The 62462-nt window shown below is 35.5% G+C and overlaps 4 protein-coding genes across 5 annotated transcripts; 2 read left to right on the forward strand and 2 right to left on the reverse strand.

The window, feature by feature from the left end:
* Positions 1–3250: 3250 nt before the first annotated feature.
* Positions 3251–15764, reverse strand: LOC123669741. Its single transcript, XM_045603332.1, has 5 exons — positions 15583–15764; positions 13923–14114; positions 12640–12851; positions 11327–12500; positions 3251–3353 (listed from the first exon to the last, which is right to left on the reverse strand). Exons 1-5 carry the CDS (start codon positions 15762–15764, stop codon positions 3251–3253), a joined length of 1863 nt encoding a protein of 620 aa, XP_045459288.1.
* Positions 15765–17208: 1444 nt separating this feature from the next.
* LOC123669353 lies at positions 17209–19690 on the forward strand. Of its 2 annotated transcripts, none has more exons than XM_045602958.1 (3): positions 17209–17636; positions 18117–18377; positions 19290–19690. In XM_045602958.1, exons 1-3 carry the CDS (start codon positions 17336–17338, stop codon positions 19457–19459), a joined length of 732 nt encoding a protein of 243 aa, XP_045458914.1. In that variant the 5' UTR covers positions 17209–17335; the 3' UTR covers positions 19460–19690. The 2 variants fall into 2 exon arrangements, with proteins under 2 accessions (XP_045458914.1, XP_045458915.1); XM_045602959.1 differs by having other exon boundaries at positions 18117–18341.
* Positions 19677–21931, reverse strand: LOC123669352 (cyclin-Y-like protein 1). Its single transcript, XM_045602957.1, has 2 exons — positions 21819–21931; positions 19677–21722 (listed from the first exon to the last, which is right to left on the reverse strand). The coding sequence occupies exon 2, from the start codon at positions 21602–21604 to the stop codon at positions 20594–20596; it is 1011 nt and encodes a 336-aa protein (XP_045458913.1). The 5' UTR covers positions 21605–21722; positions 21819–21931; the 3' UTR covers positions 19677–20593.
* Positions 21932–23609: 1678 nt separating this feature from the next.
* Positions 23610–55710, forward strand: LOC123669742. Its single transcript, XM_045603333.1, has 20 exons — positions 23610–25942; positions 26124–26331; positions 27622–27775; positions 36275–36387; positions 36719–36807; positions 37235–37355; positions 38190–38313; positions 45203–45300; positions 45529–45603; positions 45963–46015; positions 47411–47598; positions 48097–48266; positions 48445–48673; positions 48888–49113; positions 50096–50306; positions 51388–51625; positions 53174–53321; positions 53971–54131; positions 54531–54742; positions 55315–55710. The coding sequence occupies exons 1-20, from the start codon at positions 23874–23876 to the stop codon at positions 55417–55419; spliced, it is 4992 nt and encodes a 1663-aa protein (XP_045459289.1). The 5' UTR covers positions 23610–23873; the 3' UTR covers positions 55420–55710.
* The last annotated feature ends 6752 nt before the right edge of the window (positions 55711–62462 follow it).

A 62462-nucleotide genomic window follows, 5' to 3' on the forward strand; every position in this document is an offset into this window, starting at 1 on the left:
CAACTCTTCAAGTAATGTTAATTAGATTCCGTGCCATCCACGATTTGAATAGCTAAACCTATTCGAAGTTACGATGTAGGTCGCTCCCGTCACGCACGCACGACTATAAAGTAAGACTTGTATACCAGTAAGCGTTACGGTGTGTTAGTATTGTTCTCACTAGTCATTCTTTGTACAATCTATAATAATAACTCTTACAAACCCATCGAACTTAATACAACCAGCCTTGTTTATCGCTATCTCTGAAGTATAAGTGTCGTATTCGTTGACAACACGTGAATATTGTGTGATAGTATTATTCGTGCCACTTTATTCACACAGATTTTTTTCTGTTCCTTTGATGGAATTAAAAGTTATCTATATATTTATACGTGAAGCAAAAACTTGCGCGGATAGAGAAGTATGAAATTAAGCACACTTATAGTTTATACAGAGAAGGAGGTCAGAATGCTAATATTTTTTAAAATGATGCATAAAAAACATTAAATCGATAAAAGAAAACATTACAAACATTATCATATATGTATTTGACACACACATGCATATATATACTCTTTTGTTTCTTATTATAGAGGTATAATCTTTGACAACAGAGCCTTAATAATGTTCTAACTTATAATTTAAATTAATTAAGGTCGAATTTCGACCACTAGGCGAGCACTAGTATATTTAAAAAAAAAGTCAAGTAACATCAAAGAAATGGACGTACATTCAACCTTTCAATCCCTATTTTACTATTTGTAAAGTAAAATGCTCGTATTTATTTATTTTCAATATAATCTCTAAGAACTTACTTAAAAAACTATTATTTTTAATCGACTTCCAAAAAGGAGGTCCAAAAAAGTGTCAATTCGACTGTATTCTTTTATCTGTGCGATGATTCTTTTTTTGATCAAAAGGTAGTACTTGTCATATGGTCCCATTTAAATGTAATCGAGACCTGACATGTATTTTTTGAGTTATCTCTAAAAATGCGTATTTCCACGAGTTATTTTTCGTCGACCTACGTTGTGTTTATTTAATACCTCATAACTTTTTACTGTGTATTATGATTTTAATGAGCCTTATTTTAATAAAAAACTGAAAAAAATTTGGTGCTTGTCATGTGGTCCCTTTAAATTTGATTTAGATCTGATGACTTTTTAAGTAATCTTTAATAAAGTGTATTAGTGCTTTTAATACTTGTCAATATATTTGAAGTCGGTTTTTTTTCATTTGCAAGCAAACACAATTATTAAGCTCTAATTATGACAGACCTGACAAAACTAATAGGGCATGAACGTAAGCACAAGGAAAATTTTCAACCAGATTACTTTAATTAAATTTTAGCAAAACAATAACAAAATCATATTTCTTCTTTTATATTCTAAATTAAACAATTTGAAGAGATGTAGGTATATTTAAGAAAAAAAATTAATAACAGAGGATTGGCTCTTGTGCTTTTGGCTATAGTTGGCATTTGACATTAGTCATTTAAAAATACGTTTTCTTATATAAACAACGATACAACAACAATATTTTATATTGTCTTAGCGAAATCTTACTAAATTAGACTCATCCTGCGAAAACAGTTTTACTCGTATATTCATTGAGACTAAGTCGTACTGTTCTGATCTTTTCATGTTATAGCCTGTACCTTCTGGATCATGCAGTGGTGCTTTGAATAAATAATTATAGCAATTATTTAGTTGCTAGATAATAGCAGATATGTGGTAGATACAAATAAGACGATACGATAAAAATGTAACTGACTGCCGCCACATGAAATATATAGGTACATAGCCTATGAGTAAGTAAAGCTATTTTTGCGTGATGTATGGAAGTGCATAATTTTGTGTCCGAGACAAAAAAATGTGTTTTTGAGCTACTAATTAAAACTGAGTTAGTACATGTTACAGCGTTTGTGGAAATTCTATACTTAAAAGGTTAAAGGCATTTTAAAAATTTGTATGGAAAGTTTGTAATTTTCATAGATAAAACATGAATCCATGTTTTTGGACTCTTGAATAAAAAAGTAGGTTCATAAATATAAGTTTTCCCCATTGCGGAAATTCTACCCTTGAATGTTTTTTTTACACAGGTCGGCAAACAAGTGTATGGTTTACCTGATGGTAAACGGTTACCGTAGCTTAAGATGATTGCAACACCAGAAGCATCGCAAGCGCATAGCCGATACTACCACCAATCTCCCCCAGGAGGTCTAGTCACTTACTCACCATAGGAACACAACACTACTTGTAAGCAGTAATATTTAGCTGTAATCTTCTGTAAAGTCGAGGTACTTCCCTAGTCGGGCTGCTGCAGATTTCGGTACGAAATAGATGTTGAAAGTTTGTGTGTAAAGTTCGTCATTATTGAAGTTAGAAACACGAATATTTAACTTTAAACTACTGAATTAATATTATTAAATAATAAATTAGGTACTGTATAAAGAGGCGCTTTGTAGATATAATTAATACGCGAGCAAAGCCGTGGGGAACAGCTTTTTATAAATATAAGTATGTTATTTCATTACATTAAGTAGATATGGATGTCATATTTATTTTCGTTAGCTTTTTTACAGTTATAGAGGACAAAGTAGTATTTCATTAATTGATAGTAAAAAAAGAATACATTATTCCACGTGTCACTGGTTTGCCCATAAGCAGTTGCGGAAGTCTGATAGTGTTCGATCTGAATAAAAAACTAGTAAACAAGCTGACTAGAATTAGAGCTACAGTCAAAACGTGATTCATTCAAAAAATCTAACCGAGGAACTGTGTGTTGAACGTTAATATAACTCTTAATGCCATTATAACAAATTTTAAAATTTCATTCACTATAAAGTTAACATATGGTTTCAAGAATCAATCTTATTATTTAAAATCCCTACCGCATAATATAAAGTAGTCGTACTCGTAGAATTTTCAGTAACATGTTAAGATGTTAATGATTATCCATAATTAAAACCATTTATCAGTATTGAACAAGGGAACATTATTAGCAATTTAGGTCAAAAGCTCCTTGTAAGAATCACAAGTAGGTATTCTACTGATAACGTGAATATTTTCAACGATATCAAAAAATATTTACTTAATGTTACTTAAAATTGACTCTATGTTTCACTTACTCCTTAATAAATATACTGTTAAACAATAAAATAAAACTCTGGAATAAATATTAGAATCCTTTTGTTATATTTTAATTGTTAATACATACACGTGCTTGTCAATACGCCTATAAATCAACCTATGTATCTTTAAATAATTAATTAAGTAACTAAAGCAATCTTTGCTACTACCGTAACCCATTCCAAATCTAACTCCAATTTTGGTTTGACGATTTGATAGTAAATGTCGACTGTTGACACAGTCCTTGATTTGAAATATTACACGGCAATTAAATAGGGACAGGTCTTACTCACTATGTCGGTAATAAAGCTTTGATTGAAACTTTAAACGATTTATGTGTTTTGTTAGATTCAAAATGAAAATTTCATGATTGAATAAAATAGCTTAGCTGTTAGATTAACAATTGGTATAGGATATAAAATATATTACAATTTTATTGTATCATGAACTTGTTGCTAGCTCTGGATGTGTCGTATCATCGTATGTGTCGTAGTAATTTTTCTTTCGTAAGTTTTTTCTTCGGTTATTTTTCAGAAGCAATGAACCACAAATATCTTATTGTATTCCTAAATTTGGTACTATGACGCAAATGTTGACGTAGAGAGATTAACTATTTCATTCTTTAGTCACTTAACATTACAATGTTATAGTGATTATAAATCAATCGACTGTTTGACCACACAAGAAGAATTCATTGACGTCCGCGAAATTAATATAACGGATGTTAATTATGTCCTAAATCAATGTCTATTCTTGCACTCATTGTGTTTCTCTTGTACGTCATACCGAAAGTACAAAGAGTAGTTTCTTTTATTCAAACAAGAAATTATATTCGTTTCATAAACAACTCTGTGCGATCATTCATCAGTTTTAGACATCGCATCATGACGTTCTAAATCAATCGTCTACTATTTCCACTTACTTTTTATAAGCACTTTCAAACGGTTTTTATTCTAATTTTAACTTTTATTATTATTTTTCGATTTATTTTATACGAAAAACATTTTTTTTTATTTGTAACTAGGAAATATTTTAATATGAGTTAGTTTAATGAAACTGTGCGAATGAAATGAAAGTCATAAAGGATATTTTTCGATTTTATCCCCCCTTCTAGTCCCGCCCTTCTAATGTTTACTTTTCTAAAATGACTGTACCTGTACAGATAAAATAAATTAACAATCTAACGTTATCGAGCAAAAAAGAAAATTACAGGAAATAAATGTTTGTCTCAAACATTTCAAGGACGATTCGCCTTTAATTATTCACTAAGGAAAATTTTCACTGTGAGAAAATTTGTGATTCAATTAAATACTTCGGTTAATCAGAAGAACTACATAATCAGGTGTAACAGAACGATTCGTGTTAAGATTTTAATCACGTTCATTGCATACCTATTCACTTGCAAGGTTGTCAAATGCTTGTAGGCTGTTTACCAGATGCTTAGATTTGTAATATACTTACCAGAAGTTCCTTGGTTTCAGCTACATTGCTACTAATCTGTTTTTTTAGGCGTAGCGTAATGTTATGAAAACTTTTTGATTTTTTTTAAATATATGTATAAGTAAGTCGGCAAACAAGCTTACAGCTCACCTGATGGTAAGCGATTATTTACTATTCCCAAACACCCCTAGGAGCTCTGGTCACCTTACCAACAGGAACACAATACTAGTGTTTAAAAACAGTATTACTTAGCTGTGGTTTTCTGTAAGGCCGAGGTACTATAGTCGGATTGCTCCATATATTGAGCAGGAAATTTCTTGCTGTGCCCTACCTCAGTTAAATAATAATGATATTGTAGTGTAAGTCATTGTATGAACTAAGCTTTTTGGCCTTATTCTCGGAAAATTCCAGATAGTATAGAAAACGCCTTTATATCCTCTCTGTCCTTAGACTTTAAGTTGCATAATGCGGTTTCCAAATAACGCTACCATATTCCAAAATACTTATCACCAAAGTATTGTATAAAACTATTTTAGTTAAACTATGCCATTAATATATGGAGTAAAAGTCAATTTCTCGTCAAAAAGCACACCAAGGTCTTTAATAGTTGTTACTTGTTTCAAGGGTACACCCGCAGCAAGGTACTGGGTTATCAGTTCAACATGATTTCGAGTAAATGACTTACAGTAACGCCTCTCTGTGTTGAGTACCATTCAATTTATGTTACACCAGGATATGCGGAAGTATTTATTGCATATTAAATAAAAAGGATAAATAATATTTATTACTAGTTATTATGAAAAATATATACAGCATGATTTATTCGTTCAAAATAATAGTTTTAGATACATAATAAGTTTGGAATTGTATTAAGCTAAGGATAAGTAATATGCACGGAACTCTAATTTCTTTATTAATTCTCTTGTACATTTATCGATCTGTTAGTGAGTCTTATAGACTAAATTCGATGCTTTTTTATACAAAATAGGTTTTACTCTCCTGAAATATTAAATAGCATAAATGTAACATTAAAAGATATTGTTGTGAAAACTCATCATAGCTCTTCGTTTATGAAAAAAAAAAAGTTATTTACAATAATTTATTCTTATGTACGTTAGAGGCTAAAAAAGGCACATACCAATGTAATCTATCATTTGAACATACGATAACAGTATAAGTAGTTAATATGAGTTCAGATCTTAACTGAAGCTAACGACAAAAACGGTTTTCTAATTGCTACGTAAAATCTAATCTTAGTACATTATTATTAAGCTTTATAAACTTAATTTTATAAAGAGTAATAATTATATAATAAAAGATTTATATTCCTAAATGGGATTTAACTATATTACAGTTAATTTAATAATCTAGTCTTGCTTTTTCCCCGGTCAACTAAGATTATTCAAACACAATTATCATTATAAAGCAGTTATTCCACAACGAACTAAGGTAGCATCATAGTATATCTCGTAAACGGCAAAACGGAAAGCGTATGCCATTACAAAATTCATTCCCGATAACTCGTGACATGAATTTAGTATCTCCTCGTACAGTTCATAGAACTTAAATTGTTTGTTTATTTATTTATTTATATAGATATACGTACACATGAGATGGAGATGTGTGAGTCAATGTGGAAAGTCATTATGTTATCGCTAGATGCGTTGCGGAGAAATGCATACACTCGGCGAAAGCGCTTCGGTCCACGCTCCCTCGGAGATACCTCTTATCACTGAGCATTGTCCCGTACGTGACCATTTGATGTTTATTGATTAACATTCTTGAACTTTGTGCGTGTAAACATATCGGACTATCTTTATAGTTTCCTAAAAATAAAGAACTGTTAAGGTTTTGTTACTATTCGAATTATCTTATACGTTATATTGTTTTATGTTTACAAGACAGTGCGGTTACATTTTACTCTGTTACGAAACATAAATATAAAATATTGATACGATTAGTCGATTTGTAAGTGCTTAGTTTTATCATAAATTGAAATTAAGATCATATAATTGCGATCAACAATTGAAAGTTAAACATAACGCATTACAAGTTACAACTAATTTAGGCTATGTCAGAATGAATGAACTTTATTGATACTCTATTTGTATTTGCGATCGTTACCATTTGTAATACACCAGGATTTATTACAAACATTTACAGCCTTCGCTTGCTTAAGGCATTGCAAACAATTGTTATAACAAATCATAGGGCAGTTCAATCAAATGAGTCGATGGTAATCTAGATACTTACTTACATTTAGATGTACGAATAACATTTCTTGCTGTTCAACGTGCCTCCTTCTATTCCTGTTTCAATAAACAACAGTAAAGATAAGAAATTGCTTTCGTACGTAGGTACGAAAGCAGATTATTGCGATTAAGGGCTCGGTAAGGTTTAGTGTAAGATGCTTGGCTATCGGATATATCAGTAAAGTATCGCACGCGTCCATCTCGACAGACAACGGCGCTGTCCTCAGCGAATTCGATTTATTGCCGAGCACGCACAACGCAGCTCGTTGTAAGGTTCCGCCTCTTTACTCGTGAGCCAGGACGTCAGGGCTATCGACACGCGATATCGCATTCGCTACTAACGAACTTGTTTACCCACCTTAAATATATTGATAGCACATAATTGTAGACTTTCGTTCGTTACTATATAATGTAAACGTCGGGAAAGATTTAACAAATATTTTCACTAGAAAATCGAATGGCAGTAAGTTGTTCCCGTAAATATATTTTCATTCTACTTCCATTTCTTATTTGCCATTTAGTTACACGTTTATTTGCGAGTAACAAAACAGATTTATTGTGTCTAAATAATGCAGAGAACTAGTTTCCTCTTGGTATTAAAATAAATAAAGAATTTTTAACGAAGTCCTAAGGGTATATATACCTAATGATATTAAGGCTTGTAAAGGCATATTAAGGTAGAATAAGCATTTGTATTAAAAATAATCGTCAGAAAATTGAAAAACTCAAAACATAAGTCCTGAAATAGTAAGTATTTAAAAGTATGTATATTTCGTTTTTTACTCGGCTAGAAATTTGAATGTGCGACCTATAGGGTTCTCTTTAATTGCCATGTTAGGTTCGATATGGAAAGTCATGCAAAGGTCTAACTGACTCTGGTTGGGAATTTTAGCGTAAAACCACATGGGTTCTCTTTGGGCTGGCACATTGGACAATTTAGTCTAAAATTTCACGTGATTGATGGACGACTCCCTAATTAATCTGGAGTTACCACTTCGTGTATTCTCCTCTCCTTAATATTCGTTCGATTATGTTGAATCATTCTTTAAATGTTCTTTTTAATTTCTTTAAATGTAAATTAATTATTCAAACTTCAATGACTGTAGCTGAAGTATTGTTTTAATCAGGCTCTATTAAGTACTGAATCGGGAGAATACAATTGTTTTTTTACGTTGTTGTTTTTGTAAGTTTGTTTGTTACGCTTTCACGTGAAAATCACTTAACCGATCATTACTATACGATACTTTTTATTTAAACAAAATTCAATGAACGCGTAGCCGCAGGCAAAAGCAGTAAAGGGGACACTAAAGCAGTAAAGGGGACCACTAAACTTAATACGTTGTTAATATCTATTACGAGAAAAAATACTTTATGTCGACTTAATTTTCATATTTTTGGTCAAAAAGTGATGAGCGTGCGCCTTAAGCAATAACTGAGTTCAAATTGTTAATTTAATTAATTTCATTAAACAGTAACATTATTAATATTTTATTTATTTCACTTACAAATTTCAACCCTGCTTCGAGATCTGCAAATTAGTATAGAAAATTAAGTACAAGAAGTGTCGGATTGCAAGCGGCCAGCGGTCGAGGGCCTTGGCCCGGCCTCTGCCGACAGCAAGTGCTTATTCATTCTCTTCCTTACTTTCTGCATTGTATCCCACTACTTGAGGCTAAAACGATTTGTTGCAGTTTAGTTTCAATCGCGAACGAGAGCATATTGCATCTTAGACAGGCGATAGACAGTAAATGAAATACTACTGGTGGTCAGCTCAGGGCAAAGATAACAATAAAGTACACATGTTACATGACTTTCTACGCTTTTCGATGCCTAACATAAATAAATCACGACTGCCTTATATAAAATTAAATTCTTTCTTAATCGTATCAGTGTAATCTAAACTAATTCCATGAACAAATTACATCTTGCAAAAGTGAATTAAATTACGACGTGAACCATCGACGTTCGCTCAATTTTTTTTATTATGTTGCATTAACGTCAAATAAACGTCATATTTAAATTTTATTGTTTGCAAAGTTTTCATAATACAAAAGCACGAATTTCATAATTTCATGAAATTAATAAACACAATGTACTCTTAGTATTATAAATAAATTCGTTTTAAACTAAAATATAGATAGAAAACTAACATATAGATAGAAAAGGGCCCATGTAAATATTTTTGAAATACAAACTATTTACTATTATTTTTTAACCACTTTATGTTAATTTTTCCAAATAAATTAATATTCGTATAACCGATGATTTGTGTATTTTAGTGGCATATTTTTATAATCGTTTATAATATCTTTTATACTTTAGTAACAGTATAGTATCTTTTATACTTTTTAAACATAGCACAGTGTTACTCTAGAAACACTGTGCTATGTTTATTACAAATTGTATTTTTCCGTAAATAAATAAATAAATAAAATAAAATAAATGTGATAGATATATATGTAAGACAAAGGGACTATGTTAATGGTTGCTTAGAGTTGGAACCTATCAAAAACAAAAAAAAAACTGAAAAACAAAGAAAACGACATTTAAAGTTTTGTTATTCGATTATTTTAAAATTCATTAATATTATTTATTTACCTTTTAAAGAGTCACAAATAATAAAATTAAAAAAATGTATATATAACACATTGCAATCACAGGTCAAATTGTTTTTTTTTTTTTTTTTAAATACACAAAACGTGTCAGCCAGTGTCATAGATTAATTAAAATCTCAAAGAAATGTCATTACTGTACGTACCATGAGTACGTGCGTACGTATGTGAATAGAATATTTCCTATTATAATTTTAATATATTTAAGCTTTTAGATATGTTATGTGCCTATAAGCTTTATGAAGTACTTATTGTAATAATTTTCAAACATTAACCGTAATATATAAGGATAATGTAAGTCGATACTTTAATTAAGTCGCATCGTAAGTTTTGATATAATAACATCGTTCTCGTCTGGCTGCAATTACCGAAGCGGCCTCTCATCTCCGGACTTCCATCGACAGGGCACGGTAAATTAGCAAAAAATAATCATCAAAGTGAACGCCGCGACTTAAAGGTCTTAAAGCTCACTCGACTTTGTAATACCCCAGCCGTACTGCACGAGCTTTATCATTATTGTCCTTATTTCCATGAAATTATACAGTAATGGTGTTATATATTAACATATTTATTATAGCTTTTATAGCGAACTAATCTATTTAAAGCCATTGAAAATCGATCGAATTACTGGTATTGATGTTTAATAAAATTAATTGACTATTAGCTGCTATTCAATTTATTTTAATCGAGGAATTTCATTAAACCTTGTAAAGTTGTAAATCACAAGATTGAGTCTCGCACTAAATCAAGATACAGTTAAATTTAGACTCAATTTATTAAGTTTTTCTCGTCACTATTAAATATTAATTATAAACGCTAATTCTAAAAATAGCTAATGACCTACTTGTATACGATAGTCATCTGACAAAATTAATACGTTTGATAAAAAAAATATGATTCGCGAATTTATAATGAATGAAGATCTGTGTTTCGATACAGAGACCGTCTTTTGTAAGTGAAGCGTCATTTACTAAGTGTAACAACTAATAAGTATATTTTTTTTTGTGTATTGGTAGTTATATTAACAGAATAAAGGATTCAGCAGAGTTTGAGTGTAGATCATACCTACACCTAGATGTGAAAATTGATCTCTATAGATATTTTGCTATTAGTTCATAGGCGTAGTAGAAAAATAAAAATAAACCAGGCATTTCTCCCATTTCTAGATAAATATAAGAATTACATTCACATTTTTTATTACGAGCTTAAACTATATCTCTGTCTTTAAAACCAGTTTAAAAGTTTATGTTAAGCTCTGAGTGTGACAGATTAACCAAACAGATAAGTGTTAATTTCATTTCGTAGGTACATATTTATAGTAATTATTAATTTTTGTAGTTGTTGGTTTAAAGTTAACATACGTATTTTACATTGCGAAATAAAACTGTAATCGCTTTTATACTGACTAGATCGAATGTATAAGATGCTTACGATGAATGATTGATAACTTCTATTTCGACGCAAAAAATTTCTAAGAATAAATCAATAACAAGATAAAGAGAAATGTGTAAAAATTATACAGCTGCATTAACGACCAAAAGAAAGACTTCAATCACAGGCGTGAAGCGTATACTTTTCTTTGAAGTGACTAACACAAAGCTTAATGTTTATTGCTATAAGTGTATTACACCATGCACCTTTCGGAATGTCAGCGTGGAAGAATAGGGTAAATTACATGCGGGTCTAATGTTCTAGACGTAAACGTAACGTTGCGCAACGCTTTTACGAGTTTTCTGTTAGGTAAAAACAATAAATAGTATTGTCAACGTCAATCTTTATAAACGTGTATCCACAATACATACCGACTGCAACCCACATACATTACGCGACGTATTTCCTTATAAGTAAGAGGAAAAACAGTTTTCTTGTATGTATATTTTTATTTATAAATGTATAAAATGTTTATTGTTTAATACTTTTATTATTATTCTTATTTATATAAATTACAGTTTCACGTGGTTGCAAAAGTAAAAAATAAATTGTTAAAAGGATATAGCTTAGCAACATGCTCACAATTGTTACTATGACAATAAAATTTCTCCACCAATTATGTAGGTTGTTATCAACCGTCGCCCACACCACGATGAATACAACGATCTCTACAGTGCACACTACGATCCAAAACATATGCCATACGCGGACGTGGCGGAAACGGATCTTAAATTCCATAAGGCAAAACAAGTATATGAACGCGAGAAACACATAGAACGCTCTGTTTACCGTACTCGCCTGTGGAACTATTAAAAATAATAACATAACTTGATAATGAATCATTAAAATAATAATTGCAATAAACGGAAAAAAGTCTATAAAGGCTGCTATAGAGAGCAAACGTGCTACAAAAAATGCATACCATCCTAAGAAATGAACTAAAGCGGCAATTGCGTCTTGAGGTTCAAGTCCGCGCATGTAAGATCGCGGAATACGTATCGGGATATCCGGCTCATCCGGAATAACTTCCCAGTGCTTTCTTCTAGGCGGCGCAGATAGCCACGTGGGAATAGACTCCGCATTCTCAACTAATTTCTCTGCCCACACGGCGAAAGAACCTGGCCGCGGCGCCGTGGTTGTCGGCGGTGCCGGAATGTATACCCTTTCAATCACGTAATCTGTTTCACGCCTCCACGGTGCCACTTTATCAATGATTGATATGGGTCTCACATATTCATCATCGCTATTATTTAGCTCTTCGTTTCTTGTCTCCGGTGGCAAATAATCTGAATTTTCGTCCGAGTATTCGTCATCTTCATAAATAATGTTTTGAAACTCGGAACTTCGAGGCGAAAATTGTATCATGTCACTAACAATCTCTTCCCTGTTACCAATAAAACTTTGTAATTCTAAAGTCTGCCTTTTTATGACTGATTCATACATACTATTGTCTTCCTCGTTTTTATTTTTCAAATTTTCATTATTAGCCTTTTTATTTTGTGTTTCATTAAAATTATCATCATCTTTCTCTTTGTTATTATTGTTCCACGGGTATTTTCTGCCACACAATTTTTCTCTCTCAAACCTTCTGTACATCGTTGCAGTACTTGCCATTCGTAATGATGCTGCAATCATACTAAGGGCTTGCAAGTTAACTGAAAAATAAATGTGCAAAAAAATAATTAAAACGTAATAAATCTAAAAAATTTCTATTTATAAAATTAAATAAAGTTTCATAGTCTCATAAGTACATAATGTAAGTTACAGTTAAACGACTTAATTTATAGCACGTACTTTTGTCAAATGCGGGATTCGCGTAATGTACCATCATGTCTAGGGCATTGACAATAGCGAGAGGCGCGCAATGTATAAAAGCTTGAAGAAATAGATACAATTCCATGGAGGAGGGCGTTCGGGCCCGATAGAGAGCCTCCCGTGTTCGTTCCTTATCTTGGTCGCGGGACGCATAGACTGCTTCTATCCACCAGAATATTAAATAACAATATCTGCAACGAAAGCTTGAAGATAAAATGACTTTTTTATCGACCTTTTTAACCGAATTCCAAAAAAGGAGGAGGTTCTCAATTCGACTGTTTTTTTTATGTATGTTACATCAGAACTTTTGACCGGGTAGACCAATTTCGACATTTTTTTTTGATCGAATGGTGGTGTGTATCAATTGGTCCCATTTAAATTTATTTGAGATCTAACAACTACTTTTCGACTTATATCTAATAATGCGTTTTTACTTGACGCTTTTTTCGTCGATCTACGTTGTATTATACCGCATAACTTTCTACTGGATGTACCGATTTTGATAATTCTTTTTTTGTTAGAAAGGGAATATTTCTAGTTTAGTACCATGATAAGGAAACCAGGATCTGATGATAGAATCCTAGAGAAATCGAGGGAAACTCTCGAAAATCCGCAATAACTGTTTACTGGGTATACCGATTTTGATAATTTTTAATTTAATCGAAAGCTGGTGTTTATCATGTGGTCACATACAAATTTTATCGAGATATGATAACTACTTTTTGAGTAATCTTTGACGCGTAGTTACTTGACTATTTTTTCGTCGATCTACGTTGTATTACTCGTCGATGTAATTAAAGTCGGTTTTTTTTTTCGTTTGCGAGAAATCACAATAATTTTTTATTTTCCTTGACAACATACGTATTATACTTCAATTTATATCTTGTGTTAATCTTGAAAGCATTTTTGTCCATACAATGCTACTATTACTATTTCGTATCAAGGAAAGAAATTTTTAGTACTAAAAAACTACAGAAGTCTTGTAAATGTCCTCATAAACGACCTTTGTAAAAATATATAAGTTCGATATTTGTTAGGCTATATGTATGTACCTAATATGAAAAAAAATATATATTGTTTTTATGTGTAAGTTACCTATGTATAGGTACAAAGAGGGCTGAATTCGCGACCGTAAGTTTAATAGCTGTTGAAACCCTAGTGCGTCATTAAAGTATTAAGTTTATCATTACGGTAAATATAAATAAAAGTTCTTATTCTATTATTAAACGTAAATAAATAACGTTAAAAAAATACTTACTAACCTTCCAATAGCAGCAACGGGGAAAAAAAGAGCACGTAAAATTTCTACAAAGATCCATTTAATATCGTTCTTCTGTATTGTTACGGTGAACGCAGTCAATTCTATTTGCAACCCTGGAGGTGGTGAGGCTAGTGTAAAAACCAGTGACAAAATCGCTGGTAATATCATCACTATGAGGCAGAATATACCGAGCCTAAAGAAAAATTAGAATGCAAAAATTATTTAAGTGGATATCTAGCTATGAATAATTTTATACACAAGTTATTTTATCCAATAATAAGCTGTTAAATAAGCAATAACTATGTTAGCTTTATCAAAATAAGTTTACTTTAATATAAAAAATTTAACTGAGGTAGGGCACAGTAGGAAATGTCTATCTCACAATCTGGAGCAGCTCATCTGGGGAAGTACCTCGACCTTACAGAAGATCACGGCTAAATAAATATATTCTCAAAGCTCAAGCAGTGTTGTGTTGCTGTGGTGAGTAAGGTGACCAGAGCTCATGGGTGAGGGGGGGGGAGGATTCGGGGTAGGATCTGCAACGCGCTTGCGATGCTTGTAGCATTGTAAGCGTCTATAGGCTGCGGTAATCGTTTACCACCAGGTGAGCCGTACGCTTGTTTGCCGACCTAGTTGTATATAAAAAAGGATTATTTTCCGAATGTTCCTAGCGGTCGCCAGTGTCACCGGCTTAAAGGACCCGGTACTGAGACGCAGCCAGAATATATAAGACTATCAACTGAACATATGTCATCGATTTAAAATCTATTAACTACTTATTCAATTGTCTTTTTCACACTTCTAGAAAAATACCTTGCCATTAGTTTCGAAAGTTAAATAAGTTTGGTAAAAAAAAACACAGGAAGGCATCTATCCTCACATCTGGCAAGTATCCCGTGATACATTTTCAACGTTAGATTCCTATCTGCCATAGTAGGTTTCAGATCTTTTAATTGGTCAAATAAAACCGTATTTACTCAAAATTACGCATTCAGCCTGTAACATACCATTGCAGGAAAAGCAGCTTAATTCTCCACGCTTCTCCACTGCGGGTTAGCGGATATGTTCCCTACTATGAGTAACGATCGCTATCATGTATTTATGTTAACAACCGGGACTGACGGCTTAACGTGCTCTCCGAGACACGGTAGGGAGACCCACAAGGACAGACATCCAAACTGAAAAGAAATATTTGTACACATCAAGTATCAATCCCGAGCGGGAATCGAACCCGCAAACCGTCAGTGTTTTAGACGACTACTAGCACCACTATACCAGAGCGGTTCTTGAATCAAAACTAGTATTATATAGATTTAAATAAAAACGACCTATTAAAGAAGGCCATGTTTAATATGGAATATGGAATCATATAGGAATAGTCCATGCTTTGATATACTCTTTGAATACAAAAATAATAAATACACACCTTGAATAACAGAGCGTTTTTGAAAAGTGGCACAACTATCCGGCTTTTCCCCTTTATTTAATGTAATATATCTATTATAAACTTTACAAGTACCTAGATAAGTACGCTTAACTAGTCCATTTTCCTCAATGTGATCTTATAAAATATAAATCAACGAGTATCTACCAAGTTAAGCGAGTTGAAAGAAATAAATGTTATGAAGTTTAATAACACTAAAAAGGATGAAATAACTCACACTTTGTCGCCTCTTTGGAAGTTTTGGAATGCTAGTGCCAAATCGAAGCAAACGACGGTCAAATAAACGATCAAACCTCCACATGATGGTAAAACTCGGTGAAGAAGCAGAGCTTGCCAGGCCGGTATTTTCCATCCTAAAATGCCACCCGACACTCCTTTGTCCAATTCACATACTACCATAGTTTACACATAGATCTTATCTCTAAATACTCATAATAAAAATTTTAAACAGTTAATTTTGACATTTTACTTGAACCTATTTACAACCACACTTGGTTTATCACATTAAAAAGCTTAATGTAACATAAACTCTGCTAACATTTTTTACTCAAAATAACATAAATACTAAACTTCATAATTTCTAAAACAAATGAGTCAAGTAATAGTTAAATCTATACACTTTTATTGATAACACGCGATTAGATAAATATGTTGATATAATGATAGCTTGTTACCTGTGACATAGTTTTATGTGTTTTCGTAGATAACATTTTGTAGCAGCTATCTTTTAGGAAAAAAAACGCATTGCGAAGGTTTTATTGTTTTAAATTTATCCCCTAATTAAATTCTTCTTATTCCTATTCTCTTTATCTTTGAGAATAACCTTATCAATCTATTACCCTCAAAAATTCATCATTGAAATTTCTTCACTTAGCCCAATCAATCATTTTTATATCTCAGCAGGACGCCTTCCAGCAAAGACAATATTGATACCGACATGGGACACCGCAATTACAGATTGGTAATATTAACATAATTCGTAAAACCTGTTTACCTATCTCATTCGTGATTTTCAAACAATAAATAACAATAAAGGTAATCAAATCTGATTTGATTAAAAAATGTTAAATGTAGCAATTCTTTTAGGATTCAAATTAATCCTACATTATTATACACCTACATTGTTATTTATTTAACCTTTCGCACACTAATACAATAACAATAATTATGTACATGATGTGATAAAATCAAGTTGCATCAGTTGCAACATCCTAATCGCTAATACAGTGATCTCTTCCACGCAAAGTTTTGCAAAGAATAAACGTAGGAAGTGTGGGAAAGAACGCAAAAAATTTATGTAACAGAAATATAAATACATGTTCCTGATACATAAAATTTTTAGGTGTTCATAGTCAAACATAGTGCTCGCTTTACGATGCTCCTATTTTACACATAATCCTCCACGGTGGGCATCGTGGTGTCTCACGGTACTTTTTTAATATGAAAAAATTTACAGTTTTGAAATGATAAACTATTCCAGTTTTTTAGGGATACAATATAATTGTACTTGTTTAAATTGTTTGTTATGAGCTTTGGGTACGTATTTCTAAATTATTAATAAAGTTATTGTCAATGACATGACTAATGACAATACTCTTTTTGATATTATAATATATATAATATATTTATTTTATTTTATACTTTATTGTACACCACAAATATATTACAAACACAATACACACACAGTACAATGGGCGGACTTATGGCTAACTAGCCATTTCTTCCAGACAACCCATATATATATATTATAATTTGATATTATATTAGTCAACTAGAAATATTAGAATACCTTGAGAATGGATGACTGCATGATATCTGATAATCTGTGGGTTTGGTTTGACTTTGACACTGACAATCATACAAAATAAGCGCTTTGTATATTTTTAAGTCATTAAACTGTTATCATATTAGTAAAATAAATTCGTAATTTTGTTTTTCAAAAGTCAAATGTAAACAATAGTTCGTGCAGTATGTTTAAAAAAATTGTTTTGCCTATTACAGCTTGTCGGCACTACTGTAAAATCTTATCAAAATTTCATGGAGGTTATAACACAAATAGTACGCAGAAAAGTTATTTTCATAATGGAAAATGTTTATTAACTCCTAGAAATCCTCCAAAATCGAATAAGCAAACATCCCCAGCCATAGCCACCAAATATCAGGTTATAACGGAAACGAATTCAACATTAATAGAAAATACTGCTGATGAAATTTACGTAGGAGATAAATATCCTATTTTAAGTGACGAGTTTGACGGAATAAACTTAGAAAGTAAGTTTTATTTTTCCTTAATCAAAATACAAATTGCTGGTGGTAAAATTGCAATGTTTTGAATAGAGTAATTCTTTTTACTCTTAATTTTATATACCGTACATAGACCGTATTTTACTGAATCTTTATTTGTTAATTATTCTTAATACTAAAATAAAAAAAATCTCACAAGTCTACTCATCAGGTCAATTTATAGGCCATTGTATTATATCTTCATCTTATTTATATATTAGTTTTTTCTAATTTAAGATAAAAGACACAATGGCTACATGATCTTACATTTCTAGGTATTACACAATAGCAAAATAAAAGCCTTAAATAAAGAAAATACGTTTTAATGAGACTAAGATTCTAGTAAAGTTGTGACACTGCGAGTACTAGAGAATGTAAACATGTATTCCATCTCTTTGTTGGTGGAAAAGTTGTTTATAAGGTATTTGAATTCAGAATAATTTCAATAAATTTTATCTTATGTTTCAGGAGGCAAAAATGGTGTATTTGAAATAGAAGACCTTGTAGAATTATTAGATAGAGAAAATTCTAAGGATATATTTGTAGCAACAGTTTCAAAAGACATCAACTATGTGGAATATATATGTGTTGTAAGCGCAAGAAGTAAGAGACATATTTTGGCATTAGCAGAATTCGTAAGGAAAGTTTATAAAAGGAAATGTCATAAAAGTGACCATATACCAAGGATTGAAGGCAAGGATTCAGAAGAATGGATGGCCTTAGATTTAGGTTGTTATTATCATCATCATCATCATCATCATTATCATCATCATCATCATCATCATCATCATCATTCCAGCCTATTGCAGTCCACTGCTGGACATAGGCCTCCACAAGTTTGCGCCAAATATGCGCGAACTCATGTGTGTTGCCCATAGTCACCACGCTGGGCAGGCGGGTTGGTGACCGCAGAGCTGGCCAAGTGCACCTAGCCAGCCCAACAACTGAGGTAGGGCACAGCAGGAATTTCTTGCTCAAAATATGGAGCAGTCCTACTGGGGTAGTACCTCGACCTTACAGAAGATCACAGCTAAATAATACTGCTTTCAAGCAGTATTGTCCCTGTTGGTGAGTAAGGTTACCAGACCTCCTGGGGGGGGGGGGGGGATTGGGTCGGCAACGCGCTTGCGATGCTTCTGGTGTTGCAGGCGTCTATAAGCTACGGTAATCGCTTACCATCAGGTGAGCCGTACGCTTGTTTGCCGAACTAGTGATTTAAAAAAAAAACTTAAGACGCTGCTTGCAACCGTCTTTGTCTTGTGTGTTTCAAAGCCAGTGGCTAGATGGTTATTCCATTATCAGTCAGCTTCTTAAGTTCTAAGGTGGTAGTGGAACCTTGTTATTCCTTAGTCACCTCTTACGACACCCACGGGGAGGGAGGGGGTGGCTATATTCTTTGGTGCCGTAGCCACACAGCAGTAGGTTATTATATTATTTAAATTTTGATAAAGATAAATTGTAAAATCTTTTTGTAGCGTGTTCTATAATTAAACTACCTATAATAAAACAGTATCTCAGAGATTTTTGAGAAAAAGATGTAAGAACTTAAAATTTGTCAATTTTTCATTTTAATGCATCACTTCGAATGCGATATATTTACAATAAAAAATAATAATAATAATAACTTTTTTCTAATTACAGGAAACATAGCCTTACATATATTTTCAGAGAAAACAAGAAAAATATATGATTTAGAAACACTATGGTCGGTTGGTCCTGAATATGATGGAAAGACAGACGACAGTACTGAAGTAATTGATATGTTAGAAAACTACAGCTCTTACCTAAAAGATCTAAAACCATTAGCATAAATATCAAAATGTTGTTTCTTTAGTAAAAAAATGGTGTAGTTATATTTTGATAAGTAAAAAAAAAAATATATTAAACATGATTGTCATTTTGCCACTTATTTTAACCATTAGTTTAAAAAAAATAGTAAAATCAAGGAGTTTGTTGTTAAAAGGAAAAACAATTGTATAAAATTTAGTTTTGTTTAAAAACTATAATTATGTAGCAATAAAGGCTCCATTTAAAGTCTCATATAAAATGTTTATTTTTGCTTAATTACATTAAAGATACATAAAGTATGGACTGCATAGCTTATTCACAAAATGTTAATTGCTTTAAATATTTCAACTTAATCAATTCCTATTTATTGTATAATATAATAACATATATTGGCATTTCCATATGAAACCAACATTTTCAATTTTAAATTGTAACAATGAGTGATTAATGAGATTTATTTTTATTTGATTACAAAATAATTTGGCATAATTTCATATATAACTATGTCGGACTCTAAATGCAATAAACATTATAAATAAATTTATTAATAAGTCTGTCGACTAACACATTCATACCACACTCACAAGATCCTTATATCAGTCAAATGGACTCGCACTTCCTAGTAGTAGCCTAAGTTAACACTAAGCAGTAAACTTTTGGAAGCAAACTATTTGATTAGTGCTTCTTATAAGTTACAACTAAATAAACTGGAAGCCAATACAATAATGAAACATAAATTATGTTTAAGAATTAAGTAGCAAATTATTGATTATGGATATAATACAAAAAATATTGGACCTCATTTTTTAAGTCTTTCATTTTAAGAACTAACATTAGTACAAAACATGACTGAATGTTTCATTAAAATTTGCCGACTTTTGTGCACTTTTTACAGTAACAAAGTGTATTGTTACAGACAACACCACATATCCGTCTTCCAGAGTAAAATATCTTTACTATTGTTATATCTTACTAAAACTTCTCAATTATGATATTTGGCAGATATCATCACATCCCTTTCAATAAACATTATTTCAAAATAATGTGCCATAACTCAACTCATAAATTTTCAATCTGGTGCAAACATTCTAAATACAATAATATCCATAGATATTTAATATTGAACATGGATTCAAAAATTGAATTGAAATAAATAATTAAGATAATATGGCCACACTACGCCTCACTCCTGCACCAGAATTGACATTGTCTAAACTTGACCACTTCTTGATACCATTCTTGACGACTTCAGCTGATATTTTATCCTCCATAACTCTTGACATTGCTTCTAATTTTTGTGCTCTCTCTTTACTCAATGGCTCACTAGGGAACGCTAAATCGTTTGCTTCGGCGAGAGTACGCAAGTCGAAGTAGTACTTGGCATATACACTCGAGGGGACATTTATATTGAACTGTAGCATTTCTAAAAACTGTCTTTCTAGTTCATTCATATCTTCAACTGTGATGTCTTTCAATATTTGACAGTAATCTACATTCCACACAGCTTGGTCATCCCAAACTTTGCTAGCAAGTAGAATTGCACCCAAAACTATTCTTTTCCAGTTAGAGGGCGCTATATCAAGTTCGGCACAAATGAGAAGTCGCTCCAAATATACTAAAGTAATAATAGCACACTCTGCTGTCAACTGAGCAGCATTGAATAATGTTCTCACAAATTTATAGATCTGCTTATGTTCAGGATTATACTTGTCATAATCATCGGAGACTCCATCTTTACTTAAAGGATGCAGTTTTTCATCAAATATGTCCAGTCTTCGTTCTGATGTTCTATTCTTTATGTGATAGTATATGGCCAGAGCAACACACTTTACTGTATTTTTTAAATTTGGTTGAGAGACAGTACTATCATCTAAGTATATAGTAGAACAGGAACTGCTTTTTTTCAATTTATTTTCAGCTATTTGATGTTGACTTTTTTTTCTTGTGATTCCATTCTCAATTGAAGCTTTTGATCTTTCCATAAATATAGTACCCGCAACTGGGTCCTGGGAGGGGTCAATATCTCCATCATCAGGCTCTCTTTCACTAATGTGTTGAATGTTGTTTGAGCTTACTTCCCCTTCAGGAAGGTAGTCTTCAAGTTTGACGATGTCCTTTCGGATAGGCGAAGGACTTCGGTAACAACAGCAACTGTTTAGGTTACCCATTATTGAATTATTCAGCGAACTTTAAAGATAATAATTCATTATCATTCTCCAAGTACGCCTTTAGACACGCACAAATATAGTGCGAGACCGCTAGTGTGACTTATTAAGCCCATAGTATCTGTAACAAAAGAAATAAACATTATATCATCAAATGACTTTGAATTATTACTTTAATTAAGTTTAAAAAAAAATAAGAAATAAATATACACTATACCTTAACATTACAAAATCACTTTAATTATTATATATTAAATAGATTACTAATAACTCGAAAGAAAAATCATTGTTAACAATGACAGGTGTAGCTACCTGACTATCAAGGAATAAGCGAACGTCATATTATCTAGCATCAGATTCTTAAAAATTTTAACACAAAAGTGAGTCAAAATCTAAGAGAAAGGTACATAAAAATTTGTATGGCTGTAATAAAAAGGTTAATTCGTAGATTATTTACAATCAATTAACTAGCTCGAAAAGTTTGATCCCACCAAAAACATTTTCATGTAAAATGTTGCCAAGACGAGATCATATGGCTCGCACTGTCAAAAAGTTATCAGATCTCATGTAGAGCCAAGCTTCTAACTCTACACGCCCTAACTCTACAAGCCCTAACGTCACAAACTCTACACCTTAGTCAAAATATGTGGATTGGCCGTTTCGCTACCGTCACGTGGGCGTAAGGTGAAAAATTTATTCACTGCTTATTATTTTTCTGTTATACAATAGTTCTATTAAAGAAAAAATAAAAAGAAGAAGAATAATTGATATACATATAATACAAATAAAAATAAAAAGAGAAAAAATATATATATATAAATGAGACAGGAAAGTCGTCATCTACAACATCGGCAGCCGGTAGTAACGAAACGGCCAAGCCACATATTTTGACTAAGGTTGTGAAGTAAGGGCTTGTAGAGTTAGGACGTATAGAATTAGAAGCTTGGCTCTACATGAGATCTGATAACTTTTTGACAGTACGAGCCATATGATCTCGTCTTGGCAACATTTTACATGAAAATGTTTTTGGTGGGATTTCACTTCTTTTTGTAAGTTGCTTATGACAATATTATAGCTGCATTTTAGCTCCGACACATTTTATACCATAAATATCATCCAATCTTCACCATATTCGGTTTAAGCATGTTGTTTTTGATTTTATGTTGAACTGATATGCAAACGGACCTCCGCCAAAACTTAAATACCAAAATTACACAATGTAAATTTTCGACCTAAACTAATAACCGATTTTTATTTTTTATGTATTTTATTATTATTATTTATAACAAGGAGTAACTAGGAGTCCCTATATCAATTTTCAGACCTCTAGCATCAAAATTTGCGCAAGTCTCATACAAACTTCCATCCTCTAGTTTAAGGGGTTGGGGGGTAAAAGTTCCAAGTTTTAGAATTTTTTTCTTGTTTGTGTTCTAATACTAGCTTATATACCAAATTTCAGCTTTCTGGGACTTCAGGAAGTACTCTAAGAATTTTGATGATCATCAGTGAGTGACGAAATCGGGGTTTTTTGGATGTCAATAAAATCTAAAGTATTAGAGCTATGTAATTGAAACTTTATATGTTTAATAAGTTCACTATTGACATTATATTCCGAGAATTTTGTTTATCTAGTATAATCCAAACCCAAGTTATGGGGGTTCAAAAAAACGACGAAGCACTTCGAGAAAAGATAGGTAGTGCTTTTCGTTTTTTTTTTTTTTTTGGCTCGTCTTGGCGTGGGCACTACCGTGCCCCCAGATTTATTGTCTCCAATTCATGATTATTGATTTTATATAAGTATATTTGCCTACTTTTGAAAATAAAGGGTTAGAAATTGATAAAATAAAATATTTACTGCATGTACCACACACCGTATGTTCTAAATAATTACATGCAGTTATTTTTTTGATAGGTAACGTACATATAAATATTATAAAAATAACGTATATATTATAAAAGAAACTGTATCAGTCTTAGACATAGATAAATAGAATTGTACCAACTCAATCAAGCCCTGCACCAAAACTTTTGGTGTTATCTGTGCAAAAGGTGTAAAATATTATCTATGTACCGCTCCCTAAACATTTTCAACATGTCTACCCTTGTCTACCTGTGTAACTGTGTAAGGCTTTCGTTGTAAATTTTTGCAATTATTAGTAAGCTTTCTTTCGAAATAAGGAAAGATTAATAATTGTTCTTTAGATATAGTGATTAATTTGCATAATTTAAGCGATTTCTTGTTGTGAGGCTAACAATCACAAATTTCATAAGAATGCGTCGTAAGAGCGAACGCACCGCCAGTAAAAAAACAAAAGCCTCTCCAGAAAAGAAGGAAAAGGTAGAAAAGGTAAAGCGGACAAGAACTCGCCGCAGAAAACAGTCGTCGTCTTCGGAAAGTGAGTCCGCTGAAGATAATATTCCAAAAGAGACCGTCTTGGTTAGTCAAGCAGAGACTACTAACGACCCGCCAAAACCCGCTAAAGAGGAGAGTCCCGAAGAATCACAAGAGCAAGTATGGCAAGTTAAAACAAGTGATAGTTCAGAGGACGTTAATGTAATTAAAAAACTCAAAATTTGCCTCACCCGACCGCCTTCGACGCCAGAAAGACCCGATAGATCTCCTAGAAGCAAAAGGAAGCATTCCCGGGCAACGAGTTCAAGCGATACTCAAAGTGTAGAAGGCGAGGAAAAAAAGAAGTCAAAACATCGTTCAAAAAGGTTAACTGAATCTAAAGATGTTACAGAAAAGAGTCAAGATAGTCAAGGCGATGAAGCAGAGGTATCGATGCAAGAAACCGAACCTGAATCTAATGAAGTAAGTGAAAGTATGCAACCAAAGAAATCTGCTACAACTGACGACGTACCAATGTCAACAACCAGCGAGGAATCTAAGTATGATAAAGTAGAGTCAACTGAAACCGGCAATGATAAAGATGATGAGCAACAGTCTCAAGAGGAGTCTAAAAAGAATGATGAGTCTAAAGATAAGGCATCAGATGCAGATACCACAGTTGTATCTCCAAAATCAGATGTGGACAAAGATGAAGAGAGTAAATGTTACAAAAATGAGAGCCCTTTGAGAAAGAGAAGTATGTCAGAAGAAAAATCTGAAATTTTAGAGTTACACGTAGAGGAAAGTCAATGTGAATCTTCAGAGATGAATTTCAATGAATCTCAGGGGGAAGTTGCAAAAGCCACGGTAGATCAGGATAAAGATATAAGTAGCGTGGTCTCAAATGAGGTAAGTATTAATGCAAGTACAACTGAAATTTCAGGGAAATCGGGGTCTAATGAGGACACAATAAATATTAATGAAAATAATGTTGTAGAGAGCACTAAAAGTATAGAATCAGAAAAGCCCACATTAGTTCAAATAGAAGTCAATGATGAAATTGCCACTGAAAATTCTAAAATAATTTGCGACCAGACCAATACAAAAATAGATATTGATAGTGATCAACAACATAATAAATCTACGTTAGAAGAAACTGATAAAATTACTGTACAAGACATTCCAAACAAAGAAATTATTAAAAATGTAGTTGATGATGAAAGTAAAGATATTCCTGAACGTGAAACCACTAAAGATGTTCCCAATTGTATTACTACTCAAGATGTTCCTGATAGTATTACTGTTGAGGAGGTTTCTGATAGTAAAATATCTCATAATAAAGCTGATAACGTAACTGAAGAAGTCAGTAATAATAAAACTTTTCAAGATGTCTCCAATAGTGAAACTACTCCACAAAAGTCTAATTGTGTTCAAGATGTTATAAATGATCAAATACCTCAAGATACTCTCAGTGATCAAGTGACACCATTGGTCTTTAATAGAAAGAGAAGGTGGGGTTCACGGCCAAAATTATCATCACAGAAATCAATAACTATTTCTACTGATATTCTTAAGGAGATAATACCTGACGTTAAACCTACAGAGTTTGATGAAGTCATTGAAGAAAAAAAGCACAAGCGTGTAGAGGTGCCTGATATTATTGATAGACCAGTTTTACCGAAAATTGTTATTGACAATACAGATAATGTGGAAATTCCAAAGGATCATAAATCAGAAGAACGAGATAAAGAAAATGTTAAAGCAAAAGATACAAGTCTCGCATCAATGAGAAAAATATCTATTGTTAAGGATAGTGACAGTATCATAGCGAGACCACCGAGCCCACCAAAACATAAACAGTCAAACATTCTGTATATTACTAATTTAGTAAGGCCATTTACTTTGCCTCAGCTGAAAAATCTATTACAAAGAACTGGAAGAATTGAGGAGAATGGATTCTGGATTGACAGGATCAAATCAAAATGTTTTGTGAAATATGAAACTGAAGAGTAAGTTTAAACATCTTTTATTTATTAGTAGCTTTTTAACTGTAATAGAAAGTACAATTTTTTACCACATTTTCATTAAAAAATTGTGGCCAGATTTTTGAAATTATTTTATTAAAATACAATAACTTTACAGAGAATAAGTTGTTGCTAAATTTAGTTGTATCTTCTGTTTGTTTTCCAGTCAAGCTGTTGAGACCAGGCATGCTCTACATGGAGTTACTTGGCCAGTGTCAAATCCCAAGACACTACATGTAGATTTTTCAACAGAGGAAGATTTTGACAAAGCTAAGGCTAATGAAGATACAGATAATGCTCAGGCTTCAACTATTCCCGGTACAGTTGAAGATTGGCTACGAGAGCAAGATTTAAAGAGGGAGAAAGGAGAAGTGGTAATGATTATCAAATAAACTTGTTATAATAATAGTCTAGTCAACAAGTTTTACAAACATTAAATAGAGATACAACTCCTAAAAATATGAGACTCAGAATTAACAATGGCACTATTTGTTGAAAATTGGTCTTTAAAACTTTTTTCCAATGGGAATATATTGATTCAACTGTTTAGAATACACCATAGTTTTTTTAATAATTTTTCAGTTAATATTTAATACTCAAAAAACTATTTTGTGGGACATACTCGCTTAGGTTGCGGCATTTTAAAATTCTTTAAATGTTAATATGTAGTTTCAAAGTTATTGACAAAAAATGAAATTACTTTTTGTGTAATGTAATTTTTTAATAACTTTTTAAATTTTTCGCGTGCTCTTTCCAACCCATTTTTCTAGATGTCATTCCGGATCAAATGAGCTCATATTTTTTGGAGCTTTACCTTTATTTAACACGTTTTTGAACTTGTTGACTTGACTAAATATGTAGTTATAGTTCTACATTTAGAAACTAACTTAAATTTCTACCTGTTCTTCTCTTGCTTAATGTTATTGTAGTGGTATGAGAAAAAATTATGACAGTTTGTCTGATATTACATAAAAGAATGTCTTTATCATAGTAGAGTAAATAAAAACTTTGTTTAATGAGTTAATGGGGTGCTCCTGACAATGATGATTCATTCGCTCATTAGAGATAAGGTCGCCTTTTGTACTTAACTCCTGTTTTTATTTTTGTATTTTTGCTCACTCTTGGTGTACAATAAAGAGTTTTTATTATTATTATTATTAGTATGATTTTGCAATCATTTCAACATGAATTTAAAGTGTTTATTAAAAATAAACTAATAGATAAAGTTTGTTATTCAGTGTAGGATTACTTGATGATAAAGATGTGTAGACTTAGTGATGCTGTATTTCATGTAAGATATTACTAATTTTGTACTACAACTGTGGAGTTTATTGTCAATCCTTCTCTGTAGAATTTACATTCTGAATTGGTGGTAGCATCATTTTTAAAAATAATAATCACTTAAAATATTTAATTGTAAAACAAAGGAGTAAGTGTAAGTTTGAAACCTATTTGAACAAGGTTATTTTGATTTGATTTGATTTTAATGCTCCTAATATTGCAGAAGTCCATAGGATAAGGTGTGTGCTTAGCAGGCAGACCGTAGGCTTATTTTTTACCCGTGTTGTATAAAAAAAAATATAATATATATATATATATATATAATTGATTAGCATACAATTTTTGTAATTATATTATATGTAATTGTATAAATTGTGTTCAAGGAGAAACCATGGGAAAGAAAAGCTTCAATGCGTGAGTGGGATGTGGGCAAGAATGAGAAGAACAAGGAAGGTGGTCGACCAGATAAATTGATAAGAGATGAGAAAACATTTGACAAAAGAAGGCACCGCTCTCCAGAAAGAAGCCCTGAACCAGGTATTACATTTTTAACCGACTTTAAAAAAAGGAGTAGGTTACTCAATTTGACCGTATATATATGTATTTGATTGATTGATTGATTTTCAACGGGCTATTCTCCGCAACTCGACGACTTAGTGCGCCTATTTTGCGTGGTAGGCTGGGGGCTTCATTCATGCCAGCCTAGCTCCTTGAGGAAGCCTAGCAGACCCCTTGCGTTGCCGACGACTTCCCGGAGCGACCTCGGTGTCCCGAGGTGTGTCGCCCTGTAGTTCGCCACACTACCGCATTCCAGCAGGATGTGTGTGGCCGTTTCTTCTGCCTCCATGCACGCTCTGCATAGGGGGCTGTCTGTAACACCTAAATTGTGTAAGTGTTTGTTGAGCAAGGCATGTCCGGTAACAGCCCCGACCAGTAGTCGGAGCTGGGCTCTCCCAAAGCCGCGAAGTTTGCGGGACAATCCTGGGTTGATCGTCGGAAGAGCTTCCTTGGTCTGCCTGCAGGTGGTTAGGTTTGTCCAATATTCTTGGTGCATTACCTTGGTGTTGTGTCGCAGCTGGCTGCGCAGCCATCCGAAAGGCAGAGGTAGAATGGGTTCGGGTCCGTAGACCCTCATCTCCGATCCATTCCTCGCCAGTCGGTCAGCCGCGTCGTTGCCTCGCGATCCACTGTGGCCCTTTATCCATTGGAGGATAATGGTGTTTGTTTCACTTACCTTCGTCAGAGCTCGATGGCACTCGTATATTAGCCCCGATGTCATGGTGTCGCTCTGTAGGGCTTGCAGGACCGATCTGCTATCGGAAAGAATACGGATTGGAAAACCCTGTACCTCTCTAGCCGTGATCGCTGTTACAGCCATTATGATTCCCATACATTCCGCCTGAAAGACGGTGTTGTGGATTCCCAATGGCGATGACATGTTGATATTCAGGTCTTCTGAGTAAACCCCAGAACCTGTACCTGTTGATGTTTTCGACCCGTCTGTGAAGATTCTCAACTCCTTGGGGTTGATGCCTTCCCCTGGGTCTTCATGTAATTGTATTCTATATTTTTTGTCGAATACGTACTGTTTGGGTATTCTGTCGGTGACCGCTTCGATGAGCGGTTCCCTGTTCGCCAGTTCTCCAAGTATACCTGTATGTGTTACTTTTACGTTTCTCCATAGGTTTAGCTTCCTGAGTCTTACCGCGGCCGCTCCCGCCTCCTGTTGGATAAACAGATGCAGCGGCAGCAAGTTCAGTAGGGCTTCCAGGGCCGCAGTCGGGGTGGTCCTCATGCAGCCCGTAGTCGCCATGCAAGCTAGCCTTTGAAGTCGTTGTAGCTTTGCTTCGCCGGTGATTAGTTTGGTTCTCGGCCACCAAACCACTGCGCCGTAGCTGATAATTGGCCTGATGACGGACTGGTACAGCCACAGAGTGATTTTCGGGGATAAACCCCATCTTTTACCTATCATTCTGCGGCACTGCCAGAAGGCTATTGTGGCCTTGTCAATCTTGCTGTTGAGATGGCTGCTCCAGTTCAGTTTGCTATCTAGAATGATTCCTAGATACTTCACCTCCGAGCTGAACTGCAGCTCCGTTCCGAACAGTCTAGGGGGATTGTAGTTCCCCAGTAGTCGTTTGTTAGTGAACATTACCTGTTCCGTCTTTCTGGGATTGACGGTAAGTTCGTTGTCTATGCACCATCTCTCCACAATCCGTAGCGCCTGTTGTGTAACATTACACACGGTACTGCTGACTCTGCCGCTAATTAGAATGGCAATATCGTCAGCATACCCGATCGTGAAGTAGTTGTGCTGGTTCAGTCTGGTTATAAGGTCATTCACCACCACGTTCCACAGTAGTGGGGAGAGCACCCCTCCCTGTGGACATCCTTTAACCACCAGTGCATGTTGTGTCCCAGATGATGTAAGTCTGATGACTCTTTTACTGAGCATGTTACCTATCCAGTCAACCATTACCGGGTGTACACCGTGCTTAACCAGGGCCGACGAGATGCTGGTGAAGTTGGTCATGTCAAACGCACCTTCTATGTCAATGAAGGTGCCGAGACACATTGCCTTGTTTTCAATGGCCTCTTCTATTTTGCTGACCACTGCATGTAGAGCTGACTCTGTTGATTTACCTTGGCTGTACGCATGTTGGTGTGAGTGTAGGCGTACTGTGGCCAGGGCGTTTTCTCTCAGATCCCGTTCACACAGCCTTTCGAGGGTCTTCAGCAGAAACGATGTTAGGCTGATAGGTCTGTGGGATTTGGGTTCGGAGTAGTCACTTTTTCCCGGTTTGGGGATGAAGATTACCTTTACCTCCCTCCACTGCTTTGGCACGTACCTGTGAGCTAAGCACGCTACCAAGACAGCGGTAAGCCTATGGGTCAGTTGGTTGCCTCCCCACTGCAGAAGTGCTGGGAAGACCCCGTCCAACCCTGGGGATTTGAAGGAGTCAAAGCTGTTGATAGCCCATCTAACTTTTGGTGGACTTACTACCTTGAGTGCATACTCCCATTGCTCCTCTGTTGGGGTCACATCCTCTTCGAGCCAATCGACCGACCGCATAATGCGGCAGCCTGGAAAATGCGTTTGCACCAAAATGGTCTCAGCTTCTTCCAGCGTGCTCGTGAAGGTGTTGTCTGGCTTTCTCAGGGAGCCCCTCAACTGGCTAGATTGGTTAATGAGAACCTTCCTTACCCTGTTGGCCTGTTCGCAGGTTTCCACGCTGCTGCAGAATTTGCGCCACGAGTCGGTACTTCTATACCTTAAACGTTTCTTGTATCTGGACTTGGCCTTCTTGTACTTGTCCCAGTCCAGATCGGCGCATGTATTCATTGCTCTGTTTAGGAGTCGCCTTACCTTTTTCCTGAGTCTTTCCAGTTCAGGCCCCCACCAGTTCACTTTGTTCTCCGGTGGGATTGATAAGGGACATGCAGTTTGGTAGGAGTCTATAATATTGTTAGTTATCATATCTACCTGTTTTTCTATCTGTCCTGTTCCCTCGAGTCTGTCTGGGCATGTCTGCTCGCTGAGCAGCTGCTCCAGTCTCTCGACGTAATGCACGCGGTTGGTTTTGCGTGGGTTACGCCTAGGGACTGCTGGGACTGTGTTTACCTGCACGTCGAAGCGTATCCATCTGTGATCTGAGCACGATGCCTCGTCGGATACGTGCCAGTTGGAGATGTTTACAGAGGCCGCTTCTGTGGCTAGTGTTAGGTCGATGATTGTCCTACTACGTCTGTTCACGAATGTGGGTTCAGAGCCCACGTTCATGATCTGTAGATTAGTCGTCATCAGATATTCAACTAAGAGCTTACCTCTTTCGTTTGTTGTTTTCATTCCCCAGAGGATGTGATGTGCATTGGAGTCAGTGCCTACAATCAGTTGCAGTCCGGACTCTTCGCAGTATGTTGTCAGCCGTGCCATGTCGTGCGGCGGTGGCGCGTCAGCCTCTGGCATGTAGACCGACGCGATCACCATCTCCGGCAGGCTGTGGTCTTGCGTTCTGTGCAGCTTAATGGCGCAGAGATCTCTAGAACAAAAGCTCGTCAAAATTTGCGCCTGTATATCCTTAGTGATGTAAATACAGGCCCTGGTGTTTTCCGGGCCCGTATGTGCAATGAGCTTACCTCCAGCATTCCGGAGTCCGCATACCATGCCATTTCTGACCCACGGCTCTTGGATCAGCGCAATGGCTGTCGTGTTAACCTCCAACCATTTCCGCATCTGAGCCGTCGCGGTCATGCTATGGTGGAGGTTAGCTTGGAGGACCTTACAGGACGAGTGAGTCGGGTGAGCCATCTTCAGATAGCCTCTCCCCCGCCTCCTCCGTCCCTGTCCCCCCTATGGCCAGGTTGCCCAGGCCAGTTAAGCAAGCCCCTTCCTCCGACTCCCGAAGCGGCTCTACCACGACCACCGATTCTTCGGTCTGAAGTATGGGGCTCGACTGCCTCGTAGGGGGCGGCTCAGGAATGGCCGGGATTGCTCCTGACCCTTCTTCCTTCGCCTGCCCTACGCTGTCATCTGTGCCCTCCACTTGGTCTTCACGCCCCGTTGGCAGGTGCTCGGCGAATTTGCCCTTTGGACCCTGGAATTTTACGTACACCGACCCCAGCAAATAGCAGAGTCGGCGCTCGCGTTCAACCAGGGTCTGCACCACATCCTCAGGAGCGCTAAAGATCAGGAACGTGTTACCGTCCTGTCTATCGACCTTGTGGAGGACCCAGCTGTCTACCCTTGCCCACTTGTTCTGGAACCGCAGCGCGCGTCCCACCTTCCAGATGTCCGGTTGTTCACCCGGAAGCAGAACGCCGCAGCGGACCAACTTGACGAGGTCGCGCTGTCGCTTGACCGTCAGTCTAGCACCCGTGGGCAAGGTGAGCTCCGAGACTATGCGCGTGAGGTATCCCACGGTATCCTGGTCACCACACCACAGTTTCAGAGCCCCGTTTGCGTAGGTCGGTTTACCCTGAAAGACAGGGTACACCGGCTCGTCATCGGTCGCTTCTATGGAGTCCTTGAGAAGGCGCTCCTGTAGAAGGACCTGTATCTCTTGTGCGGCTTGTGCAGTCAAGGGCTCACCGGTCGCAGTTGTTACCGCAACCAGTAGGTCCGACTGCACAGCCGCAGCATAGGGGACATGGGTTCCGTCCGCTAGCTTCGGCTTTTTGGGGTCCCCCCTCGGCGACTGAGAGTCGTCGAGGCGAGCCCTTTTGGCCGGTGCCTGGGACGTACTTCCATCCCCCGCTTTGACCTTCGCCAGCGCCTCGCCGCGTTGGGCGCGACCGGTTGCCTGGTTGCCCTGGCCACCTGCCGCCCCCTTCGCAAACTTGACGGACCCCATGGGTTTGGGTTCTTTGGCTTGGGCCCTTCTTTGACGTTGGCGCTGCCTCTTGCTCTTGCGCTTAGGCTTAGGTTCGCTCCCTGGTTGGGAGGACCCTGTACCACCCACGCGTCCCGCCGACTTGCTGGGTTTCCCCTTGGCTTGTCGTCGGTCGACAAGAGTCCACGCCTCGTCAAAGCGTTGGAGGGCAGCCACCTCTTCCGCCGTCCGGGTTCCGGGTTGCCCCGGTGCCCTGTCGGCAACAAGGATGGCACCCTCTGTTGAGGACGCCGTCGACGTGGACGGCCTAGGTTCCTCCGGTTTCCCAGTTTCCCCTCGGCCACCCACGGACTTGCGTTTTGTGTGTGGTGGCGCCACCTTGGCAGCACCACCCCCGTGTTTGTGTGTGTTTGCTGAGGTCAAGGTCGACTTCGCTGCCTTGCCTCCGCTTGTGGAGGAGGGCGGTCCCAACTTCGTGGTACCGCTCCCCTGTTGTGTCTGTTGAAGTTGTAGTGAGTGTTTGGTAGACGGACCCGCGTTCGCGGTTCTCGCCACCAGTGAGGTACCATCCGGTTTCCCTTCAGGTCCCTGTGTGGGTTTGGATCTGTTTTTATCCATAGTGTGTAATATATAAATTCATCCACTGCGCTCCCTACCCTCCATGGAGCCCGCAACGTTGGGGATGCCGTTTCGACACCGGGGCTACGCAGTGGGTATAGATGTGAAAGGTTGGGTTCCAAGCGCGACATCGGGAGCTGCAGATGCCCGGCTGGTGACCGCGATCCCACGGCCCCCAGTTGCTCCGAACACCCTTGCCCCGTCAGCATGGCCGGTCCCCGTGTCCTCCCAGAGGACCCTTCCCCATCTCGCCAGCGTAAAGCACCCGGCTCATCCGTGCAGTTACGCATGTCCGTTTCCCCGCAGTGGCTAGCTACGGGGCTACCGTTTAGCCTGAAATCCGGACCAAAGAGGGCGTGTTGTCTCCCGTGGTAACAAAACCCAGACCCCGTTCGACTCAGCCCCCCAGGACTCCTTCATCCCTGCGTACGGCGATCAACTGCGCAGGACACACGCAGGTAGGCATTTGCAATTGTGATCCGCCGGGTCACCTACTATACCCGGCGGATGGCCTGTCATACTTAGCTACAGCAGTCCGGGGAAGGTGGAGTTTGCGGCGCCCGTTACGACCACTGTATTACCAGGGTGTGCGACCCATCCCAGAAGACATGACGTCCTAAGGAATGGGTTCGCCCCCAAGCCCGTACGTCGGCGAGCTGAGGGCGACGTGGACGCGTATGGCAGACTTGACAGAGGCGAGCCGACTTAACGCCGCACACTTAAGCCCACTCGCACCCTGCCCACACCCCAATATATATATATATATATATATATATATATATATATATAATGTATGTTCAGGGATAAATCCGTCGTTTATGAACCGATTTTGATAATTCTTTTTCTGTTGGAAAGAAGATATCCCTAGTTTGGTACCATAAGGAAACCAGCATCTGATGATGGGATCCCAGAGAAATCAAGGGAAACTCGCAAATCCGCATAACCTTTTACTGGGTGTATCGATTTTGATGATTTTTAATTTAATCGAAAGCCGATATTTATCATGTGGTCACATATAAATTTTATCGAGATCTGATAACTACTTTTTGAGTAATCTTTGATAACGCGCAGTTACTTGAGTATTTTTCGTTTAACTATGTTGTATTACTTGTCGATACAATTGAAGTCGGTTTTTTTTCATTTGCCTGCAAACTTAAAAAATAGTTTGAAGTAAATTATATAAACTTAGAGCTGAACTAGCTTAAAACAATTTGTAGGTTTGTGAAATAGTTGTGCTAAGGGACATCCATTAATTATGCTATTGAGCTATTTTTCGATCAGTTTAGACCCCTCCCCCCTTAGGTGAGACTTAGTGAGATTTGTCTGGATCCCCATCCCCTTACGTGACATTGACGTGAATATAATAGAGATTGACTGGAAATAATAAACTGTTCAAGTATACTTTAGTTAATTTATTTAAATTTAATAAAATTAAAAGCAAAAACTAAATGACTTTAATAGCCATGAGTTTTTTTTTTTTTTTTTTTTGAACACTCAAAATATATATTTTTTTGTAATATCTGTAATATTTTATATTTTTTGAAGTTGATGTGAGATATTCGATTATCCCCACCCCCCTCGGTTTAAATGAGTTTTGGCGAGATTTCATTGGAACCCTCCCTCCCATTTTGTGCTCACGTAATTAATGGATGTCCCTTAACTATTATCATAGATAAAGTAAAAAAAAAAATAGATAACGCACCTAGAACAGAAAACTGAAGCCACTTTTTCAAAGATGTGTGAGTGAAGTGTTGACACTTTTTAAAAAAAATCCCTAAAATTTTTATTAAACAATTAATTTAATATAGGTAAAATGGGTATGTGAAAATAAAAACCTGTTTATGGTTTTAAATATATTTACTCTTTTTTTCGATTCAAATTGTTACATGAATCTATTGTAGCCATGTTTTGATTTTTTTAATTATATAAATCTGTGTCAATGAAAACTTGCGTTTTTAAGTAATTGATGATACCTCTGAGGGGCAAGTTCCTGCTTTAAAGACGTCTAACTTTTGCTGTAATAAATTGATTTTATTTTTACATTTTTTTAAAATTAAGTTCCTCTTTTTTTAACTTTTCTCTTAGTTTATGTTTTCTAGGTGTATCAAAGATTGAATCTTGGTTAACGACTAATTTAGACTCATCCGGTAGGTCCTAGAACAAAAAATATAACATTAAAATACGTAGTAGTAAGTAGCAGTATGTACTTGATGGTACTCTGCGAAGTCCACGTTTTGTACCGTACATGTCAGGTTTATCAAAATGGTTTGAACAAACCAACTAGATGAGGATGGCTGTCATTGTAGTTCATTTCAGCTCAGTCGTAAAGCAGCTACTCATTCATCTCCTATTAAAATATTCGTTGGAAACCTAAAACCATGATATTTAGTAGTAAAATATACTCATATTTTAATTCACAAATTTAAACAGAAACAAAAGGAGTTAAAAATTCATATTTAACTTGACTTCAATTTAGGAAAAACATAAAAATCACACGATAAAAAAAAAACAATAATGTTGTCCACTTTCTACTTAATTATTTTTCTATGATTGCCTACAATTTACTTACCCGCATTTTGGGCTAATGGAAATAAAAATTACTGGTAACACTCCCTCGGTATGTCATTTCGGGACATCGAAATTATAAGTTCCGAATAACCTCAATATTATTTTGGAATAACAAGAAATATAAAGTTTTGTATGTACTTACGTGTGAAACGATATTTCTTCAGACTTTTTATTCACTTTGGTATTGTTTTTGCACCATTTAATTACATAAGAACGGCATTTTGAAGGCAAAGTTACTGTACGAGGCCCCGTGAGATACTTACGAAAATGAGCGTAGTTTAATGCATATGTGTGCGTGAGCGCGTGTGTTTACGTGAAGGAGCCGAGTTTTGTGGCTTCAGTAACAACAAAGGCCGCGCATTATCTACTTTTTTTTTACTTGATCTATGACTATTATAGAATTGTTAATTAATTGCTTCTTTTTTATTTTTATTTGAATTCTTTTTATAATTATCTAAGGTCTTTTCGCTTATTATATTTATTTGTGATTTTTAAATTTGTAATGTCATAATTGTTTCAGCGAGGAAGTTCAAGAAGAAAGAGGAGGAGGCACCGGCCAAGTTATTGGATGATTTATTTAGAAAGACAAAAACAACTCCTTGCATATATTGGCTTCCGCTGTCTGCGGAAACGGTAAGGCCATAAATTATCATGTAAATTGAATTTATTTAACCGGGCAGTCTAAACTGTCAAACTTTTAATAAATTTGCTTGAGTTTATACGAGTATGCAGTAAAAAAAGTATTTTTATTTATTTCCTAATAACCCTAAATTCCATGGTGTATAGTAATTTTTTTTTCAATATTTTTATTATCTAAATATTAAAGGAATAAATCGACTTAGCTGTACTCATTTACACAATACACTATTTAAGTATTGTTTCTATAGATTTATACCTAATGAATAAAAAGAAAATGAGAATAGTAGATGATTTTGTTATATAACAAATATCAAATTTGTTATAGATAGCAATAAAAGAGGAACAACGGCGACAACACATGGCCGAGCACGAGCGACGGATGCAGGAGTTGCGTCGAACGCACCGCAGACATTAGCCATGGTCCGTCTACCGCACATACATACACATCCCTCGTACACACATACATCTTAGATAACAGACACACATACCATACACAAATACATTTCACATTGACATACATTCATACATACTAAATTTCAATGACAATTTATCATTCTCATAGTTATGCTTTACAATTACACGATTAACGCTTTGTCGCAATGATGACTTTCTTTTCAGGTATCGAATAAATAGCCGAACGTTTTTTATTTTAATGTAAAATATTGCTTTATTCGTTAATTTAGATGTAGGTTAAACTAGGTTTAAAGGAGATACTTTCAAGATTATGAAAACATGAAAAATATTGAAGCAATTAAGCATATAAATTTATTTTATATGAAATGTTATAGAAAGGCTCGCTTGGAAGAAATCTATGATTTTATACGTCGTCGGAGTATCGCAGTCGCTTGATTGATCGAGGCAGACATTTTGGATCTCCGCAGTGGAAACGGCACCCTTCTATGCGTCCCGCAGTCGGGTCTAAATGTGCTGAAATCGCTGATTCGTCGCATACCGTTGAAACAGTCAGCGCTGCGTCAAACAAAATTAACAAGTTTAATTTTTTGGCAATATACATGCAACGTTGGATTTACCACGTATACTGTCTCCGAAGAAATCGTGAACAATATAATATGATGTACTAGAATAAATCTATACTAAAAAAATCTGGGACATCGCCGGGGAAATAAAACTGGACGAGTTAAAAGAAACATGGAACTAATTGGTGTTTCAATTTTCGGATTATTCGATGTATTTTATAAATCTTCGAAAATATGTATCAGGTTAATAATACGGTCACATTTTAAAATTGTATGACAATTATTATCATCTTATTATATAATTTCGTTTATTTGATGTCTAATAAACATTTCCCCACTAGATGCTTTCTTTTATTTATTTTTTCTAAACTATGTGTGTTCTTAATACTATTTAATGTCTTAGAAATATAATATTCCACATATCTAATCAATAAATGACCCAATGTTATGCTGTTAGGATTTATACAATTATCACTTATCTTTTATCATTTAAGATATCCTTGAATCTATGACAAGAACATATTGTTACAATAATCCAGTTGTGTTGGCGGATTGTTACCGTCAACCAATGTAAATAGTGATAGTGAATTTGAATATGGTAAGACAATTATGTAATTATTTTAAATGTTACCAAATTTACATTATGTATCTATTTAGTACATTGAAAAATCTAAGAAACTTACCTTTACTATAATTCAAGAGATGTATAAGAATAACAACCAATATTTAACTACAAGAACCGTATTTTGAGGTTAATAAAAATAAATTAATTCGACGATGAAAAATAAAACAGTAAATTTGTAATTATTTGCCACGAAGAAGCAAGTTTGGTTGGTGTGGGTGACGCTGGTTGCGGCGGCGAGTGCCCAGAATCCATTCACATTGGAAGAGTTCGTTACGGGGCAGTTTTCGCAACGAGGTTTTAATGGAACATGGATCTCTGGTAACAAATAACTTTTTCTATAATTCATCGATTGTGATGTATACCACCATGGCTCTCGTTCCCGTATTGTATAGCCTACTTCAGATGAAGGTAGACACAGTATTTGCTTATATTTCGCCATAATGGCCCAACCTATTCACTGAAACTTACCATTTATTAAATTTAGATAATAAAAAGATGGACGGTTTTAAATTGATATGATGAATTTAACAAATACATGGACAGTTAAATACACACATTTCAGGCCTGTTTCACTGCTTGTTGATAAAGTTTATCCTACAAATAAGTTACAATTAGACTTTAGCAGAAGGTAGAATAAATCAATAGGACCTGTTTTAACTCAATAAACTACAACTTAGATTAATTTTTGTGAATACATCATTACAGCCTATACAGTCCACTGCTGGACATAGGCCTCCACAAGTTCACGCCAAAAATAACGTGAAATCATGTGTTTTGCCCATAGTCACCACGCTGGGCAGGCGGGTTGGTGACCGCAGTACTGGCTTTGTCGCACCGAAGACGCTGCTGCCCGTCTTCGGCCTGTGCATTTCAAAGCCAGCAGTTGGATGGTTATCCCGCTATCGGTCGGCTTTTAAGTTCCAAGGTGGTAGCGGAACTGTGTTATCCCTTAGTCGCCTCTTACGACACCCACGGGAAGAGAGTGGGTGGCTATATTCTTTAGTACCGTAGCCACACAGTATGTGTGAATACAATATCTCATAAATACAATGAGATTCGATAGTGAAAAAAAAATCATAATTTTTTTTTTATGTTTTGGATTTCGTCATTTGAAAAATAGCTTTATCCACAACTAGTGAAACAGGCCATCATAAATGGATAAAGGACAGGAGTTGAAAAAGATTAGGAACGTAAAATATCATCGCTCAACAATAAAACCTGTATCAAATTTCGAGAGGATGTAGACAGGTAGAAGGTCCTTAGGGGTAGAAAAATAATAATAATGAGGCATCCATTTTCTATTGCAGTTCCCTGATCATGATAAGTAATAATTACGGAACAAACAGTAAGTTATAGAATACAATACAAAGTTATAGGTCAGTGGCGTAGCGTGGTTGTCGGCCGCCCGGGGCGGAAGAAAATTTTGCCGCCCCCTTATTTAGGTATTTCAATTTAAAGTATACTAAAACTTACTTAGCTGAGTGGCTACGACATATAGAATTTAGCCACCCCCTTTCATCCCGTGGGTGTCGTAAGAGGTGACTAAGGGATAGAAAAGTTCCAATAATAATAATAATAATGATAAAGCTTTATTTAATTCCATGCAAAATTCATCAATCCTTATCTCAATTTACCCAAATCAAAATTTCAATCAATTAAATAACAATACAAAATAATTAATAGTACTTATTAGATTTTATTAGATTAGTGATCATTATTAAGACATACTATTTCATGTAAAATAAATAAATTAATCTAATATATAAAATTCTCGTGTCGCGGTGTTTGTAGTTAAACTCCTCCGAAAGGCTAGACCGATTCTCATGAAGTTTTGTGTGCATATTGGGTAGGTCTGAGAATCGAACAACATCTATTTTTCATCCCCCTAAATGTTAACTGTAGTCCACCCATAATTTTTTTTATTTTTTTTTATTTTTAGATGAATCTATAATCTATAATAATATATATAAAAGCGAAAGGTCACTCACTCATCACGAAATCTCTGAGACTATAACACCTTGGAACTTGAAATTTGGCAGGTAGGCTCCTTATAAGACGTAAGCATCCGCTAAGAACGAATTTTACGAAACTCGACCCCTAAGGGGGTGAAATGGGGGTTGCAAGTTTGTATGAAAGTCCTATGATTTTAAACTAAGAAACTTGAAATTTAAAACGTATACTCTATAAATGATGAGAAGGTGTTCAAATAATGTATATTTAGAAATCAACTCTATTTTTGGGTTAAAACGGGGGATGGTAGGTTGACTCATTGATCACGAAATCTCCGAAACTATAACACCTACAAACTTGAAATTTGGCAGGTAGGTTTTTTATAAGGCATAGACATTTTTTTAAGAACGGATTTTACCAAACTCGATCCCTAAGAGGGTAAATCGGGGGTTGGAAGTTTGTATGAAAGTCCTATGTTTTAAAAGTAAGAGACTTGAAATTTAAAAAGTATGCTCTATAGATGGTGAAAAGGTGTCCAAATAATGTATTTTTAGAAATCAACTCCCTTTTGAGGTTAAAACGGGGGATGGTAGGTTGACTCACTCATCACGAAATCTCCAAAACTATAACAGCTTCAAACTTGAAATTCGGCAAGTAGGTTCTTTATAGGGCATAAACATCCGCTGAGAACGGATTTTACGAAATTCAACCCCCAAGGTGATAAAACGGGGGTTGGAAGTTTGTATGAAAGTCCTATGTTATTAAGGTAATAGACTTGAAATTTAAAATGTATGCTCTATAGATAATGAAAAGTTGTCCAAATAATGTATCTTCAGAAATCAACTCCCTTTTAGAGTTAAAACGGGGGATGGTAGGTTGACTCACTCATCACGAAATCTCCGAAACTATAACAGCTACAAACTTGAAATTGGGCAGGTACGTTTCTTATAGAGCGTAACATTTGCTGAGAACGAATTTTATGAAACTCGACCCCTAAAGGGATAAAACGGGAGTTGGAAGTTTGTATGAAAGTCCTATGTTTTTGAAGGAAGAGACTTGAAATTTAAAATGTATGCTCTTTAGATAGTGAGAAGGTGTTCAAATAATGTATCTTTAGAAATCAACCCCCTTTTTGGGGTTAAAACGGGGGATGGTAGGCTGATTCACTATCACGATATCTCCGAAACTATAACATCTACAAACTTAAAATTTTGCAGATAGGTTCCTTATAGGGCGTAAACATCCACTGAGAACGAATTTTACGAAACTTGACCCTTAAGGGGATAAAACGGGGGTTGGAAGTTTGTATGAAAGTCCTATGTTTTTGAAGTAAGAGACTTGAAGCTTTCTATAGATGGTGAGAAGGTGTTTTAATAATGTATCTTTAGAAATCAATTCCCTTTTGGAGTTAAAACGGGGGATGGTAGGTTGACTCACGCATCACGAAATCTCCGAAACTATAACAGCTATAAACTTGAAATTTGGCAGATAGGTTCCTTATAGGTTGTAGACATCTGCTAAGAACGGATTTTACGATACTCGATCTATAAGGGGTTAAAACGGGAGTCGGAAGTTTGTATGAAAGTCGTATGTTTTTGAAGTAAGAGATCTGAAATTATTGAATTTAGCAGGGAGGTAGATTATAGTTAGTAGACGTGCGCTAAGAACGGATTTTGCGATATTCCATCGCTAAGGGGGTTTCATTGGGGTTGATAGTTTATATGAAACATATACAGCAGCTATAAGTTCGCCTGATAGGTTATTTATACTGCAGCCTAAAAATAAAACTAAAAATGTGATGTATAGAGAGGTTTTAAAATAACTATTAAATTATACTAAATTGTGCCTTTTAAAAAGTTACTCAGTGTGATAAGCATTTCAAGTGACTGAAATAAAAAAAAATAATTTGCGTTAAACAGCATTGATAGTAATGCATATCTTAACAACCACGCGGACGTAGTCGCTGGCAACAGTTAGTGTATTATCAAACAAAGTCCCGAAAAGTTTATGTGATCGATTCCCTCAAAACATACTGAACGGATTTTCATGCGGTTTCACCAATGGAGAGAGGTTTTCAAGGGGGAGGTTTACGGAACGGCTAAGCCGATTTTGATGAGAGTTTCACTGTAAGTTTGACGAAAAACTTTGTGACACACTTAATTCAACGCGGGCGAAGCCGCGGGCACAGCTAGTTATTTATATTTTTATTTTTTTATGATACATCATTAAAAAATACATACAACCCTAAATTTTCAACCTTCTACGATCAACCCCTATATTTTATTTGTTAATTATAAACTTTATTTTTTTTTGGCAGGATTTTTATATTTATTTTATCATGACTTAGAATAAAAAAAATTATATTACTCTTAATTTTCAACCTTTCTACGATCAAGCCCTATTTTTCCATCGCAATTTTTATTTTTTATTATTTTTAATAATTTCCTTTAATTGTGATTTTTTTCTTAATTCAATTTGATCTTCTGCCTTCGCCGGTCGATAACTATCAATCGATCAGTTATCCCCGCTAGATGTCTACATTACGTTGTCACCTCTCATCCAGCAAACGTCACGGGGATGAGAATAAAGCCGGTCTCCTGTCTTACTCACTATACTGTTTTCGGCCATTGTTTTTTTTTTGGTTTTATTTGTGTACCGATCGTAGTAGCGACTGTTATACGTATTATTTTAATTTTTCTGTGCAGTAAATAAAGCATACTTTCATTGTCTACAACGCTTTCGTTTATAAGTAAATCCCCGCACACTTATATTATAGTAGATAGTTTATTGGCAAAACAACGTTTGCCGGGTCAGCTAGTTAATAATATGAAAAGCTAGCAAAGTTCCAATACCACTGTGGAACTAGTGAAGCCGACCGATGGCGGTATAGCCATCCTACAGCTAGCTTTTTAAATACACAACCGAAGACGAGCAGCAGCGTCTTCGGTGCGACAAAGCTAGCCCTGCGGTCACTAACCCGCCTGCCCAGCGTAGTGACTATGGGCAAAAACTCTCATGAGTTCGCGGTAGAATTTTAGGCCCTCAGTTCTCGGTAGCCCCACTATTCCCGGCTACAGCAGCGGCCGCGGTAACGGTGGGGCGGAGGGTGCTGAGGATCACCGGGATACGGGAGGCTGCCACTCAAAACTACAGGTACTACGTACCGGTTACGTATAATGGAGGCATGTTACGGCTGGACCACAACCTTACCGAACTGGAAGTAAAATCGAGTCTTAAACTTAAACTTAAGTGAAGTATACTGGGGTTGTCTGAAGTTTGAAGAGAGGGCGAAGACACGATGATCCTGGACTCCGGGCACTTGTTCTGCTTCCGTGAAGGTGATGGGCTTTCCCAAGGTGGCGTCGATTTTCTGGTCCACAAGACTCTCACTAACAACGTTGTGGAAGTCAGCAATGTGTCGAACCGGGTAGCGTACCTTGTACTTAAACTCACTGACAGGTACTCCCTAGAAGTGATACAGCTCTATGCGCCGACCTCAGCACAATCTGACAATGAAGTCGAAGCCTTGTATGACGATATTACTAGGGCCATGCATGGGACTACTTCGGCCTTCTACAACGTTGTTATGGGAGACTTCAACGCTAAAGTGGGGATACAAGACCGCGACGAATCGAGGATCGGACCACACGGGTAGGGGCACAGGAATCGCAGGAGGCAGATGCTCGTCAACTACTACGAGTCAGAGGGGCTCTTCTTGATGAATTCAATTTTTTGAGAAGAAGTCCCAAAGGCGGTGTACATGGCAAAGCCCCAACACTATGATGAGGAACGAGATAGATTCATCATAGCGGATAAAAGGCATATATTCAGAGATGTCTTCTTGGTTAATTGGTTTAACACTGGCAGTAACCACCGGCTATTGCGGAGCACTTTAAATATATACCTCCGAAAAGAGCGGGCCCGCTTAGTGAAATCTACTCTCCGACGTTCGCTGCCCCAATTACTATGTGGCTCCGAGCAGTTTCAATGGGAACTTCAAAACCGATTCGATTCGCTGGAAACTACTGGCAACGTGGAAGAGATGACCGACAACGTGGTGAAGACGGTGTGTACACTAGGTCGTAGGCACTTTCCGCCGACGAAGTCAACAAAGCAGTCCAACTCTCTTCCGAAGCCTTGGATCTAATGTGGCGGAGGCGCGAGTTGCTCACTGCTCAAGCAGCTTCGCCAGAACAGAGGGCACTTTCCAAGAAGATACGAAAACTTGTACGCCAAGACCTCCATTGCTCAAATACGAGAGAGATTGCTACTCTGATTGAGCAGAATAGGGATAACGTAGTTACGACTGAGCTACTTAAAGCCACAGGGCGACCTGCCCTAAAAGTCTTGGCGAGACTCTTTCACGCCGTCACCCACCGAGGTACCACGCCAGAGGTGTGGTCCAGTAGTGTGTTTGGTGCTGTTCTTTAAGAGAGGTGACAAGTCTCTGTCAAAGAATTACACATCGATCTCACTTCTGAGCCATATCTATAAGCTGTTTTCGAGTGTTGTTACGAATCGTCTCGCCAGAAGACTCGACGAATTCCAACTACCGGAGCAGCGGGGTTTCGAAATGACTACAGCACTGTAGACCACATCCATACTGTTCGGTAGATTATACAAAAAACAGAAGAATATAATCAGCCGCTGTGTATGGCATTTGTGGACTACGAAAAAGTCTTCGACTATTGCTTCTCAAAATGGTAAAACAAAAAATACTGTTTATCCAAATGTTTTGGATTAAGTTTTAAAATAGCCTAGCAATTAATTTTTTTTTTTTTTGTATTAATAAATGAATTTGATGTAATTTTTTTTTATTATTTCACTTTATACGTAGCGAAGCACGTACCGGGCCGCTAGTATTTACTAATTGTTTTTATTATTTAAGTGTTGTTCAATTTTGCCGCCCCCTAAAAAGTGCCGCCCGGGGCGGGCCGCCCCCCCCGCCCCCACTACGCTACGCCACTGTTATAGGTACATTATACGTGTAAAGTACTGGCATTTTAATTAGTTGTGACAATATTATATTTTCTTTTCGACTCCAAGGACTTTCAAAATTTATTAACTTTTCATGAAATACCTACACGTTTAAATACTACGACGCTAATAATCAAAGAAATACCTAACTAAGTTCCTACTAAGTAATATTATTTGCCTTACGACTATGTATAGTGTTATATTCCTTACTTTGTTAATTAAAAGTCAGCAGGTAATTTAATTTAATGAAACATACGGAAAACTATCCTATATTTTGCAGATACCGAGTTTACATACACGATAGCCGGGGAACCGGGCATCTATGTCTTTGACGTCCCAACCCTTACCGGCAGTGTGTTTGTGTCTGGAGAGTTGATGGTAAATATTATTTTACCAAGTATCGCGCAATTTCTAAAATATTTCTTAAATTAATCGTTACTTTTGCTATAAATAAATATGTACAAAAATTATGCAATTTAATCTAGCCCATAGTAGATCGACGTTTGCAAAAGTAAAACAAAAAACTAAAAATGATGTTACTACTTCTTTATAAAAAAAAATGGGACACTGTGTTAAGCTGTCTATTATTCTTTATGATCTATGCAGAGTTTCCTGAACACCACCAGTCCTATACTTTCGGCAGACAGACAATATATTTTAGCTCCGAGTGAAGTAGAATCAGTAAGTACCCAATCACATTTGAGTGAAATTAAAAATGATGGAATTATTATTAGAATACTATGTATTTGACAAAAATTATTTAACCGACCTCAAAATAGAAGGAGGTTACTCAATTCGACCGTTTTTTCGTTTGCGAGCAAACACAATTACTTATTTCAATAATTTATCAAATTATTAAAATTAAGTACTACACCGTATTATCAAACTCTTAGTAGGTATTATTATTGATAAAAATGACCTGTAATAAAATATAAATAAAGATAAAGTTAGTGTACACTATCAGATACTCCTATCAGATATAATTATACAATTGTGATAGATAAAATCCATATTCTTATATATTATTTTTTACAATTTAGGTCTATAGGTATTCGACAACAGCGAGGTATGCGCGCTATCAAATTTCGACAGGGTATGTATTTAGCACTAAGTGAATGTTTTGTGTTTAATATTTACTAATACTAATGATTGATATTAACACGCCGTAAATGGCACTATAGCAGTGTCGTAGCTAGGCGTTGGCGAAGTCGCCGTTTTGTGCTAAAAAAAAGTCTTGAATTTGTTTGGGGGCCTCGCAAGAACGAAGAAGTTCTAACCTTCAATGACCACGACCGTTAAATTAATGGCATATAAAAATTGTCTATACACTACGTTTCTTCTCCATTAACAAAGAGATGTAGTCTAAAGCGAGCTGATTAGGCGACCGACAAATATTAAATTAGTTCATATTACTTAAATGAAATAAATATCTGGAGGATTAAATAAATATCAGGAAAATTAAATAAATTTCGGGAGTATACATAAGGGAAGACTGGTTTTTACACGTAAAGTTCTGCGTAGCCGGTTCGAGGGTGAGCGCTGTGACTAGTTTGGTAGAACGACAAATATGGTCACAAACGAATGTAATATATCAATAAAGTATTTAAGAATCTCTGTTAATTAATTTATATGCGAGAAATTCCGCGGATAACAGCTATTTTTAACCGACTTCCAAAAAAGGAGGAGGTTCTAAATTCGACTGTATTTTTTTTAAATGTATGTTACATCAGAACTTTTGACCGGGTAGACCGATTTCGACAAATTTTTTTTAATGAAAGGTGGTGTGTGTCAATTGGTCCTATTTAAATTTATTTGAGATCTAACAACTACTTTTCGAGTTATATTTAATAATGCGTTTTTACTTGACGCTTTTTTCGTCGACCTACATTGTATTATACCACATAACTTTTTACTCGGTGTACCGATTTTGATAATTCTTTTTTTGTTGGAAAGGAGATATCTCTAGTTTCGTACCATGATAAGGAAACCAGGATTTGATGATGGAATCCTAGAGAAATCAAGGGAAACTCTCGAAAATCCGCATAACTTTTTACTGGGTGTACCGATTTTGATAACTTTTAATTTAATCGAAAGCTGATGTTTGTCATGTGGTCACATTTAAATTTTATCGAGATCTAATAACTACTTTTTGAGTAATCTTTGATAACGCGCAGGTACTTGACTATTTTTTCGTCGATCTACGTTGTATTACTTGTCGATGTAATTGAAGTCGGCTTTTTTTCGTTTGCTTGCAAACACAATTATTATCAATGAAAGTTGAGCGGTTTTTATACTGTTAGATAATAATCCAATATTTTTGTGCTACTATACCTAGTTATTCTAGTCGACTGGATATTTGTTTGAGATGATTGTAACATTTAAAACATTGTCTCATACAATACAGACACGAGTCAACAATTATGAAAAGGAGGTAGGGTAATTTTAACTAAATGATGAAATACTTAGATAAAACATTATCTTGATTCAGAGCCGTAACAAACGTCGCAAGCAATCAACGTCTTCAGCTCTGCATATTCGGGGGTGGACATTCCTTGGCCTACGTTTTGGATAATAACTTGTACTACCTCCCTGAAAACTCCAATCAAGCTATACAGATCACTACTGATGGCGTTCCAGGAGTTATATACAATGGACATACCGATTGGGTTTATGAAGGTATAATATTTAATATCATAAACAACATATGCCTTATGATTAAAATGTAACATAAGTAATTGTTTGTCACCATAATATAACAAAAGATTATGTAGTAAAAACAAAATCAGATAATCAGATAAAAAACGCTCACTCAGATATATTTAATAGTGAACTCAAATTTGGATCAGCATTTCCTATTGTAAGCGCTTTTAAGTAAACTAAAAAAGTGTGTTACAAATTAAATAAGATAAATACATCATTAGGTTCAAACAGAAACGATAACAAAAAAATAGTGGTGTAAGAGCTTGTAAATATCTCACCACACTGTCCATGTCTCCTATTAAGAATAATATTAGAGAGTGATTAGGGCTAAATTTGTTTTGCTAATCAATTGCTGAAACAATTAAAACATTCAGGATAATTTACATTATTTTAATTTATTACAAAGACCAAGATGACTTTTAGTGTTAATTGAGATTTAATATATTGTTATCATACAATTTTTTATCCTTTCAGAGGATGTTATGTACACTGGCCAAGCCACCTGGTTCTCTCCGGATGGCAATTATTTAGCCTTTGCCAGTTTCGATGACACTTTAGTAGAGACATATTCCTACTACTATTATGTGGACAAGACTGATCCAGATGACTTGTATCCAGAACTATATGATCTTAAATATCCTAAGGTAAATTTTTCAGCAACGTACTTGCGATGCTTCTGGTGTTGCAAATGTCTATAAAATATGACAACTGCTTACCGTCAGATGACTTACGCTTATTTCCCGACCTAGTTGCATAAAAAAGCTAAGTTTTGGTTAACAACGAAATAGTATATACCAATATATTTTTTTTCTTTCATTACAGGCCGGCCGTACAAATCCAACTGTAAGGCTACGCGTCGTAGACTTAAGGACGGCCGCAACAAACCTTAATTTTACTACCCTGGAAGCGCCAACCGATGTCACTAATGACCATATCTTGGGTGGAGTGACATGGACCACTACTACAGAAATAGCTGTACATTGGCTGAACCGACGACAGAACTATACTGTTTTGAGGATTTGCAATATAGTTACATCGCAATGCGAGGTAAATTAGTTAAATACTTCTTATTATTATCTTCTTATTTTCATTGATTCTTTTTAGAAGTGATATTTCAGAAATTAGAAATGTTATGTGCTTGAGAGCTAAATATGAAATGTTAGGAAAGACACACACAACAACGTAACTAACACATTCTAATTCAAAATATGGAAATACACTAATAACAATGGTCACTTAGAAAATAACATTGTTTTAGGAAGAACACCGTCAGCAGTCCAATGGTTGGGTACCTATCGCGCTACCTCAGTTCAGTGCAGCGGGAGACTTTTACGTGTCCACTCGCTGGTCCTTGGAACAGGCTGATGGAAACATATGGAAGCACTTGTATGTCAGTATGAGACTCAATGGAGAAATCGTCTCTAGCTCCATCACTCCTGGTGCTTTCACTGTGAACAACTTTGTGGGAATGGATGAGGCAAATTTGGCATAGTGAGTACATACTTCCTAGAGTAAAATAGACTATAGTCATTCATTTATAGTGCTAGATTTTATTAATATTATTTTATAAATAGTAACGTTATTGTTACAGACAACGATATTAGACCATGGCTTTTAGCTTTTGAAACAAAAAAAGAAATGTGGAGTAGGATGAAACCCATTGTAAAAAAAAAGAATATAACGAAAATGAAAGGGATTCATTGTATTCTCTTTCTTTTCCAATGGGTTTTATCTTACTATAATTTTTTTTCATTTTTTACCATTTTCTAAGGCTAAAAGCCACTGGTCGATATAGGAACATAAATGACCAATAATTATATCAAAATGTAATCTAATATTTTCCATAACTTTTGCCAACTTATGGTAATACATAAAGAAGGAGCTGTTGTTGTTTCTTTTTTAATATTGAAGTCATTCATTCCATGATTCTTCTGTATTTTCTTTCTTAAATTCTGATGTTACTAATTCAAAGAAACAAAGAAGCTCGACTAATTCATGTGGTAAACTTTTTTGGGGGTTGTCCAATAATCACGTGATATTTTTTAGAAACGTTTTAACCTCTTACCCTGCTATAATTAAGCATTGTGATAATAATGATCATAATTTCAAGTGTTTGTTTGATATTTTTTTGCTTTAAAATCGCGTGCTCAACGAAAAATAAATACACGTGATATCTCATAACAGCCCCTCCTCCTTATGATATTTCGTGATTTTTTTTACGAAGCCTTCCTCCCCTATCGAGCCGCATGTGATTTATGACCTCTTGGCCGCGTGCCATGCAAATGCCAATTATTCTATTTTTTTTAATGTGAATGGGTCGGCAAACACAGCGTACAGCTCACTTGATGGTAAGCGATTACCGTAGTTTATAGACATTTGCAATATCAGAAGTAATGCGATGCGTCAGAAGCAGCGCGTTGCCGACCCTATCCGCAATTCCCCTACGGATCGCTAAGATTCTGATTGCTCGTAGCTACTATACACGAACAGTGGCGGGTGCTCCATGGCGCTCCCAGTTACATGCAGCGGGCGCGCGTCCAGGTTGCCTGAGCTGTGACTTGGTACTTCCGGATGGTGGGCCGTGTACCTGGGTCACTGCTACTGCCAGCCGCTCGGCTGCCTACATCGCACTTACTTGCTCCTCCCCTGATGAACCTTCTGCCACCTACATCATCAACCCCCTAGTAAGATTGTTGACGTTATTGAGACATCATCATCTTCATCATCATCATTCCAGTCTATTGCAGTCCACTGCTGGACATAGGTCTTCACAAGTTCGCGCCAAAAATGCGCGAACTCATGTGCGTTCCCCATAGTCACCACGCTGGGCAGGCGGGTTGGTGACCGCAGGGCTGGCTTTATCGCACCTAAGACGCTGCTGCCCGTCTTCGGCCTGTGTGTTTCAAAGCCAGCGGTTAGATGGTTATCCCGCCCTCGGTCGGCTTCTTAACTTCAAAGGTGGTAGTGGAACCTTGTTATCCCTTAGTCGCCTCTTACGACACCCACGGGAAGAGAGGGGGTGGCTATATTCTTTGGTACCGTAGCCACACAGCACATTGAGACATAAAAGACGGTTTTCTAATTTCTGAGCTAAGACTTGGTACTTTCGGATGGCGGGCTGTATGCCTGGATTGCTACTACTGCCAGCTGCTCCGCTGCCTACATCGCACTGTCTTGCTCCTCCCCTGATAAACCTTTTGCCACCCACATCATCGACTCCCTGGTAAGACTGTGCTTATTGAGGTATAGCAAACGTTTCTCTGATTCCTTTCTATAATTGGCAACCGTCGATTATGTATTTGCGCCTACATCATCGACCTCCTGGTAAAGCATCTGTATTTAACGAGGCGCTTAGCAGATGATTGTCTAATTTCAGCCACTCACAATCTCCGACTACGTTTTTGTTTTCTCAATCTCGTTAATTTGTTGTAATTAAGGTGTTAAAACACCTTCTAATTTATACTCGAGTTCTCATTTTTATTTAATTTAGAGCAGGAATATCACTGTTCGCTTATAAATTTGTAAATACCTACTGGTGCATTTTTATAACTATAAAGTTAGGAGTTTTCCGCTGTACTGATGGGTCTCTTAATTTTAGTAAATTTTGACCTGAACGTATTTGTCATCAATAATCAAAAATAGGTAGTTCCACTAGGCAAGTCTAGCTGTTCATAGTTTATAGTAAATCTCTCACTTTAGTTTTAAATTGTACTGTGTTTTGATACTTCTGAAAAGGTTATTTCAAAAATTGGACTTTGTTAACAGAATCGTACAACGTTACTTCTATGGGAAAACAATGGAATAGTTCGAGATCGTCTGGTCGGTAAGAGCAGGCCACAGAGCATCATTACGACGGTTCCTCTAGAGAACGGCTACCCGGCGCCCGTGAGGCTACTGTTGCCCCCCGGATTGGACCTCAACAACACCACTATGAAATACCCCGTCGTTTACTTCGTTTATTCTGGACCTGGAACTAACACCGTGTACGATACTTTTACTGTTGGTGAGTTACAATCTAATATATAAAATTCTCGTGTTGCGATGTTTGTAATTAAACTCCTCCGAAATGGTTTGACCGATTCTCATGAAACTTTTTGTGCATATTGGGTAGGTCTGCGAATCGAACAATATCTATTTTTCATTCCTCTAAATGTTAAGGGTAGTCCACCCCGATCTTTTTTTATTATTAGATAAATTATTTATTTTTTATTTTATTATGATTTGGCATTGAAAAATACATACAACCCTAAGTGTTCACCCTTCTACCACCAACCCCTATTTTTAAATAGCGTTTAGTGGTAAGACAACGTTTGCCGAGTCAGCTAGTAATATATATATTTCCTCTGTGCGTGTGTTTCTCCTAAATGGCCGGACTGATTTGGTTGAAACTTCGTGTGTACATTTCAATGGGTTCATGGATGGTTTGATAACAATTGGATTCAGTAGGTGGCGCTTCTGTCACTATGTCTAAATCAAATAACCTGAGTATATATTAATGGCCCTTTAACTAAACAACAATTACCTTCTAACGTCCTTTTTAGACAATTTTTTGGGTTCACCAATGTTGGTAAATGTTTATAGTCATAAAAACTATCATTTAATTTATTTAGCTATGATAGATACAACTTGATTTAAATGTTTTTTCGTGTGAACATAGCAGTGATAATTGTAACAAAATCTTTTATCGAAACAAATAAAATTCAAAAAAACCTAATAATTATTATGGAATGAACATAGCACAAAATAAATATTCCTACATTCGTCTTACTGAAAATCGTTAGTAACTATTTATATTTACTAATGATACACGCCTATTTTTCAAAAAATAATTATCATCAGTAAAAACATATGTGTAATATAATTATAATGTGTACCTTTCGTGCTTGATTAGATTTTTTACAATGTTTAGATTCTTATTATAGCCCCTAATTTTTTAAATTGCAAATGGGGACGAAACTAAAATCGCCTGTAGTGCCTCGCTTTCGCCACTGAGTACTCATCTCCGTGCGTCCTCATACGCGAGACAAACGGGGACTCAAAACAGGTCGGCGGATAATTTTCTTACCAAGATTAGCAATAGTTATTAATCTTATGTTACCAACTGGGTTCTACTTTCCGTACTTCTTTAGATTATGAATTGTCCACAAACAAACGATCAATTACATTATGTAAAACATGGTAGGTATAAATAAACTGCTCCCAATGCTATGCCATATAAATGAGCTGGAAAAAAAAACATTCAGCCTGTAACATCCCCCTGTTGGCCTCTTTTTTCATGTAGCTTAATCAACCACGCTGCTCTACTGCGGGTTGGCAGATATGTTCCCTACTATGAGTAACGATCGCTATCAGGTATTTACGATAACAATCGGGACCGACAGTTAACGGGTTCCTCGAGGCACCGGAAAGGAATATTTGTACAAATACAAATATATATCCATCGCGAGCGGGAATCGAACCCGCAAACCATCGGTGTTTTACGCGACTACCCGCACCACTACACCAGAACGGTTCTTGGGCCGGAAAAATGTATAGGTTTCTAATGTTTTAGGCTATCATTCTTACCTCACCACAAGCCGCAACACAATTTATATGATGGCGGACAGACGGGGAGCAGAACTCAACGGACAAGATATTCTGTATTCCGTTAACAACGCGCTTGGAACAGCTGAAATTGAAGATCATTTCGTGGTACTAAGGTAACATATTATATACCGATCTTTATTTCATTTTTATATTAATATGAAACACAGTTCTAAAAAAAACTTTTTTTTGGCTAAAATGTCACGCTTCTAGAAACCATTATTCGTATGATGATCACTTAAAACCTGTGTTTCGCTCCTGATGTTTTATGATGATGTATAAATAAAAACACTTATCAGTAAATAGTATTCATTTTTGTTCAAGTAGAATATGATAAGTTTAATAAAATTAATAATTAATGACGAGTTTTTATGTATATTTTTTCGTCTTGTGTTTGGCGAAGTGCATGGGATACGTTAATCAGCAGGAAAGCAAATCAATTTATCTCGAGCAGCTCTTTTTTATCTTTTTGCACTTTCAATATGGATAAATTTGTTTCTTCATTATGTTTAAACTGTTGAGCCTTCAGCGTTGAACCTGAATTCACTCAAACATTATTTTATATCTCGGTATTTACCTAAGAATGTTTTCTTAGTTATTGTTCTGGTAAAATAGCAGGGCACGGTTCCTTCCCTTGAGATAATATTCTAGGTTGAATGCTTAGAATCAGTTTTGCAATAAAAAAATAGCGTTATTTAAAGTACCTATTATAGGTATAGGTATATTTGTGACGTAAGATTATTTGATTTTTTTAACTTATTTCAGACAAGTTCTTAATCGCTACGGGTTCATGGACCCCGACAGGGTCGGTATCTTCGGCCATAGTTATGGCGGATACGCAACGCTTCTAACCTTGGTCCATGATGACCAGAACATGTTCCAGTGTGGTATATCCGGCGCGCCTGTCACCTCCTGGATTTACTACAGTGAGTATTACTTTTGTTAGACTCTTTTTCTCCCTTCTGATTATTTCATCTCATATGGATCAGTTTTAGATTTTTTTTTTTCTTAAAACCAAACTTTTTGCAAAGAAACATGTATAATTTTAAGATGTGAACGTTGATACTTAACTAACTGAATAGAAAATTCATAATGACACCTCGGCTGAAATTTGGCTCTTATGCGATAGAGATTGAAAACATAGGACAATTTGATGATCTAAAACTATAAGACAGAATACTAAAAGATTAGAAACTATATATACAAATACTTGGAAACGGAACGGATGGTGACGGAAATTCAGCGAGCTATTTTCATTTAGCTTTATTTAGCAATATTATCTATTCTTTTAAAATTAAAAATACAGGAGGTAATTCTCATTACAGATACAATGTACACTGAGCGTTATATGGGTCTGCCGACTCCGGAGGACAACTTGTCCGGTTACCAAGCTGGGGACGTTACCTTGCTAGCTGAGAGACTAAGAGGGAAGCAGTTCTATGTCATGCATGGTAACGCAGATGATAACGTTCACTACCAAAACGCTGCGAAACTGTTCACAAAACTGCAGCAATTAAACATACCATTTGATCAAATGGTAAGAATTATTTTGGATATTAATAAAAACTTTTATAGTTATACATGAACTTATATTCGTTAGAAATCTAAAAAGTTCTGTATACACATGTTATACGACGCATCTTTAGTTTTAGAAGGGCTAAGATTACGATAAATATCTTTATGATCTAAAAAACATTTGAATGGAATTTTAATATTTTGATTCACAATTGACAGCGGAAAAGTAATATGTAATTCAGTAGTACTGATCTTATATTTCCCACTAGTACCTAGTCTATATAAAAAAAATGAATGTTACTAAGCGCGTAATTCGAGAATGGCTCGACCAATTCGGCTTTTTTTTTGTATGTGCCCACGGACGGTTTTAATCCTAAAAAAAATAATATATTTTTACTATTAACTTTTGACAGAATGAAGTCTGTCCGGGCAGCTAGTATATAATAATTATATTTAATTTAATGCCAAAATATTAAATGTTCCTCGAATTACGTTTCCTTCTAATAAGTTTATGCAATAAGGAAACATTTTAAATAAATGTAACCGTCATTATGTAAGGAATATCTCATTAATTTAATAATATGTTTATTTTAGTCATATCCTGATGAAGCTCACAGTTTGGCCGGAGTGAACATGCACAGATACGGTACTATGAACCGTTACTGGGAAAAATGCATCGGTATACCCGCCGAAGCCTAATATAGTTCCTAAAAACGTAGATATATGTATATTCGATTCTTTGTTTTGCTCATGTTAGAAAACGAATCGTTTTTTTTTTAAATATAGAAATCACACTTATCCTATAAATGTCGTAATCACTAGTTATTAATGAGGCTAGTACGAAACTAGTTTTTGTTTAAATAAATGTTCCATATTACTGTCCTTGGAGACAAATTGAACCGCGAAGTTTACTTTTACTTCCACGTCCATTAAACGTATTCTTTTAATTTAGCAATGTGTGTAATAAAAATAATAAAAAACTTATGTAAAGAAGTGTGCTTTTTATTATACTACCCTCGGTTATTGAGATTAAATTTATTCTGATGATGAAGATGTTTCCCTCCTTTTTCCCACATTCCACATAAATTATATATCATTTTATAGATAATTGCTTTTGTTTTTGTAAATTAATTAATTATTAAAATTATATATACATTATATATAATTTACAATACACGAGCCTTGCTACTCTATATTTATAAATTCTTAACACCACACCACCACCACAGTTAATTATTTTATATTTTTTTTTTCATTATAAATATTAGTATTATTTTGACTAATTATGTTATATCTGTATGTATTCAATAATATATTGTTAAAAATTTTGTTCTGCTAATGAGTTATAGGAATAAACTTCTGAGAAGTATCAGTTCACTCTCCGTATCAATGTTTTGTATGTTTTATAAATAAGTATTTCCGACAGTTGACTGGCGCCAGTTTATTTCAAAAACTGTGGCCTAACTATCCTTGTATGATAATAATAAGGAAAATATATTCTAACCAAAATATGTCTGACAAAAATTATGTTTATATAGGTATTGATAACGTTGCAAGCTCGAAGCCCCCTTTTGTAAATAGGAATTGTTATTATTGCTGATTTGATTTCACCGTGTACTGCACCGTTACTGCGTATATTTATTTGCAAAAATAAAAATAAAAACTATATTTTTTATTATTACGAAAGATAATTCTTTAACAGCAAGTGGAAACTAATACATATTTACTTAAATAAATAAATAAAATAATAAAGGCAATACGATTAAAAATATTCTAAAAGTAAGTACAATTATAGTAGCGATTGTTCTACTTCATAAGCGTGCGTTCAATAAAAATAGATACTGAGTAGGCAGTTCTACTAACGGTATGCGGATGTCTAAAGGGACAAATAATTCATTTAAATGGCTGCGTACTCTACTATAGTCCTTTGTAATTTTAATATAATATCCGATACGTAACGTCAATGGGAACGGAGGTTGGTGGCCGACAAAAGTGAAAGGAGATGTGGCCGATTACGATTATACAATATACGAGACTGTATAGAATTTTAATTCAATTGCGTTTTGTTCTTTATTAAGGTATTCCTAAAACGTTATTGGAGGTCAAACGTTCCGTGATGAAAGTATTAAAGACCTACAAATTTACTACTAATTCGTCAATGGTTAAAAATCATATTTAAATTTCATAACCCCGCACACAAATTGGATCAAAACAAGCTGGTGAGTGTTTGTTTGGAGGAAATTGCCAGCCTGCGCCAACTTTTTTACAGCTGTTAGATTTACGCAGAATTGTTCTTCGTATAATTGCAAATAACGATGGACAAGCTTGCTGTCAAACAACCGAGGCTTGTTCGATCAGTTTGAGCTTGATGTGAATTGTAGAGCTGAGAGAAGAGAAGGTAGGGTTTCCGCCATAAAGGTACTTGAAGTATCTCGACATCTCGAATCCCTAAATGTCTTGCAAAACGAGGTCAACCTGTTTTCCTACGTACGCGACAAACGCAACAACGCTTCTTGATTTATTTATCGCATCAAATTGTCATTACGACTTCACGTTGTCCAAGGTTGTCACTAGTATTTCTTTGCTTTGTGGTTGTCACATTAATTCACCGCCAACGTCACCAGCAGTATTGCTAGCATTATTTTACATCACATTGCTTCGTTACGCATCTTGTTTCGTTAGTCACTTACCTGAGACAATACATATGCTTGAATATTAACAAGCGCTAAATGTTACTTTTGTTTAATAGCTAGCCAGTAAGTCGGTTGATTATCTGTTGTTTGGTAACTATCACCATTTATAAACGATCGCAGTAAAACAGGAGCGACAAATAGATTTCCATCGTGAGGGTCCGATGGGACGAGGGAGTTAGAATTTAGGAAAAGGCGAATGACGGCGATCGTTGGCTTCCGGTTCATCGTTTGAAACGTAAGGGTTCTAGTATGGTAGCATCATAGCAATTTTCTATAAGATTGTTCTATTTCCTCAATTGAGTCATCGTTATATGAAATATAGTTCATTGTGAATAGCTAAGCTCTGCTACAAATAAATACAAATATTTAAATATACCTATGTAAGTTATATTTCTTTTTTTCAAAATTTAGTTCGTTACAATAGCAATCAAATCAAATAATTAAATTCATACATTGCACTTACCTATTAATTTACATCTTATAACATACAATTACAAACACCCAGACCATGGCAAACATGTGTTTGACCTATATACATATGAATATGTTTGTTACGATTAAATCCGCGACTACTATAAGAACAGCCATTGTTGTGTCTGTTGCACCAACGTATTGGCAACAATATTTAAAACGTTTACCAAAACTTAAAATGAATTCTTGTTATTTCAAGTGTGCTCTGAGGAGCTCTTCAGTTTCTCAAGTTGCTGTCCTCGCTGAACTACCAAAAAACTGAAGGTCTCAGGATATACTGTACAGCACGGTATGCACATATTATACAAGTTTATTGTCACAACTATATTGAGCAAAATAGCACACACAAACACACACACATTCTTCTTATCCTGTATTATTTTTTTTTGTCATGTACCTACCTATTATTTATTTTAAGGTATATAAATAATGGAAGAGCACACAGGTTAATTGTGGCTCAGGCTTTGGCTTATCAAAAGAATCGGGGAATTCATTAACGTTTCTAATAATTACTATTATTATAATTAATAATATATTATTATAACTATCTTAAGCAACTTCAGCAGCAGCTATTGCTTACAATGTGTAACTAATACGCACAAGTGAATGTAGTGCATCGATGACGACCATGTAGAGAAATTTCTGTATAAATTACCGAGAAGTTCCAGGCGAACTAACAAGATGTAACCGTCGCATTCATGTGACATGATACTAATTAAGATCTTAATTAATTTATTAGCGTTTATCATGCAATGCGTTTTAGTGGATTAGTGTTATTAATACAATTTTTATTCGTGAAAAGATAAAACAAAAAGGAGAGCTATGTCGCTATGAGTATATTTTACCCATTCAGTATTAAGTGTGATAATCGATATTTAATTTCTTTAAATGAAGAATATTCGGTCTAATACTCAGATATATATTTACTAGAATACTTTTTACGTGTCTCGCTCAAGTAGTAAAGGGTAACTTATGATGATATTAGTAAAATGAATAATGAAAATTTAAAAAATAGTCATTGTTGTCCTCTCTTTTTGGTAAATGTTTTCTAGTTGGCCGAACATTTTCTTCCTTAAAAAAACGGAAGGTAAATAAGAACACGTAAGTTTATGATCCTAAATGATAATTTATATATAAAATTATATTTAGCATCAAAAAAAGAAAGTTTTGTGTTTTACATGAATGCAATACATATTAATCGTCATGTAAATTGCATTTAAATAGCATTTACTAGTTTTAACTTAAATGCAAGTTGGTATAGACATATGGAACTATTGGACTATATATACATATTAATTTATTTTCGGCCCACATTTGTACGTGAGAGATTAAGGAAAACCATCATAAAAAATATCAGGCAATATTAAGAAAAATGGAAGACAAAACAATTATAATATTTAGTTTTTGTTTTGTGTTTGTTTGTGATCAAATGCTTTGTTTGATTATTTGAAGTTTATCCCCTTTAAGCCTTTCTTCCGTAAATCCGTTTTTTTATACAACTAGAGCGGCAAACAAGTGTAAAGCCCACCTGATGGTAAGCGGTTACCTACCGTATGGTAAGAATACCCCTGACTCTCCCCAGGAGATCTGGATTATGTGTCTCACCACAGGAAAACAATACTCCTTGAGAGTATTATTTAGCTGTGATCATTGGCTGCTTCAGACCCGTTTACAGAGACAGTTAGAAGGTACTAGAATGCAACAATATGGTGTGACCCATTTGCGTAATATATACTTTGAAAGTGTTTGTTAAACATTGAGTGTCCGTAATTCTTGCTAGGCAAAATGTTATTTTTTGGGTAAATAAAATAATTACAACATTATTTAATTTATTTAGAGAAGAAAAAAGAAACTACCTCTAAAACAGGTATCTAATCTAGTTAGTCGTTACGTTTAATAAGACTATTATTACGAAATAAATAAATGATGAATAAGAGCTATAACTACTTTATAACAGTCACCTTTTCGCAGAATGTTAATAAATAAAGGTTACAATAGACAATGTATCATGGCAACTGTTTGCTTCTTCCTTCCGTTTCCTGCACGAAACCTTTCGTAAAAGATTCCCGATAGGAAGTAATACATTTATATTTTTAAGATAGATAAATATCACGTTGAGTACGTCACGCGAGTATAGTTTATGATAACATAATATTTAACTTCTAACACTTATACTTTAATAATTTAATTTTCTAACGAAGTTCCTTATAGGGCGTTACGAGGTGTACCCTAGCCAGCAAAAAACGTTCGTAACGTTAAAAAAGCGTATGATTTTATGTATAGTCATGTATGATGGGTATACAGTGTCTAATTTTTACATAATTACAAACAAAAGTGCACAAAATACAGAAATTTATAAGGTTGAGAAATGTTTTTTTAAATTAATGTATACAAATAATAATAATAATTTGTTATTCATTACAAGAGTTAGGTAGATAAACTACTCAATGAGTATTCGGCATGTCATTATTTTTATCGAATCTTAAAATATTACAAAGTATTGTCAAGATTTATAATATCAATCTATACAAATAATTGGAGTGTCTGTTTGTAATATTAAAATAACCGCTTTATATTAAGTGCATATGGATGTACGTATACGTACGTACACGGTACATATACCAAAATGACATTTTTTACAATTTTTGTCTTTCTGTCTGTCTGTTTGTTCCGGCTAATATCTGAAACGGTATCAGATTTTTTTTTTAATAAAAAAGGAAGTTCAGAATTTTACTTTGTTTCGATGAACAAATCTTTTACGGTTACAGTTAAGTGACATTGCCCAAATCATCTGTGCTATCTAGGCACTAGTGTAAGCTCTTAATTCTAAATAATAATATTACCCTTTTATAAAACGGTCTATAAGTACATTATTACAAACAAAGGATTTACGATCAGATTTTAAGGCAAGCCATACTGATATTGTAGAAAAAAAAAAGTTTAATATGTGCAGTTCAAAATAATGGCTCTCCGCTGCGTCCTCGTCTGCGGCTAAGGTTGTCTTAGTATAAAAGGAATTATTGTTCAGGAAGAATTCTTAACGTATTTAGGTGATCTGCTATGTTATTGTTTTATTGTAGACATTGGAAAGGTCTTGTGTAACGTGCTTACATAACAGCTGTATGGCGGTAGTTGTATTCATACCTATTACGTCATAATCTCTTTGCTGGTCAAATATTACGTGTTAGTCACTAGGTTTTATAATCGTCAACCTAAGTATTATGAGAGGGACTTATCTTTCTAGCTATAATACATAAAATTTACTTAAAGCTATTGATTGTATTTTAATGACGACGCGTTGGTGCAACGGTTTGTCTCACTGATATGTGTCAGCACTGATTTGTGGCTGTTGCGCTGGCGGTTGCGGGTTCAATCCCCGCACATGACAAACCTGTGTATTGGCTTGTGTTATGTATGCATATGTATGCCTTGGTATGGGTGTTGTGTAGTCCTTGTGGATCACCCCACCGTGTCTCGAAGAGCACGTTACGCCGTCGGTCCCGGCTGTTATCATGTACACCTGATAGCGATCGTTACTCATAGTAGGAAATATATCCGCTAACCCGCATTGGAGCAACGTGGTGAATCAATCTCTGATCCTTCTCTTACATGAGGAAAAAGGCGTATGCCCAGTAGTGGGATATTACAAGCTGGAGCGTAAGCTTATTTTATTTAAAATTAGATATTATTTTCCATACAAAATTCATTAAGCATAAACAGACTGTGAACAACTACGTTTAATGGACATTATTTTATGTGCATATTCACAGTTTATTATATAGTAACCCATTCGAATAAATTTGTTTATAATCTGTTGTTAATCAGCATAAGCAATAAAAATTGCTTAAAATCACTACAAGTACAAAATGGCCCGTATATTTATGTCCCTGCTTGCCTTATCCCCCTTGCAAAAATTATGAGGTTTTCTACTAGAAAATCAAATAAGTTTTGCTACTAGAAAACGTAAGTTTCAGTTATATGTTCTATTTTAGAATTAATTATAATACTTATCTCCTCATTATTGTACAAAAATATATCTGTGGCTCTCGTACCTAATTAGAGATAGATTATAGACTTTTTTTTTTGCGATTTTAACGTGGGTATTTTCAGAAAATAATAACGAATTTTTTGTCTAATTCACGTTCATTCAAAGTGATATAGCTCTTAAAAAAGTTAAATGTAAATAACACATTAAGCCTAGCCCACTTAGTTCACGAAAATTTTTTTGTAAGCTTGTTTTTGCTCTTCTGTAAAATGACGATTCTCGACTTGTGTCACTTGTCTCAGAAAGTACAGAACTATGAGTGTTGTTATTGCAGTTTCGCAATGTCATCTTACAGTACTTTAGCATCATTTAATTTGGAGACAATTTTTTGTAAGGTAATTGGCATAAAGCTATAATTTTTAATATTAAATGGTGTTAATAATGTCATTAGTAAACACACATAAATTTAAGAAGGAAGCATATATTACTTAGACAATATACAATCTATTTTAACCTAAAAATTAAATCTGTGGTTGTCTATTAAAAATTAAAATGCAACTTGGCTAAAAATTATTATTGTCTTAAAAATTTAA

The sequence above is a fragment of the Melitaea cinxia genome, chromosome 3 (genome assembly GCF_905220565.1).
Source record: "Melitaea cinxia chromosome 3, ilMelCinx1.1, whole genome shotgun sequence".
Classification (NCBI taxonomy): domain Eukaryota; kingdom Metazoa; phylum Arthropoda; class Insecta; order Lepidoptera; family Nymphalidae; genus Melitaea; species Melitaea cinxia.

Coding starts and splice junctions, on each gene's coding strand:
- LOC123669742 (XM_045603333.1), top strand. CDS start 23,874: ATGCGTCGTAAGAGCGAACGCACCGCCAGTAAAAAAACAAAAGCCTCT. Junction 45,301..45,528: donor TTGTGTCTGGAGAGTTGATG/GTAAATATTATT, acceptor TGATCTATGCAG/AGTTTCCTGAACACCACCAG. Junction 48,267..48,444: donor ATGATCTTAAATATCCTAAG/GTAAATTTTTCA, acceptor CTTTCATTACAG/GCCGGCCGTACAAATCCAAC.
- LOC123669741 (XM_045603332.1), bottom strand. CDS start 15,764: ATGGTAGTATGTGAATTGGACAAAGGAGTGTCGGGTGGCATTTTAGGA. Junction 12,852..13,922: donor CCCGTTGCTGCTATTGGAAG/GTTAGTAAGTAT, acceptor CTTTCGTTGCAG/ATATTGTTATTTAATATTCT. Junction 3,354..11,326: donor AAGAATAATAATAAAAGTAT/TAAACAATAAAC, acceptor TTTCAAATCAAG/GACTGTGTCAACAGTCGACA.
- LOC123669353 (XM_045602958.1), top strand. CDS start 17,336: ATGTTTAAAAAAATTGTTTTGCCTATTACAGCTTGTCGGCACTACTGT. Junction 17,637..18,116: donor TGACGGAATAAACTTAGAAA/GTAAGTTTTATT, acceptor CTTATGTTTCAG/GAGGCAAAAATGGTGTATTT. Junction 18,378..19,289: donor ATGGATGGCCTTAGATTTAG/GTTGTTATTATC, acceptor TTCTAATTACAG/GAAACATAGCCTTACATATA.
- LOC123669352 (XM_045602957.1), bottom strand. CDS start 21,604: ATGGGTAACCTAAACAGTTGCTGTTGTTACCGAAGTCCTTCGCCTATC.